Source organism: Humulus lupulus, chromosome 1, assembly GCF_963169125.1.
Source record: "Humulus lupulus chromosome 1, drHumLupu1.1, whole genome shotgun sequence".
NCBI classification, from domain to species: domain Eukaryota; kingdom Viridiplantae; phylum Streptophyta; class Magnoliopsida; order Rosales; family Cannabaceae; genus Humulus; species Humulus lupulus.
Window position 1 is genome coordinate 308985219 of NC_084793.1, and position 61924 is coordinate 309047142.

General features: G+C 40.8%; 1 protein-coding gene and 1 pseudogene across 1 annotated transcript; one reads left to right on the forward strand and one right to left on the reverse strand.

Annotated features, from left to right (window-relative positions):
- Window positions 1-8663: 8663 nt before the first annotated feature.
- Window positions 8664-11723, forward strand: LOC133812807 (cytochrome P450 81Q32-like). The gene is made up of 2 exons (XM_062246624.1): window positions 8664-9554; window positions 11064-11723. Exons 1-2 carry the CDS (start codon window positions 8679-8681, stop codon window positions 11688-11690), a joined length of 1503 nt encoding a protein of 500 aa, XP_062102608.1. The 5' UTR covers window positions 8664-8678; the 3' UTR covers window positions 11691-11723.
- Window positions 11724-22473: 10750 nt separating this feature from the next.
- LOC133781867 (isoflavone 3'-hydroxylase-like) lies at window positions 22474-58670 on the reverse strand (annotated as a pseudogene).
- Between the last annotated feature and the right edge of the window lie 3254 nt (window positions 58671-61924).

Genomic DNA, 61924 nt, shown 5'->3' on the forward strand with positions numbered 1-61924 from the left:
CCTGAGGTAAGGCATGGACAACCCCTAGCGATAGAGTTTTCCATCCATCATGACATACTGGTGGACCTGGTACTGAAGCTTCCTGGCCGCGGCCCTGTCTACTGGCATCTCCCCGGTTGTCAGATAGCAGATAAGAGGTCCCATCCAGGACATGGAGTGGTTGACGGTGTTGGCCGCGGGGGCTCGGATGCTTGGGATGGGGAGATGGTTTACGGGGACTAGCCCGGCCAGTTCTGCTTCGGCGTCGGTGGCCAGCTTTGCTAGTGTGTCCGCGAAGACATTTTGTTTCCTGGGGATCTGGCGGATGGAGTGCTTTTTGAACGCTTGCAACATCTCTCTCGTCTGAGTCACATAAGCTGCCACCCTCTCTCCTTTAGTTTGATATTCCCCCGAGATTTGCCTGACGACTAGCTGGGAGTCGCTGTGGATTTCCAAGTTCGTGGCCCCTACTTCCCGGGCCAGGCGCAGCCGGCCAGAACAACTTCATGCTCAACTTCGTTGTTCGATGCCTTGAACTGGAAACGCAAGGCGTTTTGCAACTAGTGTCCCTGTGGTGATACCAAGATGATCTCGGCCCCGGCCCCGTTTTCATTCGAGGCCCCGTCCACGAAGACCTTCCATACGGGCACCGCAGGGGCCTCGGGATCATCTTCCTAGGATATCCCAGAACACTCCACGATGAAGTCGGCTAGGGCTTGAACCTTGATGGATACTCTAGGGACGTAGGCTATATCGAACTGACTTAGTTCCATGGCCCACTTCAGGAGTCTTCCCAATGACTCGGGCTTCTGTAACACTTGCCGCAGGGGGTGGTTAGTCAGGACTTTTATGGCGTGGGCCTGGAAGTAAGGCCGGATTTTTCGATATGCCATCAGTAGGCAAAAGGTCAGCTTTTCGATTAGTGGATACCGAGATTTAGCGCCCAATAATTGTTTACTCACGTAGTACACCGAGAGCTGGGTCCTTTCCTCCTCCCATACTAATGCGGCGCTGATCGCGTGCTCGGTCACTACCAGATAGAGGTACAGAGGCTCCCCGTCCACCAGCTTTGCCAGGATCGGCGCCTAGGCCAGGTGCTCTTTCAGTTTTTGAAAAGCTTCTTCGCATTCGACCGACCATTCGAACCGTTGGCCTCCTCGAAGGACGTTGAAGAATGAGATGCACTTGTCCGTGGCCTTGGAGACAAAACGGCTTAAGGCAGCTATCTGCCCGATCAGACTTTGCACGTCCTTATGCTTCCGGGGAGAGGGCATATCAATCAGTGCCTTGATCTTATCCGGATCGGCTTCTATTCCCCATAAGCTCACTATGAAGCCTAGGAAATTCCCAGAAGCCACGCCAAAAGTACATTTCTTGGGATTCAACTTCATCCCGTACTTCCGAATGACTGCGAAAGCTTCAGCCAGGTTGTCCGAATGCTTCTCGGATGTCTTGGACTTGACCAGCATATCATCGATATAGACTTCCATGTTTCGCCCCAGCTGGGCCCGGAACATTCGATTGACGAGCCTTTGATAGGTTACCCCGGCGTTTTTCAGTCCGCAGGGCATGACGATGTAGCAGTATATTCCCTTGTCGGTTTGGAAACTGGTATGCTCCTGGTCTGCCACATGCATGGAGATCTGATTGTAGCTGGAGTAAGCATCCATGAAGCTTAAGATCTCGTACCCGGACGTCGCATCCACCATTTGGTCGATCCTGGGGAGTGGGAAACAATCCTTTGGACAAGCTTTGTTGAGATCCGTGAAATCGATGCACAATCTCCATGTTCCGTTCGGTTTCGGCACCAGAACAGGGTTGGCCAGCCACACGGGGTATACAGCCTCGCAGATGAAGTTGATTGAAGACAGCTTAAGGGCCTCGGCCCTCTCCGTCCCCAAGGGCCTCTGTTTTTGGCGGACCGGGGTCGCGTTTGGGTCGATGCTCAATGCATGGCAGATGATGTTGCGGTCGATCCCCGTCATATCCAAGTGAGACCAGCCCAGAATATCCTGGTTGTCCTTAACTTGGGCGATTATGGCGGCCCGGACCTCTGCTAGCAGATTTTTCCCGACCTGGATGACCCTGGCCGGATTGGTGTCTCTAATACACACCTCCTCAATCTCGTCCATGGGCTCCAGGACGCGGTCGTCCCCTATCCTCGGGTCTAGATCATCTTCTTCCCAGATCACTCTCTCAGCAGGTGGGGGAGGAACCAGGTCGACGATGTCCTCAAAGGGCTCGTCCCGGACCATGTATATTGGTCAGGCGGACACGTAATAACACTTTCGGGCGCTCTTCTAATCACCCCGGACTATCCCTACACCTCCGTTGTCGCAAGGGAACTTCATGCACAGATGACGGATGGAGGTGATAGCCCTAAACTCGACTAATGCGGGCCAACCGAAAATGACATTGTAGGCAGTGGGGCAATCACCATTACGAAGGTGCAGAACTTGAACGAATGCTGCAACTCACTCCCCAATGTCACGGGCAACTGGATCTTCCCCATGGGGAGTAACGCGTCTCCGTTAAAGACGTAGATCTGGGATGGGCACGATGCCAGATCCGCTTCAGTCAGGCCAATCGCAGTGAAGGCAGGATTGAACAGAATGTTGACAGAGCTCCCGTCATCTACCAGCACGTGGGGCACCAACTTGTTGGCGATCTGCACATCTATGACCAGCAGGTCATGGTGCGGGAAATGGACGTTGCAGGCATCGTCCTCCGTAAAGGTGATAGGGAGGTTCATCAACTTTGGGCACTGAGTTGGGGCTTGGACAAGGGCGCACACCTCCTGATCGTGGTCCAGCTCGCTTAGGTGGCACTTTTGATCATTCCTGGACGGTCCTCCCAGGTGAGGTCCACCCGAGATGGTGGCCACATGTCCGGCCACTCGAGGGGGTGCTGTCCCGGATGGATAAGGCATTCCAGGGCCGGGTGCTTGCGCGATGGGGGCCCCCCTGAGGGGTTTGTACCGTTGGACCCTGCGCATATCCTCCCTGAGGCAGATATGCCCTGGGCGCATCCTGAACCGCGGGCTGCCCGGGACCTGCTGACAAGCCCGAGACTCCAACGGGCATCCTGACCCACTGGTGGAGATGCCCTAGCTTGATGAGATTCTCGATCTCGTCCTTGAGCTACCGGCATTGTTCGGTAGTGTGGCCCACATCCTTATGGTAGGCGCACCGTTTGTTGGTATCCCTCGGATTTCTTCCCCCTTTGAACATGGGGCTAGGCTTCCGGTAGTGAACCGCCCTCTCTGTGGCTAGGAAGATGTTCTCCCTGCTGTCCACTAGATTGGTGTATTATGAATATTGGGGCTCGTAGCCCCTTTTTCCTTTCTTGGCCAGCTCAGGCCGATTTTGACCTTTGCCAGACCTCTTCCCCCGGGAGGGGTTTACCCTTTCCTCTGTTTCTCCCGCCTGCGACTGCTGGGCCCCAACGGGCGCAACGCTGTGACCCACCGGCGTGACTCCATATCCGGAAAAGTGGGCAGACTGGACCGGGGCATACCCTGAAGAGGCAGGACCGTACACTGTAGGGGTGTAGGTGACTCCAGGCGTGACGGCCGATCCCGAGGCGATCGGGGGCGTGGCATAGGACTGTGCTGGGAACTGCACCTCGTACCCCGGGAACGCTTGAGCGCTGGGCTGTGGTCCCAGAGGCCATCCGAAAGCCTGGATCTGAGCCACTTCCCAATTCATAAATCCCTGGGCCCTCCTTATGAATTCTTCCACCGTAGCCGCCTTGTTACGCTGCATGTCATCCCAGAGAGGGGACCCGGCTCGGATTCCAGACTGCAATGCCACCAGGCGCTGTTCGTCGTCCACCTTGGTCTTGGAGGCTTCTTCAGTAAAGCGTTGGATGTAGGCTCTCAGTGTCTCCGCGGGGAGCTGTTTAATATTTGCGAGGGCGATGATTTACATGTACATCCTCATGGCGGTTACGAACTGCTTGCGAAACGCTGACTGCAGTCCTGACCAGGATTGGATGGATCCCGGCTTAAGTCTTTTCCACCACTCCTCGGCGGAACCACCTAGAGTGATCGAGAAACAGAGGCACTTGCCGTCATCACTGACGTGGGCCACAGTCATAAGTCGGTTGTACCGGGACAGATGATCCCTGGGGTCGGTGTTTCCAGTATAGGCAGTAAGGCTTGGCATTTTGAATCCCTTGGGGAGCACAGCATCCAGGATGTGCCTCGGGCAGGGTTCTTTGTCCTCTTCATCGGAGTCGGTATCTGCTCCTTCCTGCTTGTGGACCAAACGGTCTGTGACCTTTTTCAAAGCAGCCAGCTGCTCCATGAGCTGCCTGGCCGTGCCATCCTCCAGGGGGATTCTTTCGTTCCTTCAGTCGTTGATGTTGTTCCTAAGGTCTCCACCTTGGGGGAGGATCTTTTCCTTACAAACCCGCTCTTTCCGAACGATTATTCCGTCGCGTAGGTCTACTCGGGACGTGTCGTCCCCTGAGCTAAGGGCACGACGTTCCTCGCTGCGTGGGCGTTCCCGACGATTTTTGGTTTACCAAGGCGCTTGGATGTAAGGACCTTTCCCGTCCGTCTCGCCCTGGGGCGTGACGGGGCTACGCATCCCGCGGCCGCGTCCCTTGCGGATCGGTCGGGTGGCCCCGTCCTGGGACGGGGCGCACCTTCTCTTTCCTAGAGAGCGGCCGAGAACGGGTCCCGGCTTTCGTGACGGGGGTTTTTTTCTCTCGGGTCTTTCCACCGACCTTTTTATCCCTGTCCGGGTTTCCTGGGGCTTGCTTAGGAAATTGTTCCGGGGGAGGGGCCGACCTCGCGTCTTCGGGGACTCCGGCTCTGGCTTGCGGAGCGTGTTATTGCGCTCCCGGAAGAGAGCCAGCTGGGAGACAGGTCGTCGGACCATGCACGGCTATGAATGCCTGCAGGGCCTGGAGGGATTCTTGCATCCGCCGATGCGCCTCTGCCTGCTCAGCAATCCTGGCTTCCTGGTCCAAGACTTGCTGCTTGAGCCTAGTCACCTCCAAGTCCTGCTGGTTGGGATTTCCTCCTGGGATCTCGGGATTCGCAGCTTTGTCGTGGTACTCGCCCTCGTTCTCCTCCTCTTCATAATATTCATCCTCGTTCTCCTCTTTGTACTCTGTCCCACCCTCATAGTCTTGTGACTCGTCAAGGTGAGATATTTGAGGAGGAGCGTTCTCAGGCGGATTCTGAGGAAGAGGCTGGGAAGGCAACGACTCTCTATTGCCCTGCTCTGGGTTAGCAGGGTCGAAAGTGGTGTGTCTTGTATCCACCATTGTAGTATAGGTTTGACGTTAGCGCTAGCTTTCTTCAGCTCTCAATGAAAGCACCAAAATGTTTACCGAGATTTTCAGAAACTATACTAATGAATAATAAATAAGATTAATGATATGGAATGTGGAAGATAAAAACAGGGTGTTTACAGGCGTTAATGAGCCTTAGTCCACGAGACAGTTGTATTAGAGCTTGGAAAGTCTTTTACAATGGAGATTTTCTCTATGTTTTGACAGAGTAATTGTATACAAGTTGAAGGGAGAGTCCCTTCTCCAGTGCTCTATCGCCTGTATTTATAGGCTCATAGGAGCACTGGGTTTTGGGCTGGGCATGACCCGGGCCCATCAAAGATATGGATACCCTTGGCTTCTCTGGCGGAAGCCCAATACAAAGGAAAAAAATACACAAGTCCAAGAATTATTAAGGCCCAATGGGGCGGCCCAATAACTATATTTAGCTCGACAAAATAGGGCTTTTGGTCTGGGGACTCCGAGTTACGAGGCAGATTCAGGGGACAAAGCCAGGCAGTGCACTGGTAGCGCAGGTCTGAAACAACGGCGTGCAATCCCGAGGTGGCCTTTTCCGCAGGTGAAAAGTGGGGACAACCCCCACGCGTCGTGGGGCGGCTTCAGGGTCACGGATGCCTTTTCTTGCCAATCGGGAAGACTTAACCCGGGTTCGTTTACCTCTGTCCCTCTTCTTTTACCACAGGCCCGGACCGTTTACCAGGCTCCGGGACCGTTTTGCATACACCTCGGCCGTAACCCCCAACTGGCCATACGTCTCCCGGACTATTGTCCTAGATCATCCATCCTGGACACTGTCCGGGTCTGGGCCCCACTTGGCCCGTCGTTCCCGGTCATTCCCTTACTAAGTGGGCCTAGGCCGGGCCCAAATCCAATTGCCCAGAGTATGGGCCTGGACTACCGTCTTGGGCCCAAGGCAGGAAATGGGGATAACAAACACTTTAACAGAATCTGTAATTTAGTCAAATAATGCAACTGTTAAGAAATATACAACCATTAGCATTTACAGGCATGATAAAAATCATTATCTCATCAAACCTCCTCTATCATCATTATAAACTCGGATTTCATTTACAATACCGTTCGGCAAACTTCTCCATGATGCGATCGATCTTTTGTGCCTCTCTAGGCAACCTGAACCCGTGCAGGAAAAACCTTATTGCTTCACCGAAATCTATCCCTGTAAAATTAAAGGAATCCACATAGGCATGCATAACTTTCAGACGAAATTCATCTCTCTCACCCAAATAGTCACCGATCATTGTTTCATTCAAGCCATTAGTGTACTTAAGAAACAAGGCCACGTCCTATGCTGAACTACCAATTTTTTTTTACATTTATTAAGAACTCACTCCCCTTTGAAGGCTATAATTGAAAAAACCCAACTTTTCTTTTTCTATGTGTGTGTTTATATATATATTTATATATATAAGCATATAACAAGACACCAAATGGAGGCATCGTGTTCTACCCATGAATTATGTATGAGCTGTCATTAGTTTTACGTCTCATTCCTTTATATAAATAAAAAAACTCAATTTCAGACATTACGTGCAATGCATTCAAGAAATGTAATGGTCATTATAATATGATTATTATAATGACCATTACATTTCTTGAAGCCAAAGCACCGCTAAGAAAAATTGCAGAGAGAATACGCAAAACAAAACAGAAACCAAAATTTAGAGAGCGAGATTGTTAAGTCTTCGAATATTAGCCAACAAGTCTTGTTCAGTGCACACAATATAGAACGCTCAAATATGATGATTACGTAGAAATGACATGTTAGAAAGAAAGGTGGCTGAAGTCAGGGAAACGATTTTGGTGAAGTAGAAGAAGCGGTTGTGGAGAGATGAGTCAGTTTGGTCTACAGAAGGAATTAGGTTTCCTTAGAGTTGTCTCTTGGGCTCTTGGGCTTGTGCTGTGGACTATATTTAAAAAACTAAAATTGAAATCAATGTGGCCTCTTGATAGCTAATTAAAGAAATAGAAAAATAATAAGAAAGATAGGCAGAATATTTTTAGGAATTTAAGAAAAGTTTAGAAAAAATTTACATAACATAAATTAAAATCTCTATTGGTTGATCAAATTTTTTAATATTATTAAAATTTACTTTATTTTTTTAATAATTAAAATTCTATTGCTTAATTAAATTATATTTAGTCAAAATTAGATATTCATAAAATTTAATTGAGCTTAATCAAAAAGTACACACAGTCTCAATTCTACAGTGACTTTTTGGTCTGAGTAGTGAATTATGAGTAAGAATTTTGAAACCAGTTAAGAAAAAATTTCATCAATGCTGGTAAAGAATATGATGTGGCTAGACATTCATATAGTATTAGAGGGGACCACTCTTTATTTTTACCAAAATCGAAAATAAAATCATAAATGAATAACTCATAAGATCAACATCATCCAAACAATCAGTTTAAATTAAATAATTGTTAGTTGTGCTTTTTAAAGTTTGCTACTTATAAATATTTTTAAAAAATAATTTTTATAAATTACTAATATCATTATTATCGAACACAATCTAACTTTTATGTTTTTGGATATAAACCAGAGTCTCGTGACTATTAAAAAAATAATGTTTAGAGATAAATAAGATAGATAGAACTTTGAGACTGTGAGACATACATGGCAATTGAGGATTGGTTTCCATATTGGAATAATATGGAGATTGTGGATTTGATTGTTATTACTTTTATAGTTGGAGAGGGTGATGAACAGGCAGGGCAGACCTGTCCTGTGTGTTTGGAAGAATTTGAAGTAGGAACGAGCTATACACATATGCCACAATGCTTACATTTGTTTGATCATGTCGACTGTATTGTTAATTGACTTCGTCGAAATCCTTCTTGCCCAATTTGTCGAGCTCAATTATTTCATTTAAGTTGGTTTTAATCAGTTATAGTTTTAATATATTATATGTTATTGAAGTAATTACTGTTTGAAAATGTGTCTCAAAATAATTTTTCACATAGACAATAACTTTCTATTTAAATAATATTATACATTTTAATAATTATGTAATTTGTTATCCAATAAATTTTTTTAATATTAGGCCAACTCCAATGGGAGTGGCTCTCCCTAGTGCTTTGTCAAAGGTGGTCAAATGTTGAAAATAGAAGCTGATGTGGAGATGGTATTTTGTGTTGAAATTTGGCAGCGTTGCCCAAAAGTAGCAACGTTGCCTTCAATTTTTAATTTTTTTTTTTCTTTTGTTTGATTGGTTCAATTTTGATGTGACAATTTAAGCCCTACTCCCCGTTGGAGTTGGCCTTATATGTTTCTAAAAAAATATAAAATATAACGTACCTAGTATATATATATACATATATCAACCACCACATGACTACATCTTCTTCTTCATCGATTAAACGATCCATCCAAAATGGATCAGATTCAGGATCCATTACTGTACGCATCTCTCTCCTTTATCTTCATCCTCTTGGCTTACAAGCTCTTCTTCCAAACCAAGAAACGACACTACAAAAACCTACCACCATCACCGCCCTCCTACCCCATAATCGGACACCTCCATTTCCTCAAACCACCACTCCACCGAGCTCTGCATGGTCTCTCCTCCAAATACGGCGACGTTTACTCCCTCTGGTTCGGAACACGCCGCGTGGTCGTTGTGTCATCCCCAGCTGCCGTAGAGGAATGCTTCACCAAAAACGACATCGTTTTGGCCAACCGCCCACCTCTCATCATGGGCAAGCACATGGGCTACAACCACACCACCATGGTCAACTCCCCTTACGGCGACCACTGGCGGAACCTCCGCCGGATCGGGGCCGTCGAGATCTTCTCCTCCACCCGTCTCAACCTCTTCCTCGACATCCGTAAAGACGAGATCAGGCGACTCCTTCGCAAAATCTCGCCAAGAGTGGAGCTGAAATCGATGCTGCCGGAGCTTACTTTCAACATCATAATGAGAATGTTGGCCGGAAAACGCTACTACGGCGATGACGTCACGGATGAGGAGGAAGCTCGGCATTTTCGGGAGATTATGACAGAGGTTTTCGAGAAGGGCGGAGCTGGGAATCCGGCAGATTTTTTGCCGATATTGAATTGGATTCCGAATGGTTTTGAGAAGAAGGTGAAGAGGCTTGCGAAGAGGGCAGACTCGTTCTTGCAGGGATTGATCGAAGAGATTCGGAGTAGCAAAGATGAGAATCGGAACACCATGATCGACCATTTACTCTCTCTGCAGGAGTCTCAACCGGAATATTACACCGACCAAATCATCAAAGGCTTCGTACTGGTAATTATTTTCTATTTTCTCTGGTTACTTTTTATTTTTGATAAAATTCTATTGGTTTTAATAATAATAATAATAATAATATGGTTTTAAAATTCTATTTTAGTGCAGGAATTTGACATTATAAGGAGTCGAATTATCCGTTTGTTTGTGTAGTGATATTTTTTTTATTGAATGATTAAATTATATTAATAGTAATACGATACACGTTGAACACGAGATACCTCTCAGCAATTCTTTTATTTATATGTTTCTATAATGGGTTATATGTTTCTATACAAATATTTATTAGACAAAATCTTATTATTAATTATGGGACCAAACTACTTGTAAAGATAGATCCTGTTAGCATATTTTTTTCGAAGATGTCAGGCACATGATAGTGATTAATAATTGCATAGAAGATTATTCAATAATTATAATTATATATGTGTATATATAAATAATCGGCATCCAATATTTTGTTGAGACACTATTTCTACTATTTTTTATTAAAAAACACTTTTTTTTTTAAAAAAAAACACGTAAATAATAATATTTTAAATCTTTAGACATAAAAAAACTAAAAAAGAAAAGATATAACAAAACTATGTAAAATTAAAAAAATTATATATGGAAAATTATTCGGTTTTTAACTCACTACCTATACTTACTAAGTTTTTATGATAAGTATTTCAAAAAAAAGTATTTTATGGAGAGAATATATACTATTTTGAAAATATAATAATATAGTGTTTAATATAATAGATTTATATACACATTTATTTTTATAATTTATTTGAAAATTTTATATTAATATGACTTTACATATATTTTTTAAAAACAAAAATGATAAAATTAAATAAATTGTATTTTCTATATATTTTTATTTGTTAAAAAATCAAAGGGTATTATTTAAAAAAAGTTTTGATTTATTGAAAGAGTGAAAAGAAAAAATAGGAACAAAATGAATAAATACTTTTTTTAAATGGAGTAAATAAATAATTGATAATTTAGAATTTATTATTGTAATGTATTTTTTAATTCTATTTATACATTATCGTCCAATAGTTAGTTAGAAACAATGTATAGTAATTATTTTCAAACACTAATATAAAAAGAAGGAATTTATAAAGATAAGGAGACAAAAAAAAAAATTATCTCAAAAAATAAAAGGAAGTGAAAAAGATAAAAATGTGAGGACTAAATTAATAAAACATATTAATTATTTTTATGTGTAGATGGGTGTCTATATACATTTTTTGGTGTAAATTAATGTCGTCACCCAATATTAAATATATATATAATAAGATTTTAACTCCTCCTACCACGCAGAGACTCGCACACCCAACCACTTAAACTAGGCACAAGTGGCTCATCATTCAAATAGTATTTGTGTAAAATAAGTGTATCTTATTTTATTTTAAATGATTAGACACCAACTAAAAAAAATTAAATCCGTAGTGAACACATTTTTATCTTCTTTTTACTATTAATTCCTTACTAACGATAAACTTATTTATATATATATAGGTATTACTATTGGCCGGAACTGATACATCAGCCGTGACCTTAGAATGGGCAATGTCCAATTTGCTCAACCATCCTCACGTCTTGCAAAAAGTCAAAGATGAGCTAGACACTCAAGTTGGTCAACAACAGTTAGTGGACGAATCTGACCTCTCCAAACTGCCGTACCTTCAAAATGTCCTTTCTGAAACCTTACGATTGTATCCAGCAGCTCCACTCCTTGTGCCTCACTATTCCTCCAACGATTGCACCATTGGTGGATTTGATGTGCCACGTGATACAATGATATTAGTGAATGCATGGGCCATACACAGAGATCCTAAGTTATGGGACGACGCAGAGAGTTTCAAGCCCGAGAGGTTTGAGAATAATGGTGAGAGTGAAGGGTATAAGTTAATGCCATTTGGAGTTGGAAGACGGGGTTGTCCAGGTATTGGATTGGCCCAACGTATAGTGGGTTTAACATTAGGGTCATTGATCCAATGCTTTGAGTGGGAGAGGGTTAGCAAGGAAAAAGTTGACATGACAGAAGGTACAGGACTCACTATGCCTAAAGTTGTGGGATTGGAGGCCTTATGTAAAGCACGCCCCATCATGAATGTCCTCTTGAAACCCATTGATGAAATTTAAAATTTGTTAAAGAATAATTTAATACTTTGCCTAGGTAATGTACTTTTCTAAGACTAATATATATGTATTTTTAATATAATTATTAATTTATAAAAATTTTCATAAGTAATAAAATAACTTAGTTTTTATGTTCTTACTCTTATTTTCTTAGCCATGCATATACACTTTTTTTTTACTTTTTCTTATAGTACTTTTTTTTTTCTTCAAAAATACGCACTCATATTGCCTAGGTAATGTACTTTTCTAAGACTAATATATATGCATTTTTAATATAATTATTAATTTATAAAAATTTTCATAAGTAATAAAATAACTTAGTTTTTATGTTACTCTTATTTTCTTAGCCATGCATATACACTTTTTTTTTACTTTTTCTTATAGTACTTTTTTTTTCTTCAAAAATACGCACTCATATTTTCAAAAATACGATTTTCAAAGTTTCATAATTACGAAAATATAATTTTTAGAAAAATCAACTAAAAAATAAATTAATAACTAAAAAATAACTTAAAAATAACTCACTAGACCAACAAAAAATAACAAAAATAATATAATATATATATATATATATCATAACAACTAAACACTAACAAAAAAAACCTAAAATCAACATGAAAACAACACAAAAAAAAAAAAAGACACAAAACCATACAAATGTAAAAATTTCTTTAAAATCGTAAAATTGAAAAGAAATATATTTGAACGCAAAAACGTAATTTTTTTTAGCAAAACTTAGTAATTTATGTAAAAAAAAAAGTGCAATGCTCACTTAAAATATATTACTATATATTCTTTTATAAATTAAAATTATATGTGTCATGTTTTTGTGTTCATTAATATATTTTATAATATTTAAAAAATCAATTTATAAACTTGATTAATTAAATAAATAAAAAAAATTCCAAACTTAATCTAAAGCAAAAATAAATATATTTAATTTGGATTTATATATTATTAATAAACTTTATAGATTATTTATATAAAAAAATATATTTATGTATTTTAAGTAAAAATATTTTTGTATCTTGATTTTTTTTTACTAAAAACAGATAGAAGGAGTTAGCTTTTAATACTTTTAAAAGATAATAATAAATGGTTTAAATATTAATATTACTCATTAACTTCTTTAAATCAAAGATAATTATAATAAATTACTATGGGCCTGATTGGTTTAGAATCCAAATACAATTTTATGAATCTGAAATTAAAAAATTAGTGGGACCCATATAAAAACTTGTTTGGTTGAATGATTTCAAATACTGTTTTCAAATTTAAATTCTAAAACTAAGCTAAAATCAGAAAACGCAAATTTCACATTTTCATTTATTCCAATCCAAAAACCTGTCTATTGTGTTCTGTTGCTTTTCTTGTGTTCTGCCTTCTCTTATTCTTCGTCAATGGTGGCTCTCAGTTGCAGAATGATCGCAGCACCAAATGTGGGGAGAGAAATGTCTTTCAATTCCTCACTCTTACTCCTTGTTTGTCCTAATCCTCAATGGGTACCTTTTATATTTATTTTTGGGTGCTTCTTTGAGTAACTGCAACATATACATGTAATTTTATTGGGCTTTATTTCAAATAAATATGTGATACTTACAATGTTAAAAAGTGTGTAGATTTACAGGGGTACCGAAAAAAAGAAAGAGCTTGGGATTGTGTAAAGCAAGAGGGTTGGAGTCTATTGTTGTTTTCTAACTGGAAAATGCAAATTTACTTATGGTTGAGTTTTAAATTTTTTTTCTATTTTGTGTTTATGATTTAATTTATATACAAATTTTTATGGGCATATTTGTATAATCAATAAAGTTGTTTGTGATCTTCTGTTGTGATAAGGTGTACCTTATAAAGTGTGGAAGATTTTTTGTTTGACATAATTTGTATGCATACAAAGTGTTTGATATAATTACTCAATGACTTTTAAAGTGTTATTAATTTAGGAAACAAGTTCAACCCATTTGAAAAATATAATTTAAGTATGGTATAATACATCTTTTTTTATAATGAGATAAATGCTGATAACACTATTGAAGTTCTTTGAACCTATCAAATTAATCTTGAAATGAATGTTAAGAAGAGCTAATGCAAGCTGATATGGTAACTAGTAGTTTTCACTAAAAACATTGACAGTGTCAACTACTTTCGGGTGAAGTGTAGAAAGTAGTTACACTTTTGAAGAAACCAACATCGTTTGTAGATGTAATTGTCAATTGAATTAGTTATATGTATAAATTAGTTATATATATCTTTTTGGTTTTGTATATAATGAAAATACTATATATATAACTTTGTTTTAAAAAAATTGAGTAATGCATTTTATATATTAATAATGTCACATTAAGTTTTAACCATATAAACAATAACTCTTTTTTTTTTTTAATAATCCTAATCAATTAAAATAATGTAACTTTAATTTAAAATTAAAAAAATAGATGTGAGTGAACTATTATTTAATATTTAATCAATGAGCTAATTTTAAATTTTATTTAACTAAATTTATTGGTAAATTAAAATTTAATATCATGTATCATTTGTTAAAAAAATATTAAATTAAAATAGTTTTTAGATTCAACTCTATTTTGGTTGGATTATATTTTCATATTTTCTACCAATCACATATTCAACTTTTTAAAACTAAAAAACAATTTACAGATAGTGAACCAATCACATTTTAAAAAACATGTTTTCAGACACTCAATCCAGATTTTCATTTCAGAATTCTACTTTTTGAAAAAATAGTTTTTCAATCACGAACCAATCAGACCCTATATTTCTCCTTAAAATCTTATCTTTGTATGTGCTATCATCCTGCCCACCACCCCAACGCATGCCTACTTCTTTGGATTGGATGACGATCCGTACCAAGTCGATGAAGATGAAGATGAAACCCAAAAATCGATTGATATTTTTTTTTTCTTTTCTTGATAACGTTTTCTAATTTTTTAGAATTTAAATAATTTTAAACGAAACCCTTAAAATATGAATTTTAAATAATTTGAATTTTTTATTAGAATTTAAATAATTTTTATTTGATTATTTAAGATTTAGATAAATTTTGAAATAAATTATCTCAACCAATCATATGCTTCCATGTAGGCGATTACTTGGCATTTAACGACCAGGTAGACTACATATAACTATTGACTTAATGTATTTTAGCCCTAAAAAAACAAAGAATTACGTATTTACGTGCTACAAAGTGTAGAATTTAGGGTATTTTTGCTGTAAATTACTCTTTTTTATGTACTGATATATGATTATTTGTGAAATTTTACAACCAGTGATATATTCATAGCCAAAAAAGTGAGAGTGAGAGTAAAAAAGGGTAACGACCCAAATTTACTGTTAATGCTAAGTGCCTGGATTACAGTGTCTGGAGGGCATAATGGGAAATATATGTTGAATTAATTGAATAAATGTGTGACTACGTGGCATACATGATTTATGTGATAATATGGATTTAAATGCAAGTTTATGTGTATTAAATATGTATGTTGTTCCATTCTTGATGATAAATGCATATTTGTAATAATTGTCCGTTGCGAGCATAAATGTTATTATATGTGTGTAAATGAATGAGACCATAGTATTATGTGGATATATATTGCAGTATATGGCTCGGGGGCGATCCTAGTGAGTAGATTAGCAGAATAGTTACAACTGAGTTTAATACCTGGCTCGGGGAGAGCCTCGGGGTATTTTGGGAAGTTTAACATATAGTTGAGATTTATTGAGTAACGAGAAAAGTATTGGGTGATTAAATGGGCTTGTCTGGATTAATTGAGAATTTATAGGGGCCACTTGAGGATTACTAGGAATTGTGGCAAATGACGATTTAGCCTTGGGACCATTAAAGGATAAGAGGAAACCTAAGGGTATTTTGGTCTTTGAGGTTAGGAATTGTAATGCCCCGAAATCCCTAAAGAGGTTTAATAGTTGGATTAGTAGGCCGGGAGGGCCATAATTGATTTATTACACCATTAAACTATTATATGCATGTTTATGTGAATTATATTATAATATGATGTTAAATGCATGCATGTGTGTCCACATTTCATCATAGAGGCATTTTGGTAATTTGGTCCGTTGAGGGCGTAATTGTGTGTTTTCATGCATGTTGATGAACTATTTTTGAGACCACATCATAATGTGGATTTGTTCGAGCCATTCGGCATGAGATGATCTTTGAATAACAAATTATCGGTTTGGTCATGACAGGTTTAAGTTCGGGGCTCGGGGTGAGTCTCGGGGTGGTTTGATGATTAGAGCATTACCGAGAATTAAAAGGTGATGGGATGTGGTTTTATTAGTATTTGAGAATAGAGGGAATTGGAGGGCGTTTATTATGACTAACGAGATAGGGGAAATGGACGGTTTTGCCCTTGGGGGTTGTTAAGAGAGGATTTAAGCATGGAGGGTATTTTAGTCTTTTGACTTAGGCTATATATAGGATGAAGGATGAAAAGCAGAACCAAAAACAGAGCCTCGTTTCCTTCCTCACGTTCATCATCTTTCTCTTTTCCTTCCTTGGGATTTTGAAGCAAGTTTAGGGATTCAAGCTTGGAGATTGAAGCTTGAGGTCTTAGACTGGTGTTCAGCTCATTGAAGAGGATTCAACCTAATCTTAAGGTAATGTTCTAGTTCCATTTTATAAGTTGTGGTAATAGTTGGTGGCTTGGCTTTGTGATTGTAGAGTCCCAGAACTTTAGTAGTAGTAGTAGTAGTAGTAGTAGTAGTAGTAGTAGTAGTAGTAGTAGTAGTAGTAGTAGTAGTAGTAGTAGTAGTAGTAGTAGTAGTAGTAGTAGTAGTAGTAGTGTATGATAGTTACTGTGGATTTTGGTTCAAATCGGGACTTAGTTGAACACTCGTAGCAACACTTATAGATTTTATAAGTTTAACCTATAGTTTAAGAATATTAATTATAACATAAGGTTTGATTAATATAGGTGATTATAAAGATGTTATTTATTATACTATAAAATTTAGATAGAATTAATAAGATCATGACACTTGTCGTGTGCATGTTTATTTAAGGATTTAATTATAGTTTAAATAAAAGAAAGTTCAAGAAAGCTTTAGAATCTTCCAAGACCATTAGGAGCATGACATTTGTCACAATCTTGTTTATTTGTGGATTAGGTTGTTATTTAGATAATTAAATAGATTTTCCGTAACTTTAGGGTACTGTAACTTCCGACCTAATTGAATTAGCTTTCTAAGGGTATAAAGATGGTCTAAATCGGAGTCCTACAGCTCCAGTTATGTTGATTTTACTACAGGTGAGTTTAGAGTTATAAGATTTAGGAAGTTAGAAGTTAGGATTCAATTTTTATTTTTTTATTTTATTTTTTAAAACAAGCTTTGACTCCTTAGACCTACCTCTGAACGATTTGACCGAGTCCTAAGCCTTTGACTGACGAATATTCAAATATTTTCATTTAATATTCATTATTTTTATTCAAAGCCAAAAAGAAGATATTTATTTCTAGAACTCTATAAATAGGACTTAGAATCCAGCCATTCTCCTCACTCTTCAGCTGTGATCAGACTCCAAGGTGCTAGTACTACCATAGAGTGATAAACACTTGGGTTGGGAAAAAGCTTTGCCATTCTTAAGCTTTATAAAATACTTAGGAAGTGAGGATTAGTGTATTTCGGTATTGAAGTTAGACCAATCCTTAAGGTCAACTAAGGTACTCTTATTATTTATGTCTAGTTCTTTAAAACTCTTTAGTTTTCTTTAGTTCATCTTAATCAGATCCTAACTTTTGATATTGATTTTTGATTAGGTTCTTAAAATTTAAAGATCTTTCTTGGTAAGTTTCTTCTTGAAGGTTTAGTTTCCACATTTATTCTTTACTCTTTAGAAATACTCACCATTCTTATTGTTGGTTTTATGAGTGTTCCAAGTCCCGCTTTTGTTCTCAAATATCCCGGTTTTGGTAAGAAAAATAGGATAGTTTCTATATGCTTATGTGTTATGTTTATGTATAATATGTTATAATATGTTATGTTATTTTTTTTTTTTATGTTGTCTAGGGCTCATAGTTGCTTAGCTAGCAATCCCTAGTGTTTATCATTTTCATGGTTTATAGTTATGGTTTACCCTACCTCAGATATTAGACAGGGAACCTAGATGGGTTATCATATACTACCATGTGATCTAACCTACCTCAGATATTAGACAGGGGCCCTAGATGGTTTATCGCATGCCATGTTAATGAGTTAATGACCATTAATATTGTAGTCCTATATGGTATATGTTTTTATACCCATATGCTTTATAGTGTATGCTTATGATATATGATATATGTTTTTATAGTCATATGTTTTATAGTTTATGTTTATGATGTAGTTTTATGCTTATGATATATGATGTATGTTTTTAGTAGGTTTTCCTTGCTGGGAAAATGAATCTGGAAGGCGGAAGGATTCTTGGTAGCTTGGCTTGTGTGTTGAGGATGGCTGGAATGTGTGGACTGTGTGTCGATCGAGGATGAAGTTATTTATTTTTAGTCTTTTAGATCATGTTTTTCCGCATTTAATTTTTTTTAAACAATTGAATTAAAGTTTATGTTTTTCTTTTAAACAATGGGTACCCATGTCATATTTTCTATTATTATGTATTTGATACAATATTTTGAGTTTTAATAAAGTTATATTATTTCTTATGTATCTTTCCCAAAATAGTAGCTATGTCTAGTAGTTTTAATGGTCCAAGGTCTTAGAAATAGTTGGGTCATTACAGTGATATTGGGAGAGATTTTATAAGGTTTTGGAATGAGTTCGAAGGGGAAAAACAGGGGTTTTTGGCTGAGTTTGAGGTGGGGTCGCGACTCTGTTCTAGAGCGCCGCGACCCAAGCTTGAGGAAGAGGAAGGGAGAAGTTGTAGGGCCGTTGGGCCGCGGCCCGCGCTGGGGAATTGAAAGGGGTGCCGCCTCTGGTTGTGGGGCGGGCCGCGGCATGGTGAGGTTGGGCCGCGACCCTTAGTGGCATTTTGGCCAAATATAGGTTTTTGGCTTGGGATTCAAACCTTAGGCCTCGGGATCGATCCTACTACCCGGTTTAGTAGGATTCGATGTTTCAGAGGCTAGGTTTTGGTCCGGGAACCTTTTGTGATTCATTTTATTGATGGAATCCCATATTTGGTTATGACCAGGTGACTGTCAAGGAACTAAAAGGTTGATCATTCTCAAGGGTCGTTCTTTTATTAATTCTCGCTCGAACCAGAGGTAAGAAAACTGCACCCCATACGTGACATGCATGGTTATTCATGAGGCATGTTGTGTGTTTAAATGTGTACGTTGATTGCATATTAAATGCTTAGCAAATCTTGCTCATTTGTGCATGGCACTGACTGAATAGTCAGAATTGGCAATGGTGTTAGTATTAACTGTGAAGTTGTGACTCATTAGTCAAGTTCGGCAGTAGTACTGAGCACTGGCCACATGGTATTGACTAATGAGTCAAGAACGGTCTTAGCATGTTTAACGCAAGCCAATAAAGATTAGATCTAATCGACATCTGCATTGAATGACTCAAATGAGCATTAATGCCGGACCGACCTCAAGTTCAATGAAAACTAAAAGCACTTGTCTAGCCTAAGGCTAGTCACTTAGAGCCAGGGCCAGAGAGCCCCAGAGACTGCTTAGTCACATGGCTGTGGGTGCCGAGCCCGTAGTGACTACCCATCAGCCACTCATCTGATTGGAGCCAGGGCCAGAGAGCCCCAGTGACTGTTTAGTCTCATGGATATGGGTGTCGAGTCCCGTAGTGACTTCCTCGTCAGTCACTCATTATGGTTTACCAGAACCTCAAGTGTTAAATCACTCATCTGATTAGAGCTATGAGCTCCCTCATGGTTAACATAACCACAAAGTGATATTCACTCATTTGTTTAGGGCTATAAGCTCTGTATGATTATAATTAGGGGTGTTCATAAAACCACCCACACCGCACAAACCGCCTACACCGCACCACAATTTGCGGTTTGGAACCCTTCGCGGTGCGGTTGCGGTTTGTATTTTTACCAAGCCGCGCGGTGCGGTGTGGTTTGCGGTTTTAAATTTTATAAATGCGGTTCAAACCACACCGCACCGCATTATTATATATATTAACTTTTTTATATTATTTTTTTTCAATTTTACTACATTTAAAGTTAATGCATAAATATTTATATAGTATAATATAATATACACATTATCTAGAAAAAAAATATAATGTTTCATACAATGCTAACACATATTCTACTTCAATCTAAATATATTCCTCCTTAATTAAAATAATTTTTATTTTTATATTATATTTTTTCTTTGTTATATTTTTATTGTTTTGCTTAAAGTTTATTAGCTTGTTGTACATTTAATTATTTTGTTAAACACTCTATGGTTATGAGATTTATTATGAATCTTTCTTAATTATAATATTTAATTGTTAAATTATTTGGTGATAGGTATAAACCGCCCACACCGCACCACACCGCATTTTTGCGGTGCGGTTTGAGGTCTATGCGGTGCGGGTTGCAGTTTGGAAAATTGTTCAAACCGCATATGCGGTTCGGTCCAAAAAATTAGAGAAAAACCGAACCACCCGCACCACGAACACCCCTAATTATAATGATAATCATTTGATAATATTTATATGCAGAATTCAGTTTTCTTGATGGGCTTTGGCTCATGGGTACTATGTGGTGCAGATAAAGGGAAAGAAAAGCTCACCCAGCCTTGAGTAGAGAGCTTAGGTGGTGATGTGTACATATGCGACCGCTTGACCACCATGACCAAGGAGTTTCTCAGAGGGACTAGGGGTTAACCCTAATTTTGCCGCTTAGGTTGGCGGGTTGTAAATTTAAACTGTAATGACCATTTTGGATTGTAAATAACTTGTAAATGTTTTGATGGGCCCATGACCAATTTTATGTTTTAAATAAAATATATCCTTTCCTTTTTATTGGTTTTACACCTTAACCTATTAATAATACCTAGATGCACGTTTATAACCAAAGAACTCGGTTAGCGAGTTAAGCACGGTTCAAAGTTCACAGTAACGGTCTTGGAGTAACCAGGGCATTACTAGAATGGACTAGGCAGTTGGGTGGTTTGAGAAGAAACTAGAAACTAAGAAAGAAAGCAAAGGAAGGAACCTCTCTCAGCTCTCTCTCTCCATTCTATACAGTTTTTTCTCTTCCTCTCTTTCTGTTTTGGTATACTTGAAGACCTTGGTGAAACACTAGGAAAATTGTTGCAGCAGCTGGGAAATTGAAGCTTGAGGCTAGGGATTGAAGCTGGGAATAGGTTGAGCAAGTCAATGGGAGTCAAATTCGCAGTTGAGATAAGAATTCTAGCTTTGATTTTGGTGGGTTTCTTTGTAACTTAGCTTGGTTGGGTTATTTAGTTAAGGGTTGTATTTTTATTTGGGCTAACCATTTGGCTTGATCTTTTGGGTTGTTTGTGTTGTGGTAAGGTGTTATTGGGAGTTGTAGACTCATATATGGATTTAGAACAGGTTTAGGTTGGATTATGGCTCTAAATTGGGGACAAAATGCAGAAGGAAGCTGGGTTTTCTAGGTTCGTGGGAACGCGCCGCGACCTTGTTCATGGGCGCTGCGGCCCGCGTGGCCCTAGGAGCCTGGGTGGCTTTCTGTCTCTTAAGCATGCTACGACCCTCAGGGCCAGGTCGCGGCCTGCATGCCTGTGGGAATTGGGGGCTGGCACCTCTGACCAGGGGGCACACCGCGACCCTCAGGGCTAGGTCGCGGCCCGCCTAGGCAACCTTAGCCAAATTAGGCTTTTGGGCTCAGGGATCTAAACCTTAGTGCTCAGGACGATTTCTACCACCCGATTTAGTAGAAATCGAGGTTCCGGAGGCTTGTATTTTATCCCAAAGCTTTTAATTGGTTTAAGATTTTAATGGTTATCCACTATCGCATTGTGACTAGGTTTTACCGCAAGGACTCAAGATTAGGGATTGTGCTCGGGGCTGTCATATGCTAGTTGCTCGGGACCTGAGGTAAGAAAACTGCACCCGAGTTGTGATTGTGGCTTAAACCCCTTACATGAATATATTATGAATATGAGCATATCTGTAACTGAGAGTATCTGGATGGGCATGCATGTATACACTGCCATTAATTACTTGCTATGTATTGTGTATTTGTGAATATATATGTTTGCAGACCGGCCTAAGGGTGTCGGGGGCTGATAGCAAGCGTGCGGAACGCAGTCCGACCTAAGGGTTTCGGGATCGGCTAAGAGGCCAGGGAACTCGGCCTAAGGGCGCTGGGCCTGGATATTTTACCATAAATAGAACTATGGTTCACACTTAATTGTTTTTATTGATTGAGTGAGTTAAATAATATTGTTGGTTGCTTATTTATATCCTTTTGTTAATTGAGTTTGATGATTTATATTTACTGCTTTTATACTGTTTCCTTATTGTGCATGATGGTTTACATTTTCTTGTTGAGCATCAACTCACGGGTGTTACGTGGTGCAGGTAAGTAAAGAGATAGCGGGACCAACCATGAGTTGGAGAGCTTCAGAGGCGGTGGTGTGTACATATGTGGCCTACTCGATCGCCACGGTTAGAATAGCTTTGGAGGAACTAGGATTAAACCTTGATTTGCCGCTTAGGATGGCTAAATTGTATTCTAATTGTCTTTTACTAGTCTGCAAACTGATTTTGGGGATCCCATGTATAAACTTAATATTTTAATGAAAAATAACTATTTTGTAGGCCAAATATTTTAATACTTGACCTTGACTTAGTCTTTAATTACACATTTGAGTTAAAACGACTTGCTTAGCAAGTTAAGTACTATAATTTCTTCAAAGGAAACTGAGAGGATGACATTCATGATGGGGCGTGCTTTACACAATACCTCCAATGGCACAAGTTTAGGCATAGTGAGTCCTTTACCTTCATCCATGTCAACTTTCTCCTTACTAATCCTCTCCCACTCAAAGCACTGAATCAATGACCCCAATGTCAAACCTACTACACGTTGAGCCAGACCAATACTAGGACAAGCTTGTCTCCAAAGTCCAAATGACATTAACTTATATCCTTCACTCTCATGATTACTCTCAAACCTCTCAGGTTTGAAACTCTCTGCGTCTTCCCATAACTTAGGGCCTCTATGTATGGCCCATGCATTTACAATTACCATTGTGTCACGTGATACATCGAATCTACTAATAGTGCAGTCATTAGAGGAATAGTGTGGTATAAGGAGTGGAGCTATTGTGTACAATCATAAAGTTTCAGAAATAACATTTTCAAGGTAAGATAGTTTAGAGAGATCCGATTCATCCACCCATTGTTGTTGACCAATTTGAGAATCAAACTCCGCTCTAAGTTTTTGTAAAACGTGAGGATGATTTAGTAGATTGAACATTGTCCATTCCAATGTCACAGCACAGCAGATGTATCCATTCCTGCAAGTAGTAATATCTAAAAAAACAAGTTTATTATTAGTATTGAAAAATTAATAATATAAAGAAAACAAAATTATATACAAGTTATATAGAAGTATACAAAAGATTCAAATCCTATATCTTAATTACTTGCTGCCAATTAAAATAAGACACTTCATGAATGTATTTATTACTGTGTGGAAAAAAAAAACATGATATTGATACGTCTTATGATAAATAGTCGGATACTAATTAAAACACACTAAATTTGATTGCCATAACAAAATCCATTTGAATCCCTTACAAAATCCAAAAGAATTAATTAACAAGTGATATGTATAACTAAATGTCACTATGTCATGATGGGTGTAACAAAAAAACCAAAATGAATATATATCGATACAATCATAAATTTTTCATGTGCTTTATTTTCAAATTACGTGCGAATGTGCACTACCTACGTTATCATTGGACTAGCAAGGCATTGATTATATATATATATATATATATATATATATATGGACATCCTTATTTTTTAAGGCATTGATTATATATGTTCATTCTTATCTTATTTATAGACTCAGGTTGATGTACCTTGAATACATTTAATTCGAGCGAATTCGAATAATAATAGACAAATAAAGGTTAGATAAGTGCAAAATCTATTATCTTTAGAAATAGATAGCCACGTGCGAATTCTCTGCTGGTCAATGGTCGACTAAAACATAGCCGCATAAATAGCCACGTGCATTCCTCGTGCATACTAATCATGTTACATCATCAAATGAATATTTTTTAGGTAAACAATATATAACTTTTTGTTGGCTTCAAATTTTCTTAAATTAAATAGTTAAAATTTTCAGTTTCATGGTTTTTAATTGAGAGTTTTTGAATATTTTATTATATTGAATATTTTTTCTAAAACTAGAATTACCATATATTGTATATAAATCAAAACATACCAAAATTTAAATTATTATAAACACTAAATTTAAAACTAATAAACAACATCAAATAGTTTACTTTAAAACTAGAATGCACCATATTTTTATATGTAAACATATCATATTTTTAGGCTATAAACAATATTTTAGCTTAATTTTTTTATAATACATTTATGTTATTTCTTTTATAATATATGACATCGTTTACTTATTTAAAATTTAAACAACAATTAAAATATATAATAAAAATAAATTAATACATTTTCTAAATAAAACTAAGCAAACGTTCATTGCACGTTACTTGCAACTAGTATATATATGTACGCGAGAGCTTATTAATTTTTTTTTGGTTGAATCAAAATAATTTTTGATGGTGTGTCGTGTGAGTGACAAAAATTACATCGTACTAACACACGACTACAAAAAAGGCTTTTTAGGGCTCACAAGGGCGCACCGCACCCCCACCGAACTCTCTATCTGAAAGCCTTAAGAAGTGAAGTATTTTAGGGTGTGGGTTGCGAGCTCTAAAAGAATATTTATAGGGCGCGCGTTCCGAGTCCTAGAATAATTTTTTAAGGGCTTGCACTATGTGTCCTAAAAGATCTCATTTAGTGCCTTTAAATAAAGTTTTTAGGGCTCTCTTCGCGTGCCTTAAAAGAATTTTTTTCAGGGCGTGCAATGCGTGTGATTAAAATTTATATTTCTAAATTTTTAAAAATTAATTTATATTTATTTTAAATTTAAAATTATAATTTATAAATGAAACATATATATACAAATCTAAAAACTTATAGATTTTTTTTTTTGCAGCAGAAAACTTATAGATTGAAATAACAAAACTTATACATTAAATGAGATAGTTACAAATCTAAAAATACAAATTTTGGAACAAATATGAATAATCTTGAAACTTATACATTCATTTTTTAAAACTTCTATCCAATCCTAGAAAAGAAACAATTATGGTTTGCGTCTTTTTCTTATTAGTCTAAGTACAATATATGTATAATGGAAGAAGAGTCAATTCCATAAGTTTAAAATAATCATTTACAAAGTCTCCAACATCCACTATACATAAGAAAATGGAGAAAAAACTATAAATTAGATGACAATTTATTTCAACCACCAACAAATTCATCATCTTTTTAAATAGTCTACAAGAACAAAGGCAATATTAGGAGGAAAAAGTTTCAAGAACAAAGGCAAATAATCTTGGAATCTTGATGTTTGCATTATGCATTGCAAATATAACAAAAATGATAAGCCTTACAAGATGTTTGAACCATTTCTTCCCATCAAGTCCTTCTATGCTAGCCTCTTTCAGCTAGCATCAACCCATCATTTAATGTTCGCTTCTTCAAGGTGATTAGTTCACTAGTAGTACTCTCTTGCTCTTTCATAAGTTGCAGTTGCACATAAAAGAAGAAAAAAAAGAATTCAAAGTCTCCACAAGAGGACTTTAGTTCATACTAGCATGTATATATGACAAGGTTTAAGATAAGTGAGTTGACCACATGAATTGATGAGATATTTTCATAAATCTAGATGATTTTTTGTTTTATTTTTTTTAAGTTTTGTATTTCATAATGTCAACAACATAGTGCAAGCATCTACGCGTTGACTATAAATCAGGTTTCAATAGGAAATATGGAGTGTAAGCACCGCCTACTCATTGTCTCTAAATGAGTCACCTTTCTCTAACTAGCGCATAAATCCTACTTCTAACAAGCAATATACTAGTCATTCAAATAGTGACCACAAAAGTCAAAGACTGACTTGCAACATATCAAATCATAATATACGAATTCCATCATTGACTAGCATTCATAATTATCATATAATTTCAGGTATAAAGTCAACCATCCACAATCTAATAAGCAACACACACTCCAAGCCATGCATATTCATAAAATGCATTCATAACCATAGTCAAGGCACACAGAATTAAACAATTCCTATGTAGTCACTAGATCAAGAATTGCAAACATATATGAGTTGTAACCATTTAACAAACACAATCATGGAACCCTTTGCATGTGGTTTTACAAAAATAACTCAACACGAGCTCATAAGTTTTCTAAGAAAACAGGCAGCATAACAGCTGCAAAATGGACATTCCCAAATTTTAAAAACCTGCAACAAGTCATATAAAAGTCCCAGAACAGTCCAATAAAATCATAATTCAGCTCAATATACCTATTAAATCTTAATATACTATAAACATACACAATTGCATTTTAGTTTCCTAGCTCACAATTAATTTTAAAACTCAAAAAAGTTAAAATCTAAGTTAGAAATTTTATACCATAGCGCTCAAGATAGTGCAACGAGATTGGATAGTGACATTTGGAGCTCAAAACGAGCCTTGGGCCACCCAACACTATTGCTACCTGAAGCTCACGCTAGAGCTTTGGCAATGATAGCGATGCCACCACCCCATGGTGGTGGTTTGGGAAAATAGTGACTAGGCTTCGAAGCCCAAAGCTCGAGGAACATCATGGTGGTGGTGGTTTCTCTTGAAAATGCCTAGAATGGCCGGATTATAGCCATGTATTCTCGGATCTCCATGGATTCCAGCGAACGTTGATTCCAATTCCGATGACCGTTGAGTATGATCCTTCAGTGGGTTTTGAAGCCCAAAACATATGTAGAATGGTGGTGGTGGTTGTGGTGGTGACTCGGCTAGTGGTGGCTTAGGGTGGCCGAAAAGTGTTTGGAAAGCTTTGGAGTACACCCAGTCGTCCAAACTTTGATGGCCCAGTTGGGGACCTTAAGGGGCGCATACGTCGGCAGGCTCGCGAGGGTCGAAGTTTCTGAGACCGGGGAACATGCCTGCGCGTAACCTCGTCCATACATATGATATGTCTCAGACAACTAGACAAATATTTTGTGGCAAAATAGTGATAATAATTAAAGATCATGAACCACGTGACTGGAAAAGATAATAATGTTGATTTTTTTTACCTTATTTACCACGACCATTTATTTTCTTTCTGTAAATTTTATAGATTATATAAGCATAATGTGTCATGACATTTTTAATATCTATAACAATAACACAATAATAACTTTACACCTTATTTTATATCTTAAAACGAACAAAAAAATAAACACACAACAAATAAGTCCACTTGTTTATCCTAACAAATTTCATATATGTACAAAAGTGCCATTTGAACTTTTCTCTTACAAGAAAAGATGAAAATATTACAATTAAACTTAAAGTACTGGAGAATTTAAAGATGCCTATATATATTTCCTTTAAAGTATTATTATTTATAATAATCAACAATTTCATGTGTTATCATTTCCTCCTTGCTTGAACATAAAAAGGATTGCAAGAGCCAAGAGCTATGATATTGACGAGTAAAAAATTGACTGAAAAATCAATTTCTATTGCTTTCTCTAATTTTTCTTACGTGGAACGATAAATTCTATTATATATATATAGAAGACTTCTTAATGGTTACTACTCATAGATGAGTACTAACAATTATGATAATGTAACAGCATAGTAATTTGATATAGCAAGTTACTAACAGGTAAATACTTTATTTTATACATTAATTTTTAATTTTGTTATTATTTATTTGCTATAATTAATGTTGTTTCTAATCAAAGAGAGACACTAGCTATATTTAAAAATTGACATGCATTTGAAAAATTAAAAGTTTACAATATTATATTTTTATAATAAATACACGTTTTTTTATTAGGTAACTCTTCTAAAAATTTGAAAAAATTAAAATTTATTTTTAGAAATATTAATTAACAATTATATATATGTACCATTGATCTTAATCTAATGATTAATATTAAAGTAACCATCTATGGATAGTAACCATTAAAAGTGCACTCATATATATATAAGTCTTAGTAAATAGAGTTAAACACCATTGAATATATACACATAAAATAACACCTCATATGATAAAATATCAACACTTATATATGAAATGGTATATTCGTCTGCATATCTAGTTTTTTTTCTCTTTTTTTTGCAATATATCGTAGGCTGAATGATATAACATGTAATAATATTGTTACACTAGTTGCAATATATAAGGTTTAGATTTTGTCCACTAAAAAAATAAAGTATATATATGTTGAACTTGTTTGGAAGTGAGTATTGCTATGAAAAGAGAAAGAGAAGTTTTTCTAAAACTGTTAGAGAATCTCACTTGTAAAAAGTGCGTGAGATGATCATCCTATATCTAATTAATTTTGAAATTAAATCTCATACCTTTTTACCATGTAGCATAATTTACTTTTTAAACTACATTTCACGTTATAACGTAGCATTAAAACCTAAGAAAATTCAAAATAAAAAAAAAAAACATATAACTGTGATATTTGACTCTTTTCCCACATATACAAAGATTAAAAATAATACTTTTATTGTCAATAAGACAAAGTTTATTAACTTTGTGTAATCAACCCAACAATAATTAATGATATTTAATCTCATTCCCATAACAATATAATGAAGTTTATTTTCCTACTAGTGGGTACTGAAAACTCGTGGATGACATATCTAATGGGCAATGTCCAATTTACTAACTCTTCCCAAATTAAGTCTTGAAAAAAGTCAGATAAAGTCAAATTAAGTCTTGCTCTGTAGAAGGCCTGACCCAACGTGTACTGGGCTGGACTTCAGGTGCGTTGATCCAATAGAAAATTAAGAAGAAAAAAAAATTTACATAAAATATTAATTTTTGATAAAAATTTGTGTTTTTACGGTCAAACATCATTTTTCTTCAATTTTACAGTTTTAAAGAAATTTTTATATTTTTACAGTTTTGTCTTTTTTTTTTTTATTGTTTTTGGGTTTTCACGTTATTTTTAAGTTTTTTTTGTTGATGTCTAGTTGGTCGTTGTTTTCAAATTGATTTTTAGTTGTTTTTCCTAAAAATTATATTTTCATAATTATGAAATTTTGAAAATTGTATTTTTAGAAGAAAAAAAATAAGAACGGTAAAAAAGTAAAAAAAAAATGTATTTAAGAAAAAATCTCAAAAAAAATCACAACTTTAGACTTCAACATCAATTGTTTTGAAGAGGAAACTGTATTTTAGAAGAAAAAAAATGTTGATGTGGTTATTTTGAGAAAACAAAGTTGATGTTTCGGTTAGATGCAAAAAGTCTCGTAATAATCTAATGCTTTGATTGGGAGAGAGTGAGCAAGGTGGAGATTGATATGACTGAAGGTAGAGGGTTTACCACGCCATTAGCTATATGCCACTCAAGACCAAGTGCAAAGCACACTCCATATCTTTTATTTGAGACTGATGTGAAAATTGACAAAAAAAAAATTAATTGTGACGGTTAGAAACGGTCACAAATTACTTTTTTTTTTTTTTTTAAGTAGTGTCTCATCTAATTAAGTATGGAAATTGTACGCCCTGGTTTTCCCACGGGCTGATTAGCAAGCCGAGCTGCTGACTAATCGTAGTTATCTCATGAACTCCCCTGAAATCGGAGCTTCTGTCGTTAGCTCGAGGAAGCCCAAAGGGCTCGCCTCCATTGTCCAAGACTAGAGCAGGCCCCCTAAAAATCGAAGGTCGAGTCCAGCATGCAGCTCGCGGTACGAGCTGGACATGGAGCTATGACCCCTTGAGACGTAAACACACGCAAGGTGCACGTGCATATATCAGGCATCACGTGTCTGATATCCCCCTGACTTCTCGGACACACAGCATGAACGTGCGTGTTCAGACACCCACGGTGGGGTTGGACCGTGCGGCCCATTACTTCCTTACCTATTGATTTGACCACACTTATGTGTCAGGTTTAGGAATTAATCATGAATGTCACAGAATTGATACGACAAGTACCTCCCTACCAACTTCCAGGTGCCTTCTCCTATAAATATGGAGACCCTGGGAGTTGATAGGGGTTGGAAAAATAATCTCTTGTAAGAAATACTTTGTAACCAAATACTCAGTATAGACCAATAATAGTGACTAGTGGAGTAGAAGGATTTTAACCTTCGAACCACTTTAAAACCGTGTCTTGAGTTGCCCCTTTCGTCCTCTAAGATCATACATCTATTTCGGTTCACATTGAGCACTAATCCTTTTCTCTCATTCTCTTAATTACCTGTTGGCGAAGAACCGCGTCAACAGTTTGGTTCTTTCATTGAGAGCAAGTTCGATTAGTGCTGCTGCAAACATCCAACTATGGTGACTACACGGTCCAGGCATGGCAACGAGACAGAACAACATGATGGGCAGGAGGCTCATCATACTACCATCCCTGATGAACAAATTCCTGAAGTCCAGCAGCGGCCAGGAAAACAGCCGGCGGGCCAAGATGATACCGGTAGTTTGGCGCCTCGGCCACCTAATCCGAACCCATGCTATTATACTGCGGTGGAGATGGAGAACGCTCAACTGAGGAGCCAGTTAGCAACGGCCAGTCAGCAAATCAAGGATATCCTGGCCCGACTACCCCCTCTCACAACCGACGTTAACGTTGGAGAGAGGCAAGGTGAGGCTACTAAGTCTCGCCGGGGTAACCGGTCCAGGTATAGCCGGTCGAATAGACTTCCAACAGCCAACTCCACCCCTTCATCACACCATCGAGAGGCAAACTTCGGGGAAGTGCCTAGGACTAGACAACAACAATACAGCCGTTCGGTTAGGACATCAACTCCTAGCTCTCAGCCATCCTCGACGACACCCAAGGGAGCTCGAGGAAATTCCCGAAGAAGATCCGGGATGGGCTCGCGACGACAGCCCGTCCCCGATGACCGTCCTGTGCCTCGTCCAGATCGCCCGGCGCAAGACCAGCAGGTTGGCAGGGCCGAAAGGCCCCCACCAAACTTGATCGGTCCAGACGGAACTAGGATCTCCTCTCCAGTCAGGCATCCTCCATCTCCGATCAGATATCCGTCTCCTCCTCGGCTCGTCCGGGACGTCCCAGCCTACGGGAGTAGTAGGAGAAACCCACCGTCTACTGGGCCTTCCCGGCGTAGCAGGGCGCCAGAGGAAAACTCAGATCGTCACCACCGAAGGCGAACTCCAAGCCTATCCAGCAGGAGCCACTGGACCGGCAGTCGCCGGAGTGATCTCTCTGGGGGAGACCTGCGTTAGCGGTTAAGTTTGGCGCAAAGTCACCAGAGAACCCAGGGAGGTGACCTGCGAGATCGCCTCAACTCTCACAGAGAAGACCGAGCTGGAAGTGGTGGCCAGGCTCGTTCAGGGGGGGTCCTGTCCGAAATACGCAACGGAGGGAATGTCCCAAATAACCTATCTCAAGATAGGAGGGGCAATAACCTACCAAATGTGTATAATGGATCCGGAGCTGTTGAACAGCCCCGGAATAACCAAGGACATCAGGACCAAACCCTCGAGCGCCTGACCCAGATGGAGGAGCTGATGAGGAAACTTCTATCAGAAAAAGAAAAAGACGAATATGATTCAGGGGACGAGATGGAACTCTTCGCCCCCAACATAGCAGCGACGGCATACCCGTCTGGTTTTCGTATGCCTCACCTGTCAAAGTTCAACGAGGACGGAGACCCCTCAGACCATTTAGGGATGTTCAACACCTTAATGATGGCCCATAATATCGACCCAAAGCTGAGATGCTTGATCTTCCCCTCCACACTGATCGGACCTGCCAGACAGTGGTTCAAGCAAAGTAAAAAACAGTCAATCAGCTCCTGAAAGGCCTTCTCATCCGACTTCAAAAGGGCATTCCAAGCCTCTCAGGCCGCCCGTGTTCAGGCCGACTCCCTAGCCAACGTGAGACAGCAGCCCGGTGAGACTCTGAAGGCCTACCTGAGCAGATTCGCAAACGTCGCTGCTCGAGCTAGAGACGGGAATGATAGTTCTAAGCTCATGGCCATGAGAACCGAAATCCTTGTCGGAGGAGACCTATGGAAGGATATACAGAGGAAAGGAGTCAGCTCAGTCAACGAAATCCTTAATAGGGCCCAAGAGTGGATAAACTTGGAAGAAGCCGAGGCCTCAGCTGCGGGAACCAGCCAGGTTCCCGATCAGCCTGCGGGGATAGGGGCGGAGGTTGAGGCAACGACCCCGAACGCCGCACAGAGCAACCAGCCCGGTGGAGGCAAGAGAAAGGGCAATGGCGACAACAGTCAGCACGGCCAAAAGAAGAATAAGTCCGTAGATAAGTTTATGCCCGTCTTCACGACGTATACCGAGCTCACTCAGTCCAGAGAGAGTATCTTCTTGGCCAACTCTACTCGGGTCCCCTGGAAGAGGCCGGAGCCATTGAAGCACCACAAGGGAAAGAGAGACACTTCCAAATTTTGCCGTTCTTATAACGATGTGGGCCACAATACCGACGATTGTAGGCATTTAAAAGATGAGATCGAGACTCTCATCCGAGCCAGCCCCTTAGCTCAATACTCGCGGAACTGGGTCCCAGCGAGTCGACCTACTCCAGAGGTCCCAGCCAGTCAGCCCGGGTCCCGGGTAGATCAGGACGTCCCTCCTCCCATGGTCGGAGGAGAAATATCCACCATCTCGGGAGGTCCACACATGGCTGGCACAAGCAGAGGCGCCCAGAAGAGATACGTGAATGAACTAAAGGCTCATAACGGAGTGGAGTTCATCCCGGAGCAGCGCCAGTCAAAGCAGCAGCGATTGGAAAGACAACCAATCATTTTCACGGAGGAAGATGCAGGCCATGTCCAGTTCCCTCACAATGATCCCTTGGTTGTAGCAGTCCAGTTCGCCAACCGGAGAGTGAGAAGGGTGCTAATAGACAACGGGAGTTCGGTGAACCTTTTATTCCGATCCACCTTAGAGAAGATGGGTCTGACTATCGCCGATCTAAAGGTAACCTCCGTGATGCTGTATGGTTTTTCGGGAGAAGGATCAGCAGCGATAGGGACAATCGAGCTGGTGATCACCCTAGGAGAAGAATCTCGAACAGTATCCAAACTACTCGAGTTCGTGGTCATAGACTGCTCCGCTGCTTACAACGCCATTTTGGGCCGACCTACGCTCATAGCTTTCGAGGCCATCACTTCCATCCGACACCTCGCCATGAAGTTCCCCACCTCGACGGGAATCTGGACGATCCAGGGCGATCAGCTCGCTGCCAGGGAATGCTACAGCATTTCCATGAAGGGAAAATCTAAACTCGGGCAGCTGGCTATGGCCATTCTGAGTGAAGAGGAATCCCAGGAACCCTTGGCGGCTCCTGAGATTGAAAAACCTCAAAACGCCAAAGGGGAAAGTGTCGCCTTGAGTGAGGACATTGACCCCCGAGTAGGCGAAGACAGATCCGAGCTCCAGGCTATTGAGGAGCTCGAGGAGGTGAACCTTGATCCACAAAATCCATCACGGATGGTCAAGCTCGGGAAAAGCCTCTGTAGCAAGAGGAAGACGGGTCTGATTACGTTTCTGCGGGCTAACTTAGATGTATTTGCCTGGTCCCACGAGGACATGGTGGGAATTAGCCCGAGTGTCATCATGCACACGCTCCATCTGGATAAAAGTGTTCCTGCCAAGTCTCAGAAGCAAAGATGTTTAGGAACAACCCGAGCTGAAGCCCTAGAAGAAGAAGTGGCCCGACTCAAAAAATGTGGCTTTATCCGTGAGCCAAGTTTCCAATTTGGGTCGCCAACCCCGTACTAGTTCCAAAGCCTAACGGAAAGTAGCGAACCTGCATTGACTTCTCCTATCTGAATAAAGCCTGCCCCAAGGATTGTTTTCCATTGCCAAGGATCGATCAGCTGGTGGATGCCACGGCGGGGCACGAGTTCATGCCCTTTATGGACGCGTACTCGGGCTACAATCAGATCGCGATGAATCCGGCGGACCAAGAACACACCAGCTTCATGACCCCGACTAATGTCTATTGCTACAAGGTCATGCCTTTCGGTCTGAAGAACGCCGGAGCTACCTACCAAAGATTAGTAAACAGAATGTTCGCGGACCAGATCGGGAAAAACATGGAAGTGTACGTTGATGACATGCTAGTCAAGTCAAAGACTGCCGACAACCATGTTTCCGACCTGGAAGAGTGTTTTAAAATATTACGAGAATACAGCATGAGGCTCAATCCCCAGAAATGCACTTTTGGAGTCGCGTCAGGAAAGTTCCTGGGGTTCATAGTCAATACCCGAGGAATCGAGGCAAACCCCGACAAGATCAGGTCACTGCTCGAGCTTCCTTCGCCCAAGTCGTGGAAAGATGTCCAGGGCTTAACAGGAAGAGTGGCGGTGCTAAACCGGTTTATTTCCAAATCAACCGATAAGTGTTTGCCCTTCTACAACCTGCTCCGAGGAAACAAGAAGTTTGAATGGACAGTAGAGTGCGAAAGCGCATTCCTCGACCTGAAGGCGCATCTGGCTGAACCACCTGTGCCATCCAAGCCCAAGGCAGGCGAGCCTCTTTTTCTCTACCTAGCTGTCACTGAGGATGCAGCTAGTGCCGTACTGGTACGAGAAGAGGACCAAGCTCAGAAGCCAGTCTACTACATCAGCAAGAGACTTCTCGGGGCAGAATCACGATACCCACTGATGGAAAAATTGGCGTTCTGCCTAATCACGGCCTCGCGAAAGCTCAGGCCGTACTTCCAATCCCACTCAGTGCACGTCATGACCGATCAGCCTCTAAGGCAGGTTCTGCAAAAACCTGAAGCATCGCGACGTTTGTTAAAATGGGCGGTCGAGCTTAGTCAGTTCGAGATTTTCTACACCCCATGAACTGCTATAAAAAGTCAGGCCCTCGCCGATTTCGTGGCAGAATGCACGGGATTCCAGGAGAATCCAGCAGAGGACTTTTCTCAGCTCACCTCGCCCCAATCGTTGTGGAAGATCTTTGTAGATGGTTCATCCAACGAGAACGGCTCCGGGGCCGGAATCATTCTGATATCCCCCGAGGGACATAGATTCCACTCGGCGCTAAGGTTCGGGTTCAAGACCTCCAACAACGAGGCGGAATACGAAGCTTTGCTGGCCGGCCTAAGGATAGCCAGGGAGTTAAAGGCGAGCTCCGTCCAGTACTTCAGTGACTCCCAGCTCGTGGTGAACCAGGTCCTGAGCGAGTATCAGGCGCGGGGACCCAAGATGGCCGCCTATCTGGCAAAGGTAAAAGCTGAGTTGTTCGCGTTCGAGCGAGGATCGATCGAACAGATACCTCGGGAGCAGAACACTAATGCAGATGCTCTTGCCAAGCTTGCCACCTCGGGAGAGACGGAGACCTTGGGATTGGTGCCGATAGAATTCTTGGAGCAACCAAGTATAGAAGGAGATCGGGCGGAGGTCGAAATGATTGACGCTAGGCCGACCTGGATGACCCCCATTCTTGAGTATCTCGTCGAGGGCACGCTGCCTGAAGGACATAACGACGCACTTCGAATCTTGTATCAAGCTCCGAGATATACGCTGGTCGATGGGGTGTTGTACCGACGTGGGCATTCCCTACCTCTCCTCCAGTGCGTTCATCTAAGTGAAGCAAAGGCCATCCTGCAGGAAGTTCACGAAGGATTCTGCGGAGACCACACTGGGGGGCAGAGCCTGGCCTTAAAGGTTCTCAGGCAAGGGTATTACTGGCTGACTCTATCCAAAGACTCGATCTCATACGTGAAGAGGTGCGACAAGTGCCAGCGATTCGCTGCGGTTACCCGAGCTCCTCCAGTCGAGCTAAAAATGATCTCGGCCCCTTGGCCGTTTTCCGTTTGGGGAATAGACTTAGTAGGCGCCCTGCCCACTGGAAAGGGCGGGGTCCGTTACGCCGTGGTAGCCATCGACTACTTTACCAAGTGGGCTGAGGCAGAGCCGTTAGCAACAATCACGTCTAAAAAGGTGCTTGACTTCATGGTTAAAAGCATCATCTGTCGCTTCGGCCTGCCTAAGAAGATCGTCTCCGATAACGGCACTCAGTTCGACAGCGACCTGTTCACCGAGTTCTGTGATAGACATGGGATTGTGAAAAGTTTCTCCTCCGTGGCCTATCCTCAGGCTAATGGCCAGGTCGAAGCTGTCAACAAGACCTTAAAGGCGAGCCTCAAGAAAAGATTAGACGAAGCAAAGGGGGTCTGGCCGGAACAGCTCCCCCAGGTCCTATGGGCATACCGGACCTCGCATCGGACTCCTACGGGTCATACTCCCTTTTCTTTAACTTTTGGGAGTGAGGCAGTCCTCCCCGTGGAGATAAAGGTTCTTTCGCATAGAGTCCAATCTTACGACCAAGATCGAAACCACGAGCTCTTGTGCCATTCCCTCGATCTGGTTGACGAAAGGCGGGAAGATTCGCAACTTCAGCTCGCCCATTATCAGCAGAAAATCGCCCGCTACTTCAACACCAAGGTTAAAAAACGCACCTTTAGCGTAGGCGACTTGGTCCTGAGAAGAGTTTTCCTCGCCGGAAAAGATCCCAAAGACGGAGTTTTGGGACCGAACTGGGAAGGACCATACCAGGTCATCGAAGTCATCAAGGAGGGAACTTATAAGCTAGCTCGACTTGATGGAGGGGCGGTCCCGCGAACTTGGAACGGCGTCCACTTAAAGAGATATTACCAATGATTTACTTGTAAGGCCTGGAAGGCCACTTCTTATGTATTAATGAAAATCAACTTTTTATGCATATTTGCAAGTGTTATAAAGTAACCACGAAAGACCATTTCCCAGGTACTTGGGGGGCATATGGTACCTGGATATAACCAGGTCTCCTTAACGACTTAGATGTTGATTCTTATCGATTGACCGTGGTTTTCTTAAAAACGCGAGATATTGATAAGGGTTAACACTAACTAAGTCATATCCTGGTTTTAACCGGGTCATAAAACTTAGAAGTTTATTTAAATCCGTTGATCGTTGTTCTTCTTAAAGAGCTCGAGATATGGATAAAAGTTAACACGAACTAAGTTTTCAAATTAAGTTCCTGGTTTTAACCTGGTCATAAAACTTAGAAGTTGATTTAAATCCGTTGATCGTTGTTCTTCTTAAAGAGCTCGAGATATGGATAAAAGTTAACACGAACTAAGTTTTCAAATTAAGTTCCTGGTTTTAACCGGGTCATAAAACTTAGAAGTTGATTTAAATCCGTTGATCATTGTTCTTCTTAAAGAGCTCGAGATATGGATAAAAGTTAACACGAACTAAGTTTTCAAATTAAGTTCCTGGTTTTAACCGGGTCATAAAACTTAGAAGTTGATTTAAATCTGTTGATCGTTGTTCTTCTTAAAGAGCTCGAGATATGGATAAAAATTAACACGAACTAAGTTTTCAAATTGAGTTCCTGGTTTTAACCGGGTCATAAAACTTAGAAGTTGATTTAAATCTACTGATCGTTGTTCTTCTTAAAGAACTCGAGATATGGATAAAAATTAACACGAACTAAGTTTTTCAATAAATTATAACTGAAATGCTTAAAAGCATAAAAGAGCGTAAATTAAAAACGTTAAAGCAAATTGTCTCGAGGTGAAAACACCTCATGCAAAGGTTACAAAAAAAATATACTTAAAAATGTTCAAGGGCCACAGGGAAAGAATGCCCTAAGCTTTGTCAGATGGCCCCTTGGAGGTCGCTGTCTCACCCTGCTCCGCCGCGCCAGAGGCTTCCCCAGTCTCCGAAGGCGGTGCCTCTTTCTCAAGGCGAGCTTGGAATTTCACCAGCAAGCACACCCAAAGGCTCGGTGACATGAAGGAGAAGTCAGCCTCCGGATTGTAAGCCCAGCAATGATAGAACAGATCCTGCATGGACTGCTCCAAAGTGTTCCGTTCGACCTCTAGGGCGACCTGGGTGGTTTGGATCTCAGTCTTCGCAGCCTCGAGGTCCGCCCGCGAGGTGGCAAGGGAGGTTTCGAGCTCCTGGACCTTCGAGAGGGCTTTCCCCAACTCGGCCTTCGCGGTCGCCAAGGCATCTTCAGTCACCTTAGCCTCCTGAAGGGAAGCCTGATGCTCGGCTCTCATATCCACGAGCTGAGTCTTGGCCCTGATGATGCTCCGGTGGAGAGCGACGACGCCCTGCGAGAAATGAAAGATAAAATTGCCTTAGAGGAAAAACAGGGCAAAGTGTAAGGGTAAGAGCTTTACAGAGAAAGCAGGGCAACTTACCGTTAGGGTCATGCTCATCGAAGACTCCATCACCCCAACCGGGCTCATTGTCTCAATGGCCCGAAGTTCCTTCTCGGTGAACTTATAAATATGGTTGACGGCGTAGTTCGCCGACTCGTACACTGTCCCCCGGAAGGCCTCTGGGATCTTCTCCAGGTCCTGAGGGTTAACTGGGATGCGCACATCGGAGGCCGCCACTGCCGGAGTCCCGAGCTCCGCTCCTGCGACCTGAGTAGCGGTTGGAGCTCGCGGGGGTGGTGGAGGCATTTGGCCGGATCCTGCGGCAGGGAGAATTGCTCCCGTGTCCTGTGCGGCCGGGGTTTTCTCCTTCTCCTTTGCCGGAGACTTGGTGGAGGTCCAAGCGGCGCTTCTGGACCCCCGGAGCCTTTTTAGTCTTGGTCCGGCCGAGGGGTTTCCCCCGAAGACTGCGCCTCGCAAGCTATCCTCGGGCTGAGACATCTCTTCTGTCAAAACAAAAACATGGTTAGTACAAGTTAGCAACCATACAGACAAGGATAAAGGGTTAAATATAAAAAGTGTGCGAATACTAAGGGAGCCCTACCCCCCGAGCTGGAAGAACCTAAGACGATTGTTTCCTGAACTGGCGCAAGTTATAGGTCCGGTTCTGACTCAGGGCTAGATTCTTCTACATACTGCCTAAGCCCCGGAGCATAGGTACCCCTCTGGAGTGATGGCCATGTGCGTAAGTTGGTCCCATACTCCTCGAATAGGATCGACCTAAAGGCTAGGGTGTTATTGTAACGACCCACTAATCTAGACTAATTGGACCATTATCGAAACTATACATAAAACTTACATTTTTACGAAAATACCATAATTTATTGAATAACTTGCAAAATAAGAGTTATTTACAAATAAACAGAATACTAAGAAGGATTTTGGGATCCCATTGTCTTTAAAACCAAAACATGATTTAAAAATAAAAGACATTACATAATAATGCGGAAAATACATGTAAAACCATAAAAAAAAAACATAAAAGGAGACTACATCCTCGAATCGATAACGCTCGGCCCCTTGACTCCATTCATCATCGATACACATCCTCCCAAGCATCACGAATCTTACCGCCTCTAAGCTTATTTTCCTGCACATAAACAGAAATGAGTGAGCCTAATGCCCAGCAAGGAAAATCTAACACATAGTCATATACACAATTTCATAAGAAAACATAAAGACTTAACATAATACATACAACATACACTTATTATAATGGCCATTATTACTTGGGGTCCCATAGACTAAACAAGCATATGCCCATGGGGTTAATGGGGTCCTACTAGCTAAGTAGGTCATATGCCCATAACCCATTTGGGGTCTTGTTAGTCATATGGGTCATATGCCCAAGCCTACAAACATACACATATACATATCATAACACTTTTAATAACATAAACATATAGATAACATAAGCACATAACATATTAATTCTAGCCTATTTTCCTTACCAAAGTTACCGGGATAAAATGGACTGAGTTAGGACTTTTGGAACACTCCTAAAACCACAATGAACAAGGGTGAGTCTAAAGAAAGGAGATGAAATGAAAGAGAATAGGAAGACTAAACCATTAAAAGAAAATATGCTTACCACCACTTAAGTGCTTAAGAACTTGGATTCCCTAACCAAAATAAGAATAAGGTTAGGGGACTGAGTAGAAGATTTTGAGAAAAGAAATAACATTGAATACAGAAAGGACTAGAGTTTTGGGTTTACCTCAAAGATTGCAAGATCAATCTAACCTCCACCGAAATACTATAGAACTCACTTCCCAAGTGTTTGATAAGCTTATGATGTTTAAGCTTATAGTTTTTCCCCAAACCAGGTGTTTACACTCTCACACTCACTTAACACTAGCAGCTTCTGAACTTAGAGCAAATGGTGAATAATGGCTGGGTACTAGGTCCTATTTATAGAGTTTGGGAATGAAAATATCTTGATTTTCACTTGAATAAAAATAATGGCTTTTTAGATGAAAATCATTTGAATAATCGCTCAGCAGAGGCTGAAGACTCGTTCAAAAGATTCTGGACTGTTGAAGAAGTTTGAATGGCTGAGAGGAAATGAATTCAAAAACATTTGAAATCATACTGGAGGAGGCGATATATCGCCCCCTATAGGCGATATATCGCCTGGGCCAGTATGCCCGAGGCGACCGTGCATCGTTTCGTGTTTTCCGTATCGACGTGCTGCGACATATCGCCCCCTATAGCTGCGATATATCGGCACACGCTGAATATTTAAACACGAAATTACACATTTTTAGCTAAGTTTGAATGGAGTAAACAGCCTTGACTAAGCCCTCAACGTATTCAAAGCTGCTGACTGACCCTATAACATTCAAACTTTACCCTTATTTAATTTAATCCTCAAAAATATTTAATCCTTAATTACCATTCATAACATGTGCTTAAAATCCTATTGGTTGATGTCTAAACCTTATAATATAATAAATATAATCCTTAATATCAGCCACATTAATCCAACCTTAGGTTATACTTAATATTCTTAAACTATAGGTTAAACTTAGAAAATCTATAAGTACTACTATGAGTGTCCAAATAATTCCCGGTCTGAACCAAAAATCCATAGTAACTAAGATAACACTAAACATACTATAATACTACTAACAATTAGCTAAGTAAAGTTCTTGGACTCTACAGTTATCTACTACTACGGTACCCCTAGGTCGGCTCTCTTGGTGATCTAGCACGAGCCGGTCGACACAATGGAGCAGGAGTGTGTTCAGGTCCGGATCACTTCGGTGATGATGGATGAGCTGCCTAGGATTGAACCTAGCCAGCCGGGGGTTTGTAGTGGCCCTATCTAGGCTCCTAAACAAGTAAGGGTTACCTTGGCCAGAAGGACCCGCAGCTGCTCTGGATTGGATCCTCTCCTCGCCCATCCTCTGGGCGACCTCCAAGGTCCTCTTCCTGTTCCTCATGAGCGGAACTTCGGCCGCCTCGTCCTCCTCGTCTTCATCTCCCGCGACCTCCTCCACGATGATAGGTCTGGTGTCCCGAGCTGGGGGCGGCCCCCGGGGCCTCTTTAGGTTCAGGGTCTGATTTGGAAAAATCAACTTGCAGAACACCATTGTCTCATCCGTCACGAGCGCGCGATAGTCCTTCTCACTGGGGGGAAAGCCCACCAGCGTGTCATATTGGCCCCCGAGGGTCACAGACTTCTCTGTCCTCACGAAGATGGCTGCAAGATTAGTTTGAGTCAGAATGGAGTACGGGAGGAGCTAAAATAACACTTAAAAGGCAAGCTAAGGACGGAAGAAACTTACGAGGACGATTGAAATAGTGGTGCTCGCAGTTCCGGAAACCAGTCGACATGAAGAACTGGTCCTTAAAGTCATTGGGGTGGCTGGGCAGCTCGATGACCGCCGCCGTATTGGGAAACCGGGTTAAATAGTAGAACCCGTCACCTCGCCCCCGCTGGTCCAGGCTGGCTTTAAGGCAGAAGAAGTATAAAATGTCTGCAGGAGTGGGGACCTCCCACTCGTGCTTCTGGAACAAATACCTCAACCCTGCCAGCAGACGGTAGGAATTGGGGGGGAGCTGAAATGGGGCCAACCCCACATAATTAAGGAAATCAGCAAAGTACTGATCTAATGGAAGGAAGGCCCCTGCCTTAAAATGTTCACCACTCCAGGCCGTGAACGACTCGTCGAGCAGCGAACAGCTCCGCTCGCCCTCCGCAGCAGGTCGAGCCACCACGGACGCTTTCCCCAAGGCGATATTGTGGGAAAGGAAGATTTTGTTAATCTTCTCTTGGTCGGTTATCTTCGAGACGATCCTTTCCGCCTCAAAGAAGGCATCAGGGGCCACCTCGACCTCCTTCTCCACTATCGGCCCGAAGCGAGGGATCGGGGAGCTGGGCATCGCCGCCTTCCCTTTGTCCTGCTGGGAGGCCGAGCTGCTGACATTCTTCTGTGGAAGATTTCTCTTTGGAGCCATCTGGTCGCCTAACGAACAAAAGAAAACATTTCAGAAAAGGCGACCCAAGCATGAGGGAAAAGCAATTATTATTTACACGAGCTAAGGTAAGCCCAACCCGTGGAGAGTGGGACCACGCGGTTCGATGAACACGCGCCTGTGCTCCCAACCGATCCCTGATTACTCGGGATTCGTGTGTCAGGAGGGTCAGGATAGAATTTGCCTTGGGGGGAAAGGTTCAGTAGGCAGGAAATTGCAAAACCGCTTATGAGGCGTGCTCCCTAAGCTACCCGGTTTTGCACCCAAAATTCCCAAAACTCCTACCCAGAAAAAGCATCCTGAAACCCTTACTCTAAAGCGATTTCCTACAACAAATATGCTAAGACCTAAAAAGGCTGTCACCCTCCATGTCCACAAAACTCAGCAAACCCTTGCATGCGGCTATAGTAAATTTTTTTTACCTAAGCTACAGTAACATATTTTCAAAACACACAGGGTCAGGAAACTTACAGTGTGTGGCTGGGAGGTAGACGAAGGTGTTGCGTTGGTAAGAGCTTCGTCAGTGTAATAGCTTCCAAAGCTTCGGAGAAGTCCGTGCGCCTAAGCTTCTTGAACGCTGAGAGTAGCAGTAGCGGGATCGAGGGTTTTGTTCTTCTGGAGATATAGAGAGAAGAAGAAGAAGAGCTTGAAGCTTGAAAAATTTCGAATGAAAGGGTGGCCCATGAGTAGGGTGGCCACCCCTTTTTATATGCATAAAGGATCACGTATAGAGGGCCGTTGGATGGCCCTGATGGGAGATCCAAGGCCCTCCACTCGAAATACGAAACGACGGCTCGGCATGGGCTAGGCCATTAAATGCGGTTCTCGTAAGACGTACCGTCGCCACCCACGATGTTCCACGTATCAGACGCCCGCATAAAAGGTGGAATGCGAAGAGTTCATGGGGAAGTCCAAAAGGCCCTACTGTGGTCTTATATACGACGTGGTATACCACGAGCAGGAGCTTGGGGGGCAGATGTACGCCCTGGTTTTCCCACGGGCTGATTAGCAAGCCGAGCTGCTGACTAATCGTAGTTATCTCATGAACTCCCCTGAAACTGGAGCTTCTGTCGTTAGCTCGAGGAATCCCAAAGGGCTCGCCTCCATTGTCCAAGACTGGAGCAGGACCCCTAAAGGCCGAAGGTCGAGTCCAGCATGCAGCTCGCGGTACGAGCTGGACATGGAGCTATGACCCCTTGAGAAGTAAACACACGCAAGGTAAACGTGCATATATCAGGCATCACGTGTCTGATATCCCCCTGACTTCTCGGACACGCAGCAGGAACGTGCGTGTTTAGACACCCACGGTGGGGTTGGGCCGTGCGACCCATTACTTCCTTACCTATTGATTTGACCACACTTATGTGTCAGGTTTAGGAATTAATCATGAATGTCACAGAATTGATACGACAAGTAAGAAGGTCACGGGATGACCTCCCTACCAACTTCCAGGTGTCTTCTCCTATAAATATGGAGACCCTGGGAGTTGATAGGGGTTGGAAAAATAATCTCTTGTAAAAAATACTTTGTAACAAAATACTCAGTATAGACCAATAATAGTGACTAGTGGAGTAGAAGGATTTTAACCTTCGAACCACTTAAAAACCGTGTCTTGAGTTGCCCCTTTCGTCCTCTAAGATCATACATCTATTTCGGTTCACATTGAGCACTAATCATTTTCTCTCATTCTCTTAATTACCTGTTGGCGAAGAACTGCGTCAACAGAAATATATAAAGAAAGACTAATAGTCACCAAATAATAATATATTAAAAGAAATATAAATAATTTTTTAATGTATATAAAGAATTATAAATAATTAAATATTTTTTAATTTATATTATATGTAATCGGATTGTATTAGTTTTTAATTGAATTTTGACAGTGTCATCCGCCATTCGATTCAATCCAATTCAAATTTAATTATAATTAGATATCTAATTTTTTGTAATTAGAATAGATTAATTCAGTGTAATTGAATTGGTTTGGATGTTCTCCACCCCTAGTTACTTTCCATAATATAATATTTTTTATAATTTTTTCTAAAATAACTTTAGTATACACTCACACTTTGTCAAAATTCCTTAACAATATGTTAAAAAATTCTTTACATATTATGTCGAAATGTCTTGACACCTTATTATTTAAAGTCTATTTGACAAATAGTATTATGTGTGTTCCAATCCATCTAATTTTGTTATAGTATTATAGTATCAAGTTATAATATATTATACAAATCTACTCCTTTATTTAATCGATTGTAACGACTTTTACAAAACAATTGACCAGATTAAAGATAGAAATTAATAAGTATTCCAAAGGAAATTATGAATTGATTAATACGTACTTAGACCAAGCAACTCCATCTTTTGTTAAGAGAAGTAAAAAACAAGAAAAGATAATATACGACCACTTGTGTAGGAAATATCCTGCCATCATCTGCTACCAACCGTATATTAAGAATTACTTAAGTAAATTTTCTTGACTAGTGACTTCGAGAAACATTGAACATAAATTATCTTCTTTTAATATAGGGTAAATATTATTTTAGTCTTTTTATTGTGCAAAAGTTACTGGTTGGACTTTCTGTTGTGTTAAATGACAATTCAGACTAAGTGTTTTACAAAATAGAACAAAATAATACCCTAAATCTGATTTTGATTAAACTTTTTTTGAATATGACCAAATACCCTCATATTTTACTAATTGATGAATTAACAATAAATAAATAAATTATTTTAAATAATAAAAAATTAACATAACTAAATTATAACAAAACTTAGATTTACAAACCCTATTCTAACTAAAACTAAATTAAACAATTTGTTTTCTTCTTTTTTCTTTTCTCATTCTTCTTCTCGGTTCTATTTCATTCAAATATCAAATATCAAAACTCAAACTTTTTTTTTCTTCTAACCTTCCCACTTTGAAAATCAAATCAAAATCCATATAACTTTTATAGGTTTGAACAAAAGGAAAAAAAAACTTCCCACTACCATCGAAGGTCCTCAACCCAAATTCACCTCCGAAATGGTTGTCATCGACCATTGTGCTTGACGGTTGAAGTCTTTAATGACCCAATGTGCCTTATGCCTAGATCTGGGTCGAAGTCGTTGCATGGTGTGTTGGGGGAGAGTGAGATAACACTACCTCAAAAAATAGAATCTACACAAAAAATGGATTGACAGATACCTAGAAAAGATTGAAAAAGAACTTGCAAACCCAAGTAGATCAATGATGTTCTTCAACTTTGTTGAAGCTTCAAAACCCTTGGCAAAACCACCACTTTGAACAAATCCTTTCAGCAAACCAAAAACACAAAATCAAGACTTATACACGTTGCAAAACATTGTCCTAATACTCTATTTCCTAGCCACCATGGATTGAGGCCTCCTCTTGAGAAAATGAGGATTGAGATTGAACAAGCCTTCAACTCTCAAAGTCAAGCACTTTCTTTAAGAGTTCTTGGATAAAAACTAGAGATTCTTGGAGCTAGAGAGAGAGATTGGAGAGAGTGATCAACTTTTCCAAAACACTATTTTGAGCTGTCACTGTCATTAAGTCTAACCAATAGGATTAGACTTGAAAAATACGTCATTATGAGCATTTTATGTAATTTCACGTACTGCAGTAGGTGATTTGTCGCCTGCAAGCAGGTGATGCATCGCCTGTTAGGGTTTCTTGAAACCTTAAACATCACGTGACGCCTTGCCACTTGGGTGGAGATGTATCGCCACCCTCTGTTTTTGGGCACTTCCAAAGGTCCTAAAAATGCTCTAAATGCTACCAAACTTTTTGGGAACCCTTAGATACTCTCATGCATCACTTTTGATCCAAAATTGCATTTTATAAGTGCTTACAATTGTAGTTCAAAATTCACATCTTTACTATGTGAATTTTACTAAGTGTTTATAGCTTGCTTGTATTTTAATATTTATTATTTGTATTTAACCAATCATAACATGGTGTAGATCGAACCTCAGCCCAGTGTAGATTGCCATCGAGCTTGGAAGAACCTTGCCTGGTCCCAAGCACTTTTCAGATCTGCTTCAACTCTCGCAACGCCGACGCAGAGCACCAGCAAAAGAAGAAGAAGAAGAAGAAGAGCCAACTTTTCCGTCGTCCCAAGCCCTTCTCATATCATTTTCAGATATCGCGACGCCGTTCTGGAGCACCTACAAAAGAAGTAGGTGAAGAAGAAGAGAAGACAAATTTAAATTTTAGTGTTAGTTTTTAATTTTATCTAATTTAGATTTAGTTTGTTATAAGAAGAAGATATAGGGTTTGTAAATCTATGTTTCATTATTATTTAATTATGTTAATTTTTTATTGTTTAGAATATTTTTTGATTATCTTCTATTTATAAATATTTTATTAATTAGTAAAATATGAGATCATTTTGGTCATATTTAAAAATTTTTAAACTAAAATAAAGTATAAATATTATTTTATTCTATTTTAAAGAAAACAGAGGCCGAATTATCATGCCCAATTAATAACTTTTGCACAATATAATATCATGAAAGAAAGAGCAAAAGTGTCATAATATATATACATATATATATTTATATATACGTACTTGCTGACGCATGTAAATAAATATTTCAGAAGGATTTTGTTTCAAGAAAAAGATACTATAAAATAATTAATAAGGAATATTCACAATCACATTTCTTTTTCAAAATTTTTGATATTATAAAAGTGGAAAGAGGTCGACAGGGCTTCGAGAGGTGGCAAAATAGACAATGAATAATATTATGATAATTCTCATTGTGTAGAAACGGGGATGAACCTCATCCTAGTCATTAATTATATTAAATATGTAAAGTAACATAATTTTTCACTTCAGATGTAGTCTTTTATTTCTTTTTAATTTTTTTTTATGTTGTGAAATTAATATGCCATTATCCTATATATATATATATAGGGGTTGGCTGCACCACCTAGTATATTATAATCATTTAATATATTCTATAAATTTTTAAAAATTTTGAAATAATTTACAGTATCATAACATAAATTTTCATTTGTGTATTTTTTATGTTGTGAAATAAATATGCCATTGTCCTATATATAAATAACCCAATAATATGTCAATCAATACTCAATAATTGTTTTTTCATGTATATATACAAGGAATGATTATAATGCATCTTTTTTTTTTTAATATTGGTGTATTATTTTTTTTATTTTTGGCACCTGGATAAATATAATCTTAATTTTTTTATACGATAGTACATTGTAGTTATTTAGAATATTTTGTAAATTTTTAAGAAATTCTAAATAGTTTACGAAATTGAAAATAGGGTTCAAACTGCCAAATTTTACATGCGAGCACAAAAAATAGGCACGAGGGCAATAGACAGTTTAGACCCTATTTACGGTACCATAATTTATTCAAAATTTCTTAAAAATTTATAAGATATTCTAGATAGCTATAATGTACATTGTTATATAAAAAATTTAAGATTATACATATATATATGGAGGTGAAAAAAAAATAGACTGATATTTAAAAAAAAAATGCATTAAAGTAGGGCTGAGCATTGGGCGGGTTGATCGAGTTACAAGGCATTTTTACCCGTCCAATGTCATAATCGGGTTAGCAAAAGTGACCCGTAACTTGCCCAATTAAGAAAAAAAAAATTTTAACCCGTCCAATAATTTGGGCGGATTGGTCGAGTTAACCCGCCCTAACCAAAATTGTATTTTTTTTTTGCGGGTTGGGCCGGTTGGTCGGGTCAACCCGCCCAAATAAAAGTGGTATTATTTTTTTTTAACATTTTTGTAATTTTTTTCTTTTAAATACTAGTACTAATAGTGTGAAGTTTATATTTTTAAGCTTAAAACAATATTTTAAATTTATAGTAAAAAAATTAAAACAAAACTTAATTAATTTATATATTTATTTGAATATATTAAAAATAATAAATTCTTAATTGGGCGGGTTGATAATTATTTTCAACCCGCCCAATATAATAATTGGGCAGTTTAAATTTTGGTCGGTTTATTCGGGTTGTATTTTTTGGCAGTTTTTTCGGATTGATTTGGGCGATTTATTCAGATTAGGCGGGTTAAGTCCGTCCTTGTGTACATGTTTAGGCGTTGGTTAAACGAAAAAAAAAAAGTCAAATTTGCGTACATGCTTAGAATATTATTAGTCAAATAAAAACTAAAATTAATGGAAGAGAAGTCGTTTACTTAATATATAGAGTGCTCCATTTATTTATTATTATTATTTTGACAAATAAAGTTCTCCATTATGATTCCACAAAGAACTTGACAACCAAGACTCCACCACATAAATAAAGTGAAAATACACAGACGGGTCTACACTACAAAAAACATATAATTTTTTATTTATATAAATATAAATTATATGAAACTATATGGAATGAAAAGAATAATTAGACTTCCTTGTGATGTAAGGCGAAGATATACATAAACATATATATTTATATCAGCATGCAGCACGTTTCATGCACGTGTCACACAATGTGTGGATGGATCTAATTTTATTTATTTTGAAATAGGAAATTTAACTAAGTGCCAAAAAGATAGAACATTATTATATTTAGCATATTTTAGTTGTTTCAAATAAGCAAAAAGTAATGTCAAACTAAATGACATTTTTTTTATTTATCTTATTACTATTAATTTATGAGAATTACTAAGGGATATTATTGTTGTCTAACAACATAATATAAGGAGATATCAGACCGCTATTGATATAATCTAATATCAAGTACCACATATTAAAATTTAATAAGTATTATAGAGAATCACTAACCAATACTTTAAGTGCCAAATAGCAACACTCTTAATTTATTAGTTAACAATTAATCAATAACTATTGTTATCCCCAAAATTTGAAAACGATGACATGGCAATAGAAATGACAAGGAATGGTTGGGTGATTTGGCTTAGGAGTGACTCGGTAGACCAGTGGAGAATGTTGACTGGCCAGTCAAGTGTCATGACCGACCAGGCATGACCTTGTCCGACCAGTCACATGTTTGTCTGCCCAGGCATGACCTTGGCCGACCAGTCATGATAATGTCTAACCGGTCAAGTACATTATTCCCAGTCAAGTGCATATCTGCCCAGTCAAGTGCATGTCTTCCCAGTCAAGAGCATGTCTGCCCAACCAGGTGTATGTCTGCCCAGTGAAAGTTTGGCCGACCAGACTGAATGTGATATGGATCGACTAGATAGAGCAGGGCTACGTCAAGAATCCCATAAACGGCTTTAACAAGAATCGGTCTTGGCATACGCGGGAATCTCTCAGTTTATCCCACAAATATAGTGTTTTGTTATATTTTGAATATTATTGTAAATTAAATATAATGAGAATAATAAAATATCCCGATTATGGGGGATATCATCTATACGATCCTGAGCCTATAAATACAAGGCTTATGGCATCATAAAGAGGACTTTGGAGCTTTTTCGAATTCTAATTTTCTAGAGAGAGAGAGTACTTGTATTTTGAAAGGATTCTTGTATTCTTGTATTTTGGTAATCTGCACTGAAGAAACTCAGTTGACTCAGGTTCATCTGATCTTGAGTGCAGATCTATAATCACAACTCTAAGTGGATTAGGCTATTACCAACACATTAGGGCTAAACCACTATAAAAATCGTCTGTGTCGTTTATTTCTCTTGAAGGGTTTTGTCGTTTGGACGTCTACACGTCGTTGGCCAAAAACGTGGTCAACATTTTGGTGCTTTCATTGAGAGCCTGAAGAGAAAGACAGACGATTCCTGTAGCGTGATAGCGCCTAAGAACACCAATTCGGCCTCCAGGAAGACAGGCTCCTCTAAAGAGCCTACCAGATCAGAAGGTCCAGGCCTACATGACCATGAGACTGAGCCTAGAGTCATGCTCGAGGACGTGACTCCAGAGGTTGAACAACTCCAGGAGGCCATGGGAGCTTTCCAGGATGAAATGGCACAATTCAACGCCAGGCAGGAGGCGTTCGCTGAAGAAATGGCCAGGCAGAAGGCCGCATTTGAGCAGCGAAGACGGGAGATGGACGCTAGGAGTGAGGAGATCCGACGACAGCAGGAGGAGGTCGATAGGCGACATCGCGAGGCTGCACTCGCTCTGGAGGCAGCTACGCAGCTGACCCAGGCCAATGCCCAAGCTACAACACGAGGAGCAGTCAACCCAGAAGCAAGGACCACAGAAGCTGGTCGCAGAAACACTGATAGACCACACTCTCGAGGGCCAAACAGGAGTAGTAGAAACCCACCCGACAGGGAAGACGATGGGGTCCGATCGGGCACTGCCTCAACCCAAAGGGGGAACTCCAGAACCCTCTCAAGGAGCCACCGATCAGAGACTTCCAGATCCGGAAGTCACAAGTCAGGAAGCAAGAAAACTCCACCTGAGCAGGAGCAAAATAAAGCTCCTCGAGGTAAAGAAACTTCACACTTCAAGGATGGAAATGGTCGTGATGAAGCCGATAGTCATCACACTGACCAATCGAAGGAGAAGAATGATAACAACCATCAAGGAGGAAAAGATCGCCCTGCGCAGACAGGAAGGCCGCCACTGCATCCCAACCAGCACAGTGGCAAGGAGCATGTTCCGCATGGCAAGCCTTCTGAAAAAACTCAGAGTACGGTGTTTGATCGGTTAGGAAAGCATACCTCCCAGAAGGATTTAAGAGACGTCATTGCTGATAGAAGAAGGACCGTCCCGGTCGAAGGGCGAGATCTAAACCGACCTACCAGTCAAGTGGAAATACTTGATGATGGTATGTCGGGTAGGAGCAACCGACCAGGCGGTCCCGAGGCGGAGTCCCAAGCAGTGGCCCCAGGCATCCAAGCCCAGCTTGATGCTCTGACAATAGCAGTTCAGGGTCTGTCGAAACGACCCTCTGCGATCGATCCAGATGACCATAGGAGTGGCAGCCCGTTCTATGCTCGAATTAGAGCAGCCCAGCCTCCAGCAAATTACAAAGCGCCGGTACTGCCAGTTTATACAGAAAAGGCAGATCTGATAAGGCATGTAGGGAAATTCGAAGACCAGATGGAGCTGCTCAGAGTGAGTGATGACTATCGGTGCAGAGTCTTCCCTACTACATTGTCCGACATCGCCCAGGAGTGGTATTAGAGGTTTAAGCCAAACTCCATCACTTCTTGGGAAAGTTTCATAAAGGAGTTTTGCAGGCAGTTTAGTGCTGCTCGGACCCCTCCAGTATACGCCAATCACTTGGCAGATATTAAACAAGGGAATGACGAGTCTCTCAAGAACTACATACAAAGGTTCATGAGAAAAGCTAACCGAGCTACTGCAGTTGGAGATGAGGGGAAGATGGTGGAAATTTCTTCTGGCATAATCTATCGGAGTCCTTTGTGGGACAGTATTCACCGCAACCCAATTTCAACGTTGCAACAATTCCTTGACCGGGCAGACAAATATATGAAGTTGGATGATACGATTGAGAAGGGAGAGAAGGGCCTAAACAATCCGAGCGGATCAATTGATCCTCCCAAGAATGGTGGAAATGATCAAAATGGTGGTAAGAAACGTGGGAATAACGGGTCTGATCGAGACAATGAAAAGAAGGCTAAGTCAGGGTCAAACGACAAGCCGACTAAGTATGAACCTCGGTTCACCAATTACACCACTCTTTCAGCGAGCCGAGCGGAGATATATCTCGCAAGTCACCAGGAGGTCCCCTACCGGAAACCCCCACTAATAAAGAAGGAGATGAGTAAGAGAGATATGAATAAGTTCTGTCGTTTCCATGGGGACTATGGTCACGACACGAATGAATGCAATCATCTCAAGGATGAGATAGAGTTTCTCCTCCGATCGGGGAAACTGAAAAAAGTATCGAGCAGAAAAGACCCAAGGAGGGGGAAGTAGCAACAATCCGAGGTTCCAGCGGCAACGATCCCCACCTTTGCAACCTGAGCCCGTGAACTTCATACTAGACACCATATGTGGAGGTCCACATCTAGCTAGGGATAGCAACAAGGCAAGGGAGAGGTATGCTCTCACCCTTCGTCATGAGTTGGATGCAGCATCAACCTCCGAAGTTATGGCTGTGGAGGAGCGGCCTCCGAAGAACCCACGATATGAAAGTGAGTCTCTCACTTTCACTGAAGATGATGCTCGCCATGTGAGATATCCTCATAATGACCCTCTCGTCGTGACAGTCCAAATAGCGAATATGAAGGTGAAGAGATGCTTGGTTGACACAGGGAGTTCTGTGAACATCATTTATAAATCATCCTTTGACAAGATGAAGCTATCTATCAATGACTTGAAGCCAAGCTCTCAAGTCATTTATGGGTTCACTGGAGAAGGATTGTCACCAGCTGGAATGATCAAGTTGCCAGTCACAACAAGGGAGGCTCCCAAGCATGAGACAGTGATGACCGAGTTTTGATAGTTGACTGCCCATCCGCCTATAATGTGGTCATTGGTCGACCACTGCTCACAGCCTTGCACGCAGTAGTCTCAATATAACACCTATCCATGAAGTTCTCGACCAGTGCAGGCATAGGCTATGTCCGAGGAGACCAGAGAGAGGCTAGGGAATGTTATAATGCCTCGGTAGCTAAAGCAAGGAAGGGAGCCAAGGAAAGTAACATGATTGTATGTGCCGAGAGAGAGGAGGTAGACGAGATGGATGTCGACCTAAGTTTTTCAGTCGTAACCGATCAGGAAAAGATGTTAGAAGAGTTAGCCCAAGAAAGCACTCTTGGTTTAAGAGAACAAAAAGCCCTATCCGGTGATGAAATCACCAAATAGGGCGTTGCCCAAAGCGAGGGAAGGGACTTTGATCCTCGCTTTGGGGACTATGAAAGTGAAGTGGGACCGTCTGAGGAATTAGAGGAGGTCCTAATAGATGAGAATGACCTGAACAGAGGGGTCAAAGTTGGAAAAAAGTTGAAGACAGAAGTGAGGGCACAACTGATAGGTTTTTTGCGAAGGAATCAAGATGTCTTCGCCTGGTCTCACAAAGATATGGTGGGTATCTCACCAACTGTGATCAGCCACGTGCTCAACGTGGATGAATGCTAGCCAGCAGTGTAACAGAAGAGGGGATTGCTTGATAAAGATCGAGCAAAGGCTCTCAAGGAGGAGGTAGAGTGACTAAAGGAGAACGGGTTTATAAGGGAAGCATATTACCCTGCCTGGGTTTCAAACCCAGTGTTAGTGCCCAAGCCCAATGGAAAATGGAGGACTTGTGTGGACTTTACTGACCTGAACAAAGCATGCCCAAAGGACTGCTTTCCTTTGCCGAGAATAGACCAGTTGGTAGAAGCAACCTCTGGTCATGAAACATTGTCCTTCATGGATGCATACTCGTGGTATAACCAGATCAGCATGCATCCTCCTGATGAAGAACATACCAGTTTTCGAACAGACATAGGGCTCTACTGCTACAAGGTCATGCCCTTTGGATTGAAGAACGTCGGAGCTATCTACCAGCGTTCGGCAAGAGCATGGAGGTGTACGTAGAAGATATGCTGGTGAAGTCAAAGGAAGCTGAAGGACATGTAGGAGACTTGGAGGAGTGCTTTGCAATACTGAGAAAGTACAGCATGAAGTTAAATCCCCTCAAGTGCTCATTTGGAGTAAGTTCTGGAAAATTTCTTGGGTTTATTGTGAACTTCCGAGGAATAAAGGCAAATCCAGAAAAGATAAGGGCGCTCGCAGAAATGAAGTCTCCGGCCAGAATAAAGGATGTGCAAAGCTTGACTGGGCGGATTGCAGCTCTAAGTAGGTTCATCTCTAAATCGACAGACAAGTGTGTCCCATTTTTTAACCTGCTAAAAGGGAGCAAGAAGTTTGAATGGACGGTAGAATGTGAGCAAGCTTTCCAAGCCATAAAGGAACACTTGGCCCAACCTTCTGTTCTTTCGAAGCCAGTAGATGGAGAAGACCTCTTTATGTACCTAGCAGTCACAGAGCACGCTGTTAGTGCTGCCCTGGTACGAGAAGAAGATAAAGTGCAGCATCCGGTGTACTACGTTAGCAAGCGCTTGATAAGAGCGGAATCCCGGTACCCCATGATTGAGAAGTTGGCCTATTGTCTGGTACTTTCATCACGCAAGTTGCGGCCATACTTCCAGGCACACCCCATTAAAGTCCTTACCAACCAGCCCCTACGTCAAGTCTTGCAAAAGCCGGAGTCGTCTGGTCGATTACTTAAATGGGCAGTTGAATTGGGCCAATTCGAAATCAAGTACCAATCGAGGTCTGCTATTAAGGGTCAGGCTTTGGCAGATTTCATAGCTGAATGTACTGTGATCGCTGAGGTTCCCGACCAGCAAGAGCGTGCCACTGGGCAGAAAGAGGAGCTTCCTACTTGGCAACTATTTTTTGATGGGTCGTCAAACGAGCATCATTCAGGAGCCGGAATTATATTGGTCACGCCAGAGAAACACCGAATTCATTGCGCATTAAGGTTCAGATTCAGTGCTTTTAATAATGAGGCGGAGTATGAAGCCCTCCTAGCAGGCTTGCCCTTGGCTAGGGATGTTCGTGTCCGGTTGGTTGAAGTAAACAGTGATTCCCAATTGGTGGTCTACCAAATCTTAGGGGAATATCAAGCGAGGGGCCTATGCATGATGGCATACTTAAATAAGACCAAGGATCTCCTAGCACAATTCGAGGAGTATACCATTAAGTTGGTACCACGGGAGCAGAACTCTAATGCAGACGCTCTAGCAAAACTAGCTAGTGCTAAAGACGCTGAAACTCTGAATATAGTACCGGTGGAATACGTGGCGGAACCGAGCATTAGCAATCAAGAAGCCATGCCCATCACGATAGTTGACACTTGGATGACACCCATCATTGCTTACCTTGAGCAAGGAACCCTCCTAGATGATCGTAATGAAGCAAAGAAGATTATGAGGCAAGCTGCTCGGTACATTATGATGGATGGGGTGCTGTATAGAAGAGGGTACTCTTTGCCTCTACTCAGGTGCATAACACCCGACCAGTCAAAAAAATTACTAGCTGAAGTGCACGAGGGGTTCTGTGGAGATCACACTAGGGGGCAGAGTCTATCTAAAAATATTTTGCGGCAAGGATTTTTCTAGCCTACAATGAACGAGGATTCTATGGAGTACGTGAAGAAGTGTGATAAATGGCAGAGATTTTCTAAAATGCCAAGGGCGCCTCCGAATGTCTTGAAGCAAATGCAGAGCCCATGGCCTTTTGCAGTATGGGGCATTGATCTGATCGGGAAATTACCCAAAGGGAAAGGAGGAGTACAATTTGCGGTGGTTGCTGTGGATTATTTCCCTAAGTGGACTGAGGCCAAACCACTAGCCACAATCACCTCAAAGAAAGTGTTAGACTTTGTGGTTAAGAATATAATATGTCGCTATGGTCTGCCCAAGAAGATAGTGTCTGACAATGGCACTCAGTTCAACAGTGACATATTTACCGATTTCTACACTCGGCATGGCATCACAAAAAATTTCTCCTCGGTAGCCCATCCACAAGCTAATGGGCAAGTTGAAGCCATAAACAAAACTCTGAAAGATACTCTGAAAAAGCGTCTAGAGCGAGCTAAGGGTGCTTGGGCGGAAGAATTGCCAGAAGTCCTTTGGTCATACAGGACTACTGCCCGAACAGCAACTGGTCATACCCCTTTTTCCTTGGCATATGGGTATGAGGTCATGTTACCTGTGGAAGTAGACCCCCCATCTCATCGGAGAGCCATGTACGACCAGGAGGAGAATCACCAATTGCTAGCTGAATCTTTAGATTCCCCCAAGGAGAGAAGAGAAAAAGCAAGCTTGAAAGTTGTTGCTCATTAGCAAAAGGTGGTGCACTATTTTAATTCCAAAGTCAGAGATCGAAAGTTCCAGGTCGGAGATTTGGTCCTCAGAAAGGTGTTCATCAGAGACCCGGCAGCTAGGGTACTAGGACCAAACTGGGAGGGACCGTATCAAATTGAGCAAGTCTTGCCACCCGGCACTTACAAGCCTGCTCGGTTAAATGGAGAGCTGATCAGGAACTATTGGAATGGTGAGCACTTAAGGAAATATTATCAATGAATACTGCTTACAGAGTAGTAGCTTTGTATCAAGTGCTTAACTTGTTATTTAAGTTTGTTTGTGAACTGGCTATTTGCTAACCAGTCATGTTATGTTGAACAATGTTATTTTGTTTGAGACTCGTAATTAGACACGTTTTGTCCTTTTTTTTTACGAGTAATAAAAGAGATCACACGCAGCGTGGTCGAATCTTGCTACAAATTTTGCATATGTGTTGATTATTCTTGCTTTGGCAGTGTTCAACTGTCATTACAACTTAAAACAAAAAAAAAGGTCTTCTGAATATAAACCGGGCAGTGTTCAACTGGTCGGTATCTATCGGATGAATGACCAACGTTTAAATAGTTGCATGTTTTTGCAGTGGTTAACTGCTGAAATATTTTTGTATATTCTATGTGTTTCGCGAGTAATAGTTGCTCGGACAAATTCGGTCAAGTAGCAAGTGATCAAGGATTTTTCAACCCTCAATCATTTGGGGGGCACATAGGATATACTGCCGTACACTTCAACACAGGCAATAAGAGCACGAGCAAAGATATTTGTTTTTAGGCTGACTTGTAAATCTTTGAAGTCCAAAAAGGCCATTAAGCTAACTTGTTTGACAAAGCTTAAGTAACTTGGAATTTAAAAAAAAAAACAATTTTAAGTTAGAAGCAGATATTCGTATGACAATAAACATTATGCTCATAAAATGTTAAGAGCAATAAGAGTGTGAGAAAGTATACTTAGTATGGACTTATGAAATGAATAGAATTTCTAAGTTAGAAAACTAAGTACTCATGCGAAAATATAAGGCATACATCAGAGTGACTTTGCTATTCACAGTAAACTTATAATGTTTTAAGTCTAAAAAGACTTAGAATGTTTTAAGTTAGCAAAAAAAAAGTAAAGTATAAATGTCAACAGCTCGGCCATACAAGCAAAAGTGCAGTAGCAAAATACAAATACAAAACAAAAGTCTACTAAAGAGCTGGTCGGATGACAGCCTGACTGGTCAAATGGAGGCCTCTCTGGTCGGATGAGGGATCACTGGTCGGCTCTGGCGGGTTGATCAACCCCTTCCTTGGCATCAGCTGCTCTTTCCGGTCGAAATGACAGCGTGGGGGAAACAGATGTAGTGCCGGCAGGATTAGCTGCTTCCTCGGCAGCCCTTGCCTCACATTTCGCAAGCTCCTCCGCCTTGATCTCCTCTGTGAGAAAGTCAAGGTTGAGAGGCTTGTTCAACTTCCACACCTGGTAAAAGCAGTTGAAGCAGATGTCCTCATAGCGAACGAGATCGACTTTTTTCTCCCGCCTTAGCTCCTCATTCTCGCGAGTCAACTCCTCGTTCTCACGAGTCAGCTTCTCCAGTTGATCAGTCAAGGACTTATTGCTTTGAACTTGCTGTTGATTCTCATCAGACAGTTTCCTAAGAGACTCATCCCGCTCAGCCACGGTCCTCTTTGCCTATTCCAGCTTGGATTTGGAGTCTTTCTCCGAAGCAGTTAGAGTCTCCACTTTAGCTTGGGCATTCACTAGTTGATCATTTAGGACCTTGATCAACTCCTTATAATCAACTGCTCAGAGCTGAGCGTGACTGATGGTGATAAGCGACTGCATGGAAAACCGGAGGTTATTAGAAGTGAAAATATTAATAACAAATTGTCTTAAGATAAAACACTTACATTCATCAATTGAGCAAGCCCTCTTCTTAAGACGACTTCAACGTTAAGCCGAGGAAAGGATTTGAAGCTTTGAAGCATTGAAGTATCATGGACAGTCTCCTCGACTAGTTCTTTTCCGAGGCCACTAGCAGTGCGGAGGACCTCACTCGAGCTAGCCGAGCGGGTAGGAATTAGGCTCGCAAAGGGAGGAAGCGAGGAAGGAGTCAATTGCGGGATTACAATCGACCCCTCGGGCTGTCTCCCTTGGCTGGACGGTACTGTCCTCGGGACTTTGCTCGGTGGGGTGGAGCCGCTTCCTTCTCCGGATTTTCTCTTCGGGGCAGGAGGGGCGTTGTAATGCCTAAACATCTCTGAGTTTGCAAAAGAGAAAGCACAAGATTTGTTAGTAAAACAAAAATAACAACAATAAAGTAATATGTGGATGAGTACATTACTACTACTAGACAGTTCTATAAATCCCATATGACTAATTTATTAAAACATCTCACTATGGCTACTAGACCTGAGTTGAGGATTTGGTCGAGGAAGTCGTCCTCGTCGTCGGATGATGAGCTCAAGTCCCTCTCAAGATGGATTGCCTTCCCCTTCCCAGGCTGTGTAGGAATAGCAGGTCTATGCTGGTCCTATGGCTGGGGCTCCCTAATTATGAGATTGCCTGGTCTGCGGGAGTGAGGAGATGGTCCAGGAGAGAACTGGTCAATCACTACCTCAGTGTCAGCGTTAGACTGATCAGTTGCATTATTTTCCTTAGTAGTGCTCTCTACTGTGATGTTTTGGTTACTTGGTAGCAGGCCCACCATCTGAAGATTTTCTATAGTAACCAAATTTTTAACATCCTTCTCCTCAATGCACATGTTGGCCAACTCCTCTGCTCGGTCAAACATGTCTTTTGTGGGCAAAGGTTGCTGGAATGGGCCCGCATGCGTAAAAGCCAGGTTGTTGGCTTTGATGTTCGAGGTGAGAAAATACTCTGTATAGTATTTCCCAGGGTTCGACTTGTGAACGATACCACAAAGGTATTTAACCCCTTTATGCCTGTGAAAGAGGTGGAAGAAACCCGTGTTCTTATGGCTCGAGTTAGTCCTGAAGTCGAATAAGTAATGTATGTCATGAGGAGTAGGCGGATCCCAGCCTTGCAGGAAATACAGGATGAACAGAGCAGACAACGCCTAAATCCCGTTAGGAGTGATCTCGAAAGGGGAGACGTTGAAGTAATCCGCTACTGACCGGAAGAAGGGGTGCAGTGGGATAGTCGCTCTTGCATATATATGGTGCCTCGACCAAGCACAATACGGTCCGCCAGGTCTATTAGCTCTCTGATGAGGGCGCGGACATATTACATTCACCCCTCTCGAGCCCAATGCTTCGATGTGTTTGTCAAACATCCCAGGGTTAAGCTTTGTAGGCTTAACGGTAAACCAAGAAGGTGTTTCCTCTCTTTCCTTTCTTGGTTTTTGGACAGCCAGACGCTGGATGTCGGTAGAAAATTTCTGGGTAATCTTTCTCCGAGGTTTGTTTGGTTTTGGCGTCTGGTGTGGTGGTCTCGAAGAAGCCGCAATTCGGGCCTCATTGCGGTCCACTACCTTTTGTACCGCTCTGCAGGCTACTTGAGGGTCTTGGTCCTGCGGGAGTCTGTTTGACTTTTTTACCCTCATTGTCGTCTGTTCAGCTTGATGAAGGAACTACTCTTCGTGGAGAAAGTATAAAGCTGAACGGGGAAGGATCTTCTTAAAGCAGCGGAGGCGATCCTCAGGAGTGCGACTGGTAGGAGACTTTGACGAGGAGTTGCTGCTTTGAGGGGTGTCGATCGACTGCGGGACGGACGTATCAGAATTCGTGTGGTTGTCACCTCCCCTATAGTCAAAGCGATTCATCTACAAAAAATAAAAATGGGGAGGTGAGTTACCATAAAAATATAAATCAACAGAGTAGTGTTTAATTTTCTACTTCAAAAAAATCTGTCTAAGTAGTAAAATTTTAGCATACAAGAGAAAAAATAAATTTAGTGCCTAAGAGTGCCTAAAAAGTGACCCATGTGCGTGGTGTCCGAACGAACACCTTAGGATGGCCCAGCGTGTGCGAAGTGTGGGGTGTGTCCGAGGAGAATCGAGGCGTGGTGTCCAAGCGGATACCAAGGTTCGAGGGGCGCAAAAGGTGGGCTGGTGCGTGCATCCGACCAGCAGCAGCTCCAAGCATCCGAGGAGCAGAGACGTCCGAGCAGCAGGGGCGTGTCATCTGAGCTGCTGTCGCACATATGTCCGAGGGGCTGCGCCTGGTCCAAAGGGCTGTGTGTGTCCGAGCGGACACTATGTCCGAGGAGCCGAGGGAGGCCGAGTCTAGGTAGCTGCTGTCCGAAGTGTGCATGTCCGAGCGTGAGACCCTAGCCCGAGCCCAAAGCCAAGAGTTCGATCGGACCCTACCACAACCACTCGGACTAAGTCCCATCCGATCAAACTAGAATTTCCAAACAATTCCAAGAATAATGACCAATCGGCCATACCCCAACATACCATAAACCCATTCCGAAAAATAAAGCCCTAAATTCTGTCTAGCACAAACACCATTTCTCATCCAAAACACACAACCACAAGATCAAAATGGGGAATTTGTAAGGTTTTCCAATGTTCTTGAGACCATTCATATCATCAAATACCAATAAACACATACAAGCAATTTAGGTTAACAAACTAATTTTTCTCTAAATTTCTATGAAATTGAAGGAAAAATTGAGTTACCCATAACCTAAACAACATCAAAACAGCCACCAAATACATTGTATCTCTAAGATTCACACATAGATTCAAGAAAAAATTCCCTATGAGGTTTCGGCCATATCATGCATTGTCTTGAAGTTTTGAAAAAAAATAACATAAGTGAAGATGGAGGAGAAGACTTACCCAACCTTGAAAAGCCCTTGAGTTGCTTGAAGAAATGAGAAGCTTTGCGTTGAAGAACCTTGAAGTTTCGGCCAAGAGAAGAACAACTCAAGAGGGTTTCGGCCAAAGGAGCGAAAAGAAAGAAGATGAGAGTTTTTTTTTTGCTTTCTTGTGTGTGTGGAAATGTGAGAGTGCAAGGATCTATTTAAAGGAAAAAAGTGGGAATTACCACTTATTTTTGGACCCTTGGAATTCCTGGGATATTTTTTCTCCCCACGACTATGAGCAGTTAATTGCAGTAATCGTGGTCTGTGGAGTCGTGGTCTGTTGCATCGCACGAAGATGAACAGTTGATTTTTTAATTGTGCCGTTAGATGTGGAGAAAGAAAGTTTATTATGTGAGAGCATCATATAATAAACTTGGGGGGCAAATGTTATCCCCAAAATTTGAAAACGATGACGTGGCAATAAAAATGACAAATGGCAAGGAATGGTTGGGTGATTTGGCTTAGGAGTGACCCGGTAGACCAGTGGAAAATGTTGACTGGCCAGTCAAGTGTCATGACCGACCAGGCATGACCTTGTCCGACCAGTCACATGTTTGTCTGCCCAAGCATGACCTTGGCCGACCAGGCATGACCTTGGCTGACCAGTCATGATAATGTCCAACCGGTAAAGTGCGTGTCTGCCCAGTCAAGTGAATGTCTGCCCAGTCAAGAGTATGTCTGCCCAGCCAGGTGTATGTCTGCCCAGTGAAGGTTTGGCCGACCAGACTGAATGTGATATGGATCGACTAGATAGAGCAAGGCTACGTCAAGAATCCCAGAAATGGCTTCAACAAGAATTGGTCTTGGCATACGTGGGAATCTCTCAGTTTATCCCACAGATATAGTGTTTTGTTATATTTTGAATATTATTGTAAATTAAATATAATGAGAATAACAAAATATCCCGATTATGGGGGATATCATCTATACGATCCTGAGCCTATAAATACAAGGCTTATGGCATCATAAAGAGGACTTTGGAGCATTTTCGAATTCTAATTTTCTAGAGAGAGAGAGAGTACTTGTATTTTGAAAGGATTCTTGTATTCTTGTATTTTGGTAATCTGCACTGAAGAAACTCAGTTGACTCAGGTTCATTTGATCTTGAGTGTAGATCTATAATCACAACTCTAAGTGGATTAGGCTATTACCAACACATTGGGGCTGAACCACTATAAAAATCGTCTATGTCGTTTATTTCTCTTGAATGTTTTT

Coding starts and splice junctions, on each gene's coding strand:
- LOC133812807 (XM_062246624.1), top strand. CDS start 8,679: ATGGATCAGATTCAGGATCCATTACTGTACGCATCTCTCTCCTTTATC. Junction 9,555..11,063: donor TCATCAAAGGCTTCGTACTG/GTAATTATTTTC, acceptor ATATATATATAG/GTATTACTATTGGCCGGAAC.